This window comes from Camelina sativa, chromosome 9 (genome assembly GCF_030686135.1).
Source record: "Camelina sativa cultivar CO46 ecotype springtype chromosome 9, ASM3068613v1".
Lineage (NCBI taxonomy): Eukaryota > Viridiplantae > Streptophyta > Magnoliopsida > Brassicales > Brassicaceae > Camelina > Camelina sativa.
The window spans coordinates 17,575,719-17,640,680 of record NC_141888.1 but is presented as its reverse complement, the minus strand read 5'-3'; the positions used below and the strand labels follow the sequence as shown (position 1 = coordinate 17,640,680).

Here is a 64,962-nt window from a genome sequence, read left to right as displayed (position 1 = left end):
ATCTGCTTCATCTTCATCTACATCCTTTCCTACATTATCTTCACCGTCTACCTTCCGACTCTCGTACTCTTTATCTTTCTGTCCCATTTCCTCTGCCACGCCTACGAAATCATCTACAACGACTTCAGGGGTCTTGGGTGTTGGTTCTGGTGTTTTCGGCTTAACTTCCTCGAACAAGGTTTCACCAGATTTATCAATAATCTCAACGCATAGCCGGATGAGTTCACCCCTTCTTTGTTTGAGAAAGTTTGAAACTGCCGACCATTCGAAACAAACACCGGTGGCATATCACATCCGCTTTTTTATATCTATCTATCATATAGCTCAACTTTATGTCGGAAGTTACTTTACAGAAACCAAAGTCATCGAACACCATAGCAGTAAAGTCTTCAAACTTCGTTTTTTTATCGGCAACTATAATCCTGCACCCTTTGCTGGTATCAACATCAAACAACCATCGCTTTTTGTCTACCCTCCACCCCCCACACGCCAAAACGATATCTTGCTCTTCCATGGATGCACCCAGAGAAAATATTTAGGGAAGAACAGCAAACATGTTTAGATCTTCCTCCAATAAGTCTATCACAACGCTAGACTGTCTTTGCCAGCTCAAACAAATTCGTGTTATTTTGGTAAGACTTTACATCTGTCAATCTTGCTTACTAAATCTACCACGGACAAGAAGCCTACCACAACACTACGAAAACTATTTCAAAAAACAAACAAAATATACCAAAAATATCTGTAACGAGAGAAGGCTGTCGCATAAATCTGTCGCAACAGCCCACTAGTCTACCATAAATATCTTCCCACCCTTTTACGTTTGCCGCTACACGCACTAAAAACATAAGTCTATCATCAAAGGAAAATTCCTCTACCAACTTAATCTAACGAATCGATTTCATATACGTCGACCGATAAGTGTACCAACACTACAACTAAGTGTACCATCTACGTCGACGGTTAAGTGTACCAGCACTACAACTAAGTGTACCAAAAATATCTGACGTACACCTTTAATCAGTCCACCTATATAAATCTACCATCAAAGGCTCGGTAGACTTAGTCCCAGTTTCCAATGTTTTTTTTTCTAATGGCATTAGCCGTAATTATGTTTTTTCCCAACACTAGTTTCAGGGGTAGTATAGGTACAGAGTTTATTCTAATGATTACAAAAAATTGTGTGTTACTTTTGTAATAAGGAAGCTTTTATGCAATATTATAGTAACTCTCCCAATTAATTATTATTCCATAATTATATTATTTTAAAGCAAAAAAAATAAAATATTCTAAACAGTTTAATTTGTGAAAAGAAATTTAAATTCTCCCGAGTCATGTGATGGAGCGGGTTAGAATTTACACAAATATGATTATATAATTTTTATGGATTGTCTATTACTAAAGCACATAAAATATTTTAATTTAAATAACAATCAAAATACAATTATCCCTTATATATTAATAGAGAAACATATTTGAGAAAAAGCTGATGTGTTGCCGCCAGAGAGCTTAGGACACGTTTTAGCAAAATACCCTTAACTTTTCTAATTAATTACAATTCTATTCCATTGTATTTATTTTAAAATCACTTAACTGAATAATAATTAGATATATCATCATTTCTCACACAAATTTAATAGTAAAGCAAAATTTCACTAAATTTTACTTACAAATATACAAATCAAAATTATATCGATTTCTTAAAATTAATATAAATATTAAATTTTTAAAATCAATATTAGTAAAATATTCTAGAAAGGCTATAAAATATATCAGTTAATATAAAGTTAATAAAAATAAAGAACATATCACTTATTAAACATATAACTTATTAACATAATCATATAAAAACAAAATGTTATATGTTAGTATTATTACCATAATAATTTAAACAACAAACTTTCAATAGTTATTAAAATGGATTATAAAAAGAAGTATAATACCCTTGAAATATCTCTCACTCACTAAAAGAAACTTAATTCCCAATAAATATAGATTTATATATATTCATAAATAAATGACAACAAATTAGGGGATATCATGATGTGTGATTATTTATATATATCTAAGTATGTAAACTAATTAATCTCAACATTTAGTGTGATTATTTATTAAAAAATGGAAATATTGATAACCGAATAGGAATATACGTTCTAATTATATATTCATTTATGTGCTATTAAAAATGAATGAGACAATAACCCTTATCATTATAAAAAAACTTAGTACCTAAAAAATCATAATATATTTAAAATGAGTGATTATTAGATAATGCAAAATTGTTATAGTTACTCGACAAACCATAAATATAAATTTGATTTTTAAAACACACAAAAATATATATTGCCATAAAATGTAACATTTTATAAATATTTTCTTTTACCATGTTTACATATTTCACAGGTGAAATGTATTCTTACACGAATACGTTAATTTTGGAATTTCATTAATTTTTTCATAATGGCTTTTTTGGTAATAATTCGCCATTTATAGAAAATATTAACAAATTGACTAGCTCAAAAGATTTAAATAGAATCAAAAATATTAAATCAATAAATTAGATTATCTTCAGAAAAATTTAGTTGAGAATTTCATTGTTACTAACATATAATAAAATTGAATAATTAAACTACCGAGTAATTTAGTATATGTTGTTATAGTTACATAAGAAACATGCAAAATTGTTATGATTACAAAATAAAACATAAGAAGATATGAATTTGATTTTTAAACCACACAAAAGACATATTGCAATAAATAGTAACATTTTATCAATATTTTATCTACCAGAAAACCTCTTACACATTCAAAAATTTCACGGGTTAACATATTTTTTACACGAAAAAATGCAGCTTTGAATAAATAAATAAAAGCTTAAGTTACATATTATGTTTGACACAAACAGATATTGGTTCTAGGATAATAATTTTTTTTTTTTTTTAAACCTTACATTAAAATAAATTAAAAAGTGACTCCAAGATTAGTTGCCCAATCTTGAGGAAGAGAATTTACAAAAGAAGATTCAGAAGCTAAAGGTCTCGAAGAGCGAGCAAGACAGTTTGCTCGGACGTTTGACGTTCGCGGAATCTTTGTCAGAGTGAATGAGGAGTAAGATGATCTGAGGGAATGGAAGTCTTCCAATAAGTGCGAAAATGCTGGCCAGTCGTCCGGATCCTGCACCATCGCCACAGTTCAGCGCTGTTTGACTCAAAATTCTGACAATCAATCCCCATCGCCGGAAGAGACTCCATCTCCCATACCAAGGCATTAAGCTCCGAGTGAAGGGAAGAGGGACTACGACGAAGACTGCGAGCTCCCAAAAGTAGCGTCTTATCCTCATTAGTCCCATACCACCAACCCAAGCCCTCTAAAGGGTCGGATCCTTTCCATGACCCATCAATCTGACACCGAACAGAACCAACCCTTTCCTCCGGAACCGGCTGGGGAGTCATTAAGTTCCCCGAAGAGGACTTAGCCTCCTCCCACAAAAGTTTATCGGTTGACGCCTGATTTATAATATCAATTGGCTCAACCTCATTTCCTTGAAAAACTTTTTTATTCCTATCTTTCCAAATTGTCCACAATATCCAGGGCAACAAATATCCAATACCCAAACCCCCGGAACTCGACAAGGCCTTGGAATATAAGAAATCTAAATTTGAATACACTCATCCATAGGGAAAGCCTGTCGAAGAAAGATGCATCGGCGATAGCTCCCAAACCAAACGGGAACGTTCACACACAAAAAGAGCGTGATTAATAGACTCCACCGCAGAGCCACACCGTTGACACATAACATCGCACCGTACGCCCCTATAAGCGATCCGTTCCTTTACAGGAAGACAACCAGAGGCCACCTGCCAGAAGAAATGTTGAACCTTTGAGGGGACCTCAAGTTTCCAAGCTTGTGCTCGTAAAACAGTGCACGATGGCCCGAATTCGGCTTCCTTTTGTAATTCTCGTGCTAGCCTATAACCAGTCCTCACGGAATACTTACCAGACTTAGTATAATGCCAAATCAGTCTATCCGAACGAAATGACTTACTAACCGCCAAACTCTGTATAAGCGGGATATCCACTGGATCCATATACTCCTCTAGAATGGGCAAGTGCCAATCCATCGTAAGGGGATTAATTAAATGATTGACCTTCAAATTAGGATGTAGAACTCTCCCCCTACCATTCGCTGGTCTTGGCTGGTGATCGGGTATCCAAGGATCCCTCCATACCGAAATGTCACGCCCCGAGCCTACTATCCACCGTGCCCCTCGTTCCACTAGTCCCTTAACGGAGAAAATACTCCTCCACGCAAAAGATGGAGAATATGGTTTAGTTGCCCGGAAAGGATGTTTTCTCCGGAAATATCTACCACGCATCACCCGAGCCATTAAAGAGTTCGGGTAATGAATCAACCTCCAATACTGCTTAGCCAACATTGCATCATTAAATTCTTCCAATGCGCAAAAACCCAAACCCCCATCACATTTGTCCTCACACATTTTATCCCAAGCTACCCAATGCAGGCTTCTAGCCTTATCATTAGACTTCCACCAGAAGTTCGATATGGCACCCGTAAGTTTGGTTGTCAACGCCTGTGGCAATTTAAAGCACGACATAACATGAGTTGGAAGAGCTAACGCCACCGACTTGATCATAATTTTTTTAACCCCTTTCGATAAGGTCTTCGCCGACCAACCGTTAACTCTCTCATCCAGGCGATCATTAACATAACTGAAAACGTTAGTCCTCGAGCCCCGAAGGTTTTCAGGTATTCCCAAATAAGAATTCATACCTCCCGCACTGGAAATTCCAATTACTGTTTTAATCCGATATCTTACATCCGGCGGAACTTTCTTGCCAAACATGATAGAAGATTTCCCTAAATTAACATCTTGTCCCGATGCCTTTCCATAATTACCTATAATATCCATTACCACTTTACACTCAGACTCCTCTGCCTTACAAAAGAATAGACTATCATCAGCAAACAATAAATGCGAGACCGACAGACAATCTCGAGCAATCAATATGCCGGTAATCTTCTTTTCACGTTCAGCCTTTTTAATATTCGCTATTAGGACCTCTGTACAGAGAATAAAAAAATAGGGAGAAAGAGGATCACCATGACGTAATCCCCTCTTCGGTAAAATGGAACCCCGAGGTTGACCATTTAAAAGTACTTGATACGATACCGAAGAAACACACCACATAATCCAAGTAATCCACCGTCTATCAAATCCTAGTTTAATCATAACCGCTTCCAGAAAATCCTATTCAACACGGTCGTACGCTTTGCTCATATCCGTTTTGAATGCCAGAAAATCTGATTTACATCGTTGATTAGTATTTAACCCATGGAACATTTCCTGGGCAACTAAAATATTATCCGTAATCAATCGCCCTGCAATAAAAGCCGATTGTGTCTCTGGAACCAGTGACGGTAAAGACCGCTTAAGCCTAAAACATAACACTTTTGAAATAATCTTATAACTCACATTACATAGACTAATCGGCCGAAATTCTGTCATACGTTGCGGCCGATCCACCTTATGGATGAGACAAATATTAGTCTCATTAAGACGAGGGTCAAAACCGCCCGTTCGGAAAATTTCTTTAACCAAGGTCACCAAATCCCCTTTTAAAGAGGACCAGAATCGTTGGAAGAATAAGGCCGTCATACCATCAGGACCTGGAGACTTCTCTAAGTGCATAGCAAATAATGCCTTCCGAACCTCCGACTCCGTAATTTCCCTAGTTAAACTTCGGTTCATACTATCCGTAATGATAGGTGAAATCTCCTGAAGTATATCTGAGGGGGGTGTATTGTATTTGTTATTTTAGGAGATTTACTGAGATTTTAATATTTTAGATTTTTGAGAGATTTGAGTGTAATTTTAGGAGATTTTGTTATTAAATTTGAGATTTTAGGATTTGGTGGGATTTGGGTTTTGAGATTTGTTGAGAGTTGATTATTGAATTTCAGGTGATTTTGATATTTAAAAAGAAGAAAAAAGCAACTGACATAATCAAATGTCGTTGATTAAATATAAATCCAGTAAGCTTCTTTCATACTTTGATTTTTTTTTTTTTGGCAAACTCATACTTTGATTAAGAAGAAAAATAAACATTGAATTTGCATTTTTTCCAATTGCTGGTGGAGTGACTGCAACACAAATTATATAGCTGCATTTTGGGAAAAATAAAGAGCTGTTACTGTTAACCAAAAAGTGAGGTTCGTAAAAAGATTAAAACCACATTCACTATGCTTAAAACCATGACTAAGCTTACTACCATGACCATTGTAGCTGCCATAATAACCTTCGAGGAGCTGTTCATCTTTTAACTCTCTGTGTGGTGATGTGTGAACCAGAACATAGAGGAGGAGGAGGAGGAGAAGAGTAGTTTAGTTGTAAGAAGCAGTTCTTGTTTTTTGGCGGGGACAAATGGTGCTATTTTCAGTGTGTGTAGTGGACCTGTTGCAGAGAGAGAAGGATTGGGTACGAGGAACAATTTTGGTGCTCTGTTTTACGAGCTTGTGAAAGTGATAAAAGCAAAAAGAAAACAAATTTACCTGGTTAATGTTAAGAAACAATTTCACCACCTCCTAGCCCAAGTCCTTCCCACATTAACTGAATCACCAAACACAATAAGCAATAAGCAATGACTAATCATAGCTTTTCAAGAAAGCATAGAGCTTTTCAATTCAGGCAAAAGGAACAAAGCAGAGACACAGGAATAGATGGATGGCTGTCCCTTGGAGGCATTCATTTATGCATCACAGGTAATATGTTCATTTATGTTCTGAAAATAGACCCATCAAGTGTTAATGCTATGTTATGTCTCATCTCGGCAATTTTTCTAACTTCAGGAACGAAGGCTATCTTTGCTGAACTAGGCCAATTTACAGCTACATCTATAAGGGTATATGAAGCAGCTAATTTGGTTCTTTAAATCATGCAGCAGAGACTTCTACAGAAACTTTTATTGCAGTTCTTTTTTGTTGCTAGAAGAATCCGTAAGCAAGTTATTATATTAACGACTTATTCTTGACCTAAGGAATTAGAAAATATGATACAGTATTAGAATCTGGTTACAGTTTTTATTATTGTTGGCTACTGAAGATGATGAAGAAACAATAACATTTTGCAATCTCATGGTTCTATGCAGTTTGCGTTTTGTTGTGTTGTTTACCCGTGTCTGGTTTTTCAATACATAGGCCAAGCTGCGTTTTTGTCAAAGAATTTTTCTGCTCTACCTTCAAGCATTTATTTTACCAAAGTATTTTTCCAGAGTAAAGAGAGTAGAGAGAAGAGAGAAAGAGAGAAAGAGAGAGAGAGTTTGCAAAAAAAAAATGTCGAAGAAGTCTTTTTTTTTTGGTAGATCGAAGAAGTTTTTTTGTTAAACAAATATTTTAAAGTTTCGCCTTTAAAACAAATATTTTAAAGTTTCACCTTTAAAGGTGGGATTTTGTAAGACATATTTTTGAACTAAAAATGTTAGAAAAGTCACCTAGAATCACATTCAATAGATTTTTTAAAAAAATTTGTGATTTTTTGAATAACAGTAGATTTGAAGTGATATTTATAAATTATTGATTGAATAACAAGAGATTGTAAATGATTTTTATAAATTTCACATTCAATAACATAGGATTTTAGATGATTTTTAAAAATCATCAATTAAATAACAGGAGATTTAAGAATATCCCAAAATCTCTTAAAATCATCAGTTCAATACACCCCCCTGAAATACCACTTACATCAGATCTTTCAAAAAGCTCCTCAAAATATTTTGAGGCAATCCTCTCCATTCCCATGGGCGTATCGTCCCATACATTGTCCGGACCAAAAAGTCCAACAATCTTATTTCGTACCCTCCTCTGCTTGGTCGATGCATGAAAATATTTTGTATTTTTGTCACCCACACGTAGCCAAAACTTCCTACTCTTCTATTGCCAATAAATTTCTTCACCCCTATAAGCCTCTTTTAGTTTTCTCTGAACGTCCCTAATTTCTTCGTGAGAGATCGAATCATCCATCTTAGCCTCCTGTAGCGCTATTTTAAGGGAAGATATAAGAGAAGGACCAGTCGTCACATTATTCTTTCTCCACCACGAAATCGAATTTCTACAATTCCTGATCTTATCCACGAAAGCCGGTATCCGAAAATTATTCGTGCGTGTCCACCCTGACTCTACCGCTCCTAGTAAACCATCCTTCCCTAACCATCGTTTATCAAAACGAAACTGCCTATTCCGTCTTGTAGCTGTTCCGTCTTAATAACAAATTAGTTGATAATAAATGCTAATATTCTCACAATAAAATCGAATTAAAATTTAAATTTATTTGTGACTAATTTACATACTAGAGAAAATTAACATAAATTAAGTTGATAATAAATGGCATATTCCTTATCTTCACGTCTTATTCTTTACTATTAATTCGTAATTGTAATTCGCAAAGATATTTTCCTTGCTCACCAATTTTTTTATGCGATTTGATATCACAACTACTATTATCATCACCTGTAAACTCTATAAATACCATGGTTATATTTCACGAAAATGCACAATCTCAATAGATCATTTAGCTTAGAAACACAAAGTCAGAAACCAACCCCTTATTTTTCCAATGGCTGCTTTATATTTGTTTATTGGTTGTTGATTTGTATTTTACATAAATCACGTCTTAATTGTTTTTGTAGGTGAGTCATTGTTTCTGATTTTTAGCAACTAACTAAATAATTTTTTCATTTCTTTCGAGATGGCCAAATCGTTAGCATTGGGGAGTGGACTTGCTTAAAGCGAACAACGATCCAACTAATACATCAATATATATATTGTCAAACACATTTCATTAAAACTAGATTCTCAAGAGAGGAATGTTAAAAATACAAGGATACATGAAAGGTAAAGATAGACTACATGAGTTTTCCAACAAGATGCACAACTTTGAGAGCCTTGCAAAGAGTTGAAGATCTTTTGATGTCTTGTAGGATTCTATGTTGAAGACAAGCTTCGAGAGATCCCCGACCAAGAGACAAAATTTTAAATATATATATATATATGTTAGATTCACTAAAAACAAATTTTTTATTATTTATTATAGTTCAAGATATCTAAATATTTGTAAAAGACAACGTAGCAACACAACTTAAATTCTGAATTTTTAAAAATGAATGAAGATACACATAGTAAATTCAAAAAATAAATTAAAATGCATATACAAATATATTTATATGTATAGCACCTTAAATTATAAAGTCAGCACTATAACAAATAAATTATATATATATATAGCACTATAAATTGTAGACTTCTACAATTCTGAAATAGTAATAACCCCTTGGGTAAACTAACTAACTATATATATATATATATATATAGTTATATAGTTAGTTTTATCAAATTGAGATTTTGCAAATACCATATATTTAGTGTGTCTTAGCAAACTAAACAAAAATAATTGAGACTTATTTTGGGTTAGTGATGTTCTTATAACAACAAAGGTTTCATTAAGCACACATTTGTTTAATCTGCGTCAAAGGCATAACAACCGATTCAAAAGAATTCAAGAGAAAACTGCAAGTCTTAGAATTATATGCGGTAACCAAAGAAACCCAATAACGCGAGCTGTAGGTTTAATGACCATATTTCTGGAACTCCCACTCGCTATTATCTGTTAAAAACCCGAGCAAGAAGAAAAAACAAAACAATGAGAAGAGAAACCCGACGAGTAAGAAGAGCTTGTATATTAGAAAAAAGAAAACATACCCAGTGGACACACTTGACGGGTCTTGAGCCATCTGCTGATACAGTGGAAGTGAAAGGCATGGTTGCAGACCCCTACAAGTCAAACAATGGCAAGTTTGTTTACCAATCCATGATACTAAACATTAAAAAAGCTAGTTCTACTATAAAGATGTGATAAACAAACTATTAGTCTCAGTTTCAGGCATGCAATGGAGAAACATATACGGCTATGAACCCAGAGAATACAAAAATGTTCTTGTCGGCTAATTTTGCACAACCAAACAATCTCACAATCACCCACAAGAAAAAGAGAGGAATACTAGTATCTTATAAGCACCAACTGATAACTACTCATGAGGAATGCAACAACAACAGAGTGAAACAACTAATAATTCAAAACACTCAAACCATCAGATTAAACAAAACAGAGAATGAGAGAAGAAGCATATATGAAAAACTAAAGAAGCAAACAAGCTAACCTAAGTCAAGCCAGAAACAAAATTTTGCCTCTCTTCTAGACTACTAGTCACTGTTATTAACAAACCTATTCAACTATACAACTACTTACATCCAGACTCAACACAAAGATACAGAGTTGGATACAACTTTGGTTTCACTAGATGCAAAACAACAACCAAATCTTGATTGAAACAGAGTCAGAATATAACTACTATACAAGAACTGAAACTTACCCCAAGCAACAGTACATTCTTCGCTGGTCGCACTAGCCTGATTAGCTTGACATTCAATACCTAAAACCCACAACAAAAACCCCTTAAGCATCAAGATGATTTACAAAACCCCAAAAGTATCTATAAATCTGAAAAGCTTACAGAGATCCATGATGTGATTCCTACAGATAGCGCAGTTGTCAACAACGATATCTGTGAAAATCAAACAAGAGCGAATCAAAAAAACGAAAGTAAAAAAGCGATGAGAAGAATTAGGGTTTGTTGATTGATATACCCCAAGCCCAAAGAGAGACGGCGCTCCACTTCTTAATTTCAAAGCGTTTCGATTTCTTTGAAGGAACGGTGCTGCTGGAGGCTTCGCCGGCGGGGATCATAGGAACGTCGGAGTCAAGGGAAGCCATTGATCTCTCTGTCACTCTTTCTCTTTCTTTGATCGGGAATTGAGAAATTTTGTACAGAAACCCTAGAATTCTGAATATTTGAGAATCGAGAGAAGGATTTATATGTTTCCAAATTTTTGATTTGGAAAAAAGGGTGAAATAGTCCCAATTTTTTCCATTTCTTTTTGGGGTTATGGGCCAATTTGATACTGTAATATCTTTCAAACTTAATTATTTTGTAACAAATTAGCAAAGTACCATTTGTTTTTTTCTGGTGTGAAAAGTATAACATTTGTTACGATAAGTTTATTGGTTACAAAAAAAAATTATTGAGAAATTCGTATTTTATACCAAAACTAAATTTTTAGTTATATTAATTTTTCAACTTATTTAAAATAAAATATCCTAACACATATTACAACACAAATAAGTTTTAGTTCCAAATTTAGCACAATATAAACCCTAAATACTAATTCTACCACTTAGAACTATAAAATAGATAATCCAAACTTATAATTTTTTAAAAATAATAATTTAAAATATTGTAATTATATCAAATGCATAATAAATACACGAGGCTCGAAACTATTATTTGGGATCCAAGATTCAATTTACAATATGCTTTGTTCTGTTTAGAAAAAAAACAGCGTTTTCAGACCCAAATCGGACCGGCCGATCGAACCGGTTAACCCGCGACCCGCTAAGTCTGACGATCTGGGTTTTGCTCAAAAACTCAAATGTTAACAAACCAGGAAAACCCGGATATACTCGGTGAAAACCGACAACCCGCCTTAATTAACCTACCCACCGGGTTTTGGCTTTCTTTTATCAAACGCTTTTGGTATTTTAATTTGAACAGATATATTAGTTTTTCACTTTTTCTGCAAAATTTGGTGAAGAACAATATTTTGGGTTTGAGTTAGGAAGAAGAGGAAAGGGAAGCAACGCGTGAGAGAGTTTATTAGTTTTTTTTTCTGTTGGGTTAGACAATTAATAGAAGAGATAACAAACCATCCCTATGTAGATTAATAATTGTATATAGAACATATATTTTTACTAACCTGCTATAGTTTATAGTGATGAAGTGATCTACGGGAGAAGTGATGATTATTACTACTTATATAAGAACTATAACACTCAGTGAAGAAAATAATGAAGTCGTCGACTTTCTGTTTCTATCTATGTCATGTTAAAATTTATATGAATTGTTTATAATTTTTTTTGCATTTTTATGTTTAGTTTATTTTCTTTGTATTTAATTTTCTACAAAATACTATAATTCATATAGTAACAATTGACCATTACTTATTGAGTTGTTTATACATATACATAATATAAAAACTTTGGAAAATTAATTAAATATTTAAATTTAAATCAATGCATGGAGGTCTACAAGTCCAATATAAAAAATTTGACACACTTCCAAAGAAAGAATAATTGATTCTCTAAATTTTTACCATTCCAATAAAAAAAGTCAGAATTTTTAGATACCACTCCCATCAAACATTTATTTTTCGGGTTATAAAAAACATTTATAAAATAAATCGTATCCAAAGCTTATATACACTTACCACTCATCTTTCATCTTCGTTCTTCTATTCAAGTAATAGAACAAAAAAATTATAAACATGGTTGCATACATAGAGGAATTGAATCAGATAGGAGAGATTGAGTTTTTATTAAATTATATTTATGTCATTTGTTTTTTTCATTTTTGATGTAGGGTAAAAGAATCAACGCTAAAATCCGAGCTCGAGATTACTTCGATCAATTCAGAGACATATTGGGACAAGGACAGTGGTTTCTTTTTTATAGGTTAAAAGTTAGGGAAAGCCAGCAAGCGTCAAAGAACTCCAATAATCCATTCGAAATATTGATTACACGCAAAACACGGATCAGCCCAATACCTCCCAAGGCTTCAGGCAAATTTTTTTCATTTAACAGATGCAACAAAGTTTCAAAATGCTACACCAGATGAGAGAAACTGTTGTGATGGTAAATTAATAAACCCTATAATGCTTTACAATTTTAAAATTTTTGAGAGTTTGTTGTTTAATTTTCACCATATAGTTTTTTTTTGTAGATTTTTGTGGAATGGTGGTAAGAGTAGGAGAACGTCGTTTTATTAGTTTTCTTGATTATGAAGGTGGATATAATGGTCAGAAAAATGTTCTTCCTTTTACTGTTATTGACATCGAGCAAGTAATTTTACTTATCTTAAAAATTACTTATAATTAGTCTTTTATTTCGCTACTTTAAAAAACATCATTGGATCATAAATATATGTATTTATTTCCTCATTTTTTCCTGTTAAGTGGCAAGGAGATTGAGTGTATTGCAGTAGGTGAAACCTGTTTGGAATTTATTTATAAATGGGAAAGAATAGTTGCGAACCCTACCTATGGAAGTGAACCAATAATGTGTATGCTAATGTTTTGGAGAAGCTCTTTGTTTGAAGGTATTATCCTCTTGTTCAAAGTTTATTATAAAAAACCAGACAAAAAATGTTTAAATATAATATCTAACCTTACTTTTCATTGTTTAGGTGCTCATTGTCTAATGTCTCAAATGAGATGTTCATATATTTTTCTTGGTGACGAAGTCGATGAATTTACTAGAGATCCTGCACTGTAAGTTCATAGTATGTTGATTGAATAATTTTAATATCAATTTCATATGTGATTTAATTTATACATTAGTTTTCCTTTTTTTCAGAGTTTGTTTTTATGAGACATCAGATGATGAGGATTATGAGGGGACAGAAGAAGAAGAGATTGATTCAACTTAGTAGTTGTACTGGCCAAATATGCTACCTTTAATTTTATTTTGTAATCTTACATTTCCTTTTTATTAGTATGTTCAATAAGTTGTTGTAATTCTGAACCTTTAATTGCGGAGAATAATGTACTGTATCATCCATACTATTAGTGTTTTCATAAATTATCTCTATTTGAATTACAATTTTATCGATGTTTAATTTAGTTTATGGTTAAAGGCTTAGGTCTAATGTTAACATGTAAATTTCATAAGTTCTACTTATCAATGTTTATAATCTAACATATTAATAATAAGAAAATATTTTGTATATATTCTCAAGTATATTTTTTATCCAAATATATTCCTTCCAAAAATAAATTCTTCAGATTATATTATCTTTATAACAGATAGCGCATAAAAAGCTACTTATTAAAATCATGAACTAGGTCTTTTCCCTTCTATCTTTTGTTTTGTCGTTGACGATGAAGAAGAGAAAAGATGTCGACGAAAATCGTGTTCAAGGCAAACCAGGAGAACAAAAAATTCGTAAACTCTATATGGGGAATCAAGTCCAAAGTCCAGTTATTGTTTCAAATACGCCACAATCTTCAGTCAGTATTAATTCTGTTTTTCGGTAGAGTTCTAAATGATATTTCTAATTGGCCATCTTCTCACCAACTTTCGTCTCCAAATACAAGTAACACAATTTCTGGTATTCTTCACTTTATTTTGTAAACAACTTTTTCTTTTAATCTAAATATAATTCTATTAATTTGCAGAAACTAATAACTTTGTTTTTTTTTTTTAATTTTGTCAATTAGGTGTTGACTATAGTACACCATCTTCTACCTTTGAAAACCAAGGCATATTGTACAAGGAAAACCGGTCCCATATTTTTAATCGTAATTAGGTTAAATAAGTTTACAAGAACATGTTTATTATTAGTCATCTTATTAGTCTGGTGATATTATTAGTCTTTTTATTAATTTACAAGAAGTAATTTTATAACTTCTTTATATCAAGAAATAAGGCCACTCTCGAAAAAAGTCCATCAAACCAAATTTTTAAACCCACATTTAGTCACTCATATAATGAAAGAGCTACAAGTTCAACAAAAAGAAAATGAGCAACATTGACTCTATCAGGTATATTAATCTAACATATATCTCTAACTATTTTTATTATCTTAATTTTTACAATAATTTTATATTAACTTTATAAATTGTAGACCAAGTGCAGCCAAATTACTCGAGTAATCGTGGAAAGAATACAATATTCAATCCTACACCTACAAATTGTACTAATGTAACAGAAAAAATATCACACACTCAACTCAGGATGAGTTTAGTACATATATGAAACGACCGACCTTTTTTAAAAAAAATAATAAATAATAAATATAGTATAATAAAATAAAATACAACTAGTGGTCCCATACCCACTAGCCACCTAACCACAAACACATTCAACAGCGGAAATAACCAACCAATATTCAATAATAATCCAATAATAAAATATAACCATATTCCAACATAATCAATATCCAAAACAACAGGAATCATAGAACCAGCAACCTAGCAATGTTCTAATGACCCAACTCTAGCAACCTAGCAATGTTCTAATGACCCAACTCTAGCAACCTAGCAATACCAGACAACAGAAAACCGAGTCCCTAGAACATCCTCCTCTTCATTGCCTTGATTCCACGATCATACTTTGCCTTTACCTGCACCACAAACACATATTGCAATGCATGAGTATTTTATAAACACCCAGTAAGGCAATCCTCCCATCTACTGGGCTATACACACAAGTAATAGAGTATCAATAACCAACACACAACAATCAACAAACGACAAATAACAAACCAGGACTCAGCATCGACCGACGCCACACATGCATCGATCGATGCCAAATGGGGAAGCATCGATCGACGCAGAAGCTGCATCGACTGATACCCAATCTGCATCGACAGACGCATGCTCCACGTAACACGAAAACCCTAAAGTTTACGCGCCGTCCTCGCACTTGCATCGACCGACGCAAGATATGCATCGATCGACGCAACATCGAGCACCGTAAATTCCCCGAAGCTTCCCGCCGGATCTTCGTTCATACAACCACAAAACTCGATCCCAAGCCACAAGAAAGCTTCTTAACGTCCACCGGATCTTCGCACTTGCAACGAACTAACAAGCCTAACATCACACAACAAGCAGATTAAAGAATCCTCTAGCTTAGATAAGCCATGGTCATGCATTTACCTTTGCCAAGACGAATCTGAACCTCAAACAAACAAGAACAAGCCTCTAGGAAGCTCTTACAACGATCCCAGCTACAGATCTCACCAAGAAACGCCACAAATCTCGAGAAATCACCAAGAACACCAAGAACACTTTTCTTTCTCTTTCGTTTCTCTCAAAAACGGCCAACCACGCCTAATGAGACAAAACACGATCTTAAGGGTTTCCTTTACCCAAAACGTAGCGTTTGAGTTAAGTCAAAACGCAGAGAATGGAGCCAGCATCGACCGATGCTCCTACTGCATCGATCGATGCACACCCTAAACCGGGATTCCGGTTTGCGGGTGTTACAATTCTCCCCCACCAAACTAGATTTGTCCTCGAATCTCAAACAACCATCAGCCAAGGACTCCCGTGCAACCGTCTCCACGGCCCGCACTCCTCCGACTGATCTACAGAAGGTCACCTCTAGGCGATAGACTCACGCTCCAGGCGTCATTTGCTCTCGACTTTTTGGACTTTCCTTTACTCATAGGCCTAAACCTTGAGTTTTTATTGGCTCCTCATCATACCTAAGTCTGCATGCCATAATGTTGGCTCCTCATCGGGCCTAGACCCGCATGCCATAATATATAAGGAAAATCCATCTCGTCTCTCGGGTTGCCACCCTACAGCGCGCCCCCGGATCGTCATCCGAAGTCGATATACCAACCATATTCCCAAGTCACAAAGTCTCTGAATATGGCAGTACTAGGAGAACCTAAGTCCCCCAAGAGTCGCGAGCAAACGATTCTGAACACGTCTGAGTCCTATCCCTATCCAGGTTTCCTTCCCGTGGCTCGCGTAAAACATCTCAATGTTCTACCAACCACATATCCCCTCACTGGAATACCACATGACCACACAAGGATCATATACATGCCACAAGGGCCACCACAAAGGCCGAACATATGTCCTAAAGAAGACCGCCACCAAGGCCAAACAAATGTCCTAAAGAGGACCGCCACCAAGGCCAAACAAACGTCCTAAAGAGGACCATCACAAAGACACTCTGGCGAAAAAGCCCGTCACAAAGACCATCTGTCCCGAAGGACCGTCACAAAGACCATCTGTCCCGAAGGACCGTCACAAAGACACTCTGGCTAAACAGCCTGCCACAAAGGCCAACAAATGTCTTAAAGAGGACCGCCACTAAGGCCAAACAAATGTCCTAAAGAGGACCGCCACCAAGGCTAAACAAATGTCCTAAAGAGGACCGTCACAAAGACACTCTCTGGCTAAAAAGCCCGTCACAAAGACCACACAATGTCTAAAAAGACCGCCGCACAAGGCACACTGACTCAAAAGTTCGCCACTAAGGCCACACACAAGCCACTCCAAGGCTCTGCACCGCTAAAATGGACAAATTCTAACTGATAACTACTCATGAGGAATGCAACAACAACAGAGTGAAACAACTAATAATTCAAAACACTCAAACCATCAGATTAAACAAAACAGAGAATGAGAGAAGAAGCATATATGAAAAACTAAAGAAGCAAACAAGCTAACCTAAGTCAAGCCAGAAACAAAATTTTGCCTCTCTTCTAGACTACTAGTCACTGTTATTAACAAACCTATTCAACTATACAACTACTTACATCCAGACTCAACACAAAGATACAGAGTTGGATACAACTTTTGTTTCACTAGATGCAAAACAACAACCAAATCTTGATTGAAACAGAGTCAGAATATAACTAATATACAAGAACTGAAACTTACCCCAAGCAAAAGTACATTCTTCGCTGGTCGCACTAGCCTGATTAGCTTGACATTCAATACCTAAAACCCACAACAAAAACCCCTTAAGCATCAAGATGATTTACAAAACCCCAAAAGTATCTATAAATCTGAAAAGCTTACAGAGATCCATGATGTGATTCCTACAGATAGCGCAGTTGTCAACAACGATATCTGTGAAAATCAAACAAGAGCGAATCAAAAAAACGAAAGTAAAAAAGCGATGAGAAGAATTAGGGTTTGTTGATTGATATACCCCAAGCCCAAAGAGAAACGGCGCTCCACTTCTTAATTTCAAAGCGTTTCGATTTCTTTGAAGGAACGGTGCTGCTGGAGGCTTCGCCGGCGGGGATCATAGGAACGTCGGAGTCAAGGGAAGCCATTGATCTCTCTGTCACTCTTTCTCTTTCTTTGATCGGGAATTGAGAAATTTTGTACAGAAACCCTAGAATTCTGAATATTTGAGAATCGAGAGAAGGATTTATATGTTTCCAAATTTTTGATTTGGAAAAAAGGGTGAAATAGTCCCAATTTTTTCCATTTCTTTTTGGGGTTATGGGCCAATTTGATACTGTAATATCTTTCAAACTTAATTATTTTGTAACAAATTAGCAAAGTACCATTTGTTTTTTTTTGGTGTGAAAAGTATAACATTTGTTACGATAAGTTTATTGGTTACAAAAAAAAATTATTGAGAAATTCGTATTTTATACCAAAATTAAATTTTTAGTTATATTAATTTTTCAACTTATTTAAAATAAGATATCCTAACACATATTACAACACAAATAAGTTTTAGTTCCAAATTTAGCACAATATAAACCCTAAATACTAATTCTACCACTTAGAACTATAAAATAGATAATCCAAACTTATAATTTTTTAAAAATAATAATTTAAAATATTGTAATTATATCAAATGCATAATAAATACACGAGGCTCGAAACTATTATTTGGGATCCAAGATTCAATTTACAATATGCTTTGTTCTGTCTAGAAAAAAAACAGCGTTTTCAGACCCAAATCGGACCGGCCGATCGAACCGGTTAACCCGCGACCCGCTAAGTCTGACGATCTGGGTTTTGCTCAAAAACTCAAATGTTAACAAACCAGGAAAACCCGGATATACTCGGTGAAAACCGACAACCCGCCTTAATTAACCTACCCACCGGGTTTTGGCTTTCTTTTATCAAACGCTTTTGGTATTTTAATTTGAACAGATATATTAGTTTTTCACTTTTTCTGCAAAATTTGGTGAAGAACAATATTTTGGGTTTGAGTTAGGAAGAAGAGGAAAGGGAAGCAACGCGTGAGAGAGTTTATTAGTTTTTTTTTCTGTTGGGTTAGACAATTAATAGAAGAGATAACAAACCATCCCTATGTAGATTAATAATTGTATATAGAACATATATTTTTACTAACCTGCTATAGTTTATAGTGATGAAGTGATCTACGGGAGAAGTGATGATTATTACTACTTATATAAGAACTATAACACTCAGTGAAGAAAATAATGAAGTCGTCGACTTTCTGTTTCTATCTATGTCATGTTAAAATTTATATGAATTGTTTATAATTTTTTTTGCATTTTTATGTTTTGTTTATTTTCTTTGTATTTAATTTTCTACAAAATACTATAATTCATATAGTAACAATTGACCATTACTTATTGAGTTGTTTATACATATACATAATATAAAAACTTTGGAAAATTAATTAAATATTTAAATTTAAATCAATGCATGGAGGTCTACAAGTCCAATATAAAAAATTTGACACACTTCCAAAGAAAGAATAATTGATTCTCTAAATTTTTACCATTCCAATAAAAAAAGTCAGAATTTTTAGATACCACTCCCATCAAACATTTATTTTTCGGGTTATAAAAAACATTTATAAAATAAATCGTATCCAAAGCTTATATACCCTTACCACTCATCTTTCATCTTCGTTCTTCTATTCAAGTAATAGAACAAAAAAATTATAAACATGGTTGCATACATAGAGGAATTGAATCAGACAGGAGAGATTGAGTTTTTATTAAGTTATATTTATATCATTTGTTTTTTTTCATTTTTGATGTAGGGTAAAAGAATCAACGCTAAAATCCGAGCTCGAGATTACTTCGATCAATTCAGAGACATATTGGGACAAGGACAGTGATTTCTTTTTTATAGGTTAAAAGTTAGGGAAAGCCAGCAAGCATCAAAGAACTCCAATAATCCATTCGAAATATTGATTACACGCAAAACACGGATCAGCCCAATACCTCCCAGGGCTTCAGACAAATTTTTTTCATTTAACAGATGCAACAAAGTTTCAAAATGCTACACCAGATGAGAGAAACTGTTGTGCTGGTAAATTAATAAACCCTATAATACTTTACAATTTTAAAATTTTTGAGAGTTTGTTGTTTAATTTTCACCATATAGTTCTGATTTACTTTTTCCTTTTTTTTTTATAGATTTTTGTGGAATGGTGGTAAGAGTAGGAGAACGTCGTTTTATTAGTTTTCTTGATTATGAAGGTGGATATAATGGTCAGAAAAATGTTCTTCCTTTTACTGTTATTGACATCGAGCAAGTAATTTTACTTATCTTAAAAATTACTTATAATTAGTCTTTTATTTTGCTACTTTAAAAAACATCATTGGATCATAAATATATGTATTTATTTTCTCATTTTTTCCTGTTAAGTGGCAAGGAGATTGAATGTATTGCAGTAGGTGAAACCTGTTTGGAATTTATTTATAAATGGGAAAGAATAGTTGCGAACCCTACCTATGGAAGTGAACCAATAATGTGTATGCTAATGTTTTGGAGAAGCTCTTTGTTTGAAGGTATTATCCTCTTGTTCAAAGTTTATTATAAAAAAACAGACAAAAAATGTTTAAATATAATATCTAACCTTACTTTTCATTGTTTAGGTGCTCATTGTCTAATGTCTCAAATGAGATGTTCAGATATTTTTCTTGGTGACGAAGTCGATGAATTTACTAGAGATCCTGCACTGTAAGTTCATAGTATGTTGATTGAATAATTTTAATATCAATTTCATATGTGATTTAATTTATACATTAGTTTTCCTTTTTTCAGAGTTTGTTTTTATGAGACATCAGATGATGAGGATTATGAGGGGACAGAAGAAGAAGAGATTGATTCAACTTAGTAGTTGTACTGGCCAAATATGCTACCTTTAATTTTATTTTGTAATCTTACATTTCCTTTTTATTAGTATGTTCAATAAGTTGTTGTAATTCTGAACCTTTAATTGCGAGAATAATGTACTGTATCATCCATACTATTAGTGTTTTCATAAATTATCTCTATTTGAATTACAATTTTATCGATGTTTAATTTAGTTTATGGTTAAAGGCTTAGGTCTAATGTTAACATGTAAATTTCATAAGTTCTACTTATCAATGTTTATAATCTAACATATTAATAATAAGAAAATATTTTGTATATATTCTCAAGTATATTTTTTATCCAAATATATTCCTTCCAAAAATCAATTCTTCAGATTATATTATCTTTATAACAGATAGCGCATAAAAAGCTACTTATTAAAATCATGAACTAGGTCTTTTCCCTTCTATCTTTTGTTTTGTCGTTGACGATGAAGAAGAGAAAAGATGTCGACGAAAATCGTGTTCAAGGCAAAATAGGAGAACAAAAAATCCGTAAACTCTATATGGGGAATCAAGTCCAAAGTCCAGTTATTGTTTCAAATACGCCACAATCTTCAGTCAGTATTAATTCTGTTTTTCGGTAGAGTTCTAAATGATATTTCTAATCGGCCATCTTCTCACCAACTTTCGTCTCCAAATACAAGTAACACAATTTCTGGTATTCTTCACTTTATTTTGTAAACAACTTTTTCTTTTAATCTAAATATAATTCTATTAATTTGCAGAAACTAATAACTTTGTTTTTTTTTTTTTAATTTTGTCAATTAGGTGTTGACTATAGTACACCATCTTCTACCTTTGAAAACCAAGGCATATTGTACAAGGAAAACCGGTCCCATATTTTTAATGGTAATTAGGTTAAATAAGTTTACAAGAACATGTTTATTATTAGTCATCTTATTAGTCTGGTGATATTATTAGTCTTTTTATTAATTTACAAGAAGTAATTTTATAACTTCTTTATATCAGGAAATAAGGCCACTCTCGAAAAAAGTCCATCAAACCAAATTTTTAAACCCACATTTAGTCACTCATATAATGAAAGAGCTACAAGTTCAACAAAAAGAAAATGAGCAACATTGACTCTATCAGGTATATTAATCTAACATATATCTCTAACTATTTTTATTATCTTAATTTTTACAATAATTTTATATTAACTTTATAAATTGTAGACCAAGTGCAGCCAAATTACTCGAGTAATCGTGGAAAGAATACAATATTCAATCCTACACCTACAAATTGTACTAATGTAACAGAAAAAATATCACACACTCAACTCAGGATGAGTTCAGTACATATATGAAACGACCGACCTTTTTTAAAAAAATAATAAATAATAAATATAGTATAATAAAATAAACTACAACTAGTAGTCCCATACCCACTAGCCACCTAACCACAAACACATTCAACAGCGGAAATAACCAACCAATATTCAATAATAATCCAATAATAAAATATAACCATATTCCAACATAATCAATATCCAAAACAACAGGAATCATAGAACCAGCAACCTAGCAATGTTCTAATGACCCAACTCTATCAACCTAGCAATGCCAGACAACATAAAACCGAGTCCCTAGAACATCCTCCTCTTCATTGCCTTGATTCCACGATCATACTTTGCCTTTACCTGCACCATAAACACATATTGCAATGCATGAGTATTTTATAAACACTCAGTAAGGCAATCCTCCCATCTACTGGGCTATACACACAAGCAATAGAGTATCAATAACCAACACACAACAATCAACAAACGACAAATAACAAACCAGGACTCAGCATCGACCGACGCCACACATGCATCGATCGATGCCAAATGGGGAAGCATCGATCGACGCAGAAGCTGCATCGATCGATACCCAATCTGCATCGACCGACGCATGCTCCACGTAACACGAAAACCCTAAAGTTTACGCGCCGTCCTCGCACTTGCATCGACCGACGCAAGATATGCATCGATCGACGCAACGTCGAGCACCGTGAATTCCCCGAAGCTTCCCGCCGGATCTTCGTTCCTACAACCACAAAACTCGATCCCAAGCCACAAGAAAGCTTCCTAACGTCCACCGGATCTTCGCACTTGCAACGAACTAACAAGCCTAACATCACACAATAAGCAGATTAAAGAATCCTCTAGCTTAGATAAGCCATGGTCATGCATTTACCTTTGCCAAGACGAATCTGAACCTCAAACAAACAAGAACAAGCCTCTAGGAAGCTCTTACAACGATCCCAGCTACAGATCTCACCAAGAAACGCCACAAATCTCGAGAAATCACCAAGAACACCAAGATCACTTTTCTTTCTCTTTCGTTTCTCTCAAAAACGGCCAACCACGCCTAATGAGACAAAACACGATCTTAAGGGTTTCCTTTACCCAAAATGTAGCGTTTGACTTAAGTCAAAAGAGTCAGCATCGACCGATTCTCCTACTGCATCGATCGATGCACACCCTAAACCGGGATTCTGGTTCGTGGGTGTTACAATTCTCCCCCACCAAACTAGATTTGTCCTCGAATCTCAAACAACCATCAGCCAAGGACTCCCGTGCAACCGTCTCCACAGCCCGCACTCCTCCGACTGATCTACAGAAGGTCACCTCTAGGCGATAGACTCACGCTCCAGGCGTCATTTGCTCTCGACTTTTTGGACTTTCCTTTACTCATAGGCCTAAACCTTGAGTTTTTATTGGCTCCTCATCATACCTAAGTCTGCATGCCATAATGTTGGCTCCTCATCGGGCCTAGACCCGCATGCCATAATATATAAGGAAAATCCAACTCGTCTCTCGGGTTGCCACCCTACAGCGTGCCCCCGGATCGTCATCCGAAGTCGATATACCAACCATATTCCCAAGTCACAAAGTATCTGAATATGGCAGTACTAGGAGAACCTAAGTCCCCCAAGAGTCGCGAGCAAACGATTCTGAACACGTCTGAGTCCTATCCCTATTAAGGTTTCCTTCCCGTGGCTCGCGTAAAACATCTCAATGTTCTACCAACCACATATCCCCTCACTGGAATACCACATGACCACACAAGGATCATATACATGCCACAAGGGCCACCACAAAGGCCGAACAAATGTCCTAAAGAAGACCGCCACCAAGGCCACACAAATGTCCTAAAGAGGACCACCACCAAGGCCAAACAAATGTCCTAAAGAGGACCGCCACCAAGGCCAAACAAACGTCCTAAAGAGGACCGTCACAAAGACACTCTGGCTAAAAAGCCCGTCACAAAGACCATCTGTCCCGAAGGACCATCACAAAGACCATCTGTCCCGAAGGACCGTCACAAAGACACACTGGCTAAACAGCCTGCCACAAAGGCCAACAAATGTCCTAAAGAGGATCGCCACCAAGGCCAAACAAATGTCCTAAAGAGGACCGCCACCAAGGCCAAACAAATGTCCTAAAGAGGACCGTCACAAAGACACTCTCTCGCTAAAAAGCCCGTCACAAAGACCACACAATGTCTAAAAAGACCGCTGCACACGGCACACTGACTCAAAAGTTCGCCACTAAGGCCACACACAAGCCACTCCAAGGCTCTCCACCGCTAAAATGGACAAATTCTAACTCCCGTAAAACTTTCCATATTTAGCACTTTCCATTTTTGGAAACTTTCCACTTTTGGAAACTTCTATTTCAAGAAACTTTCCTCCAAAACCCCGCCTCACGGAAACTTTGTACCCCGAACACCACCTCATCTTGTTACTGAGTCACACAACCAACCACCCCAAGCGACCGAGTAACAAGAGAGATCGGCTGGAATACTCCATTCCCGCTCCAGCCATGGATTACAGATGGGACCCGGCTAAACAAGCTCAAGTCGCGGCTTGCTTCTCATACCACTTCTTGAACCTTGCCTTCATCTTTGCCTCAGGCTCCAAAGTCTGCTCCTCAACACCATCACAGTCCCACAGGACTCTCATCAAAGGAATCTTCTTCTTCCGAAGTTCCTTGATCCTCCTCTCGAGAACCCTCACTGGTCTCGCCTCCAAAGTCATGTTAGGCTGAAGATCCTCAGGAATCTTAGCCAACACCTGCTCACCCTCACGGAGACACTTCCGCAACATAGACACATGGAAAACCTTATGGAATGCACGCATCACCTCAGGTAACTCCAATCTATATGCTACTGGTCCAACCTGCTCAATCACTCTGAATGGACCCATATACCTCGGACTCAACTTAGTCTCTTACAATGACCTGTTCGGACCCCGCAACATGGCCATCTTGAGGTACACTCTGTCTCCTACCTGAAACTCAAGATCTCTCCTCCTCCTATCCGCATAACTCCTCTGCCTATCCTGAGCCTCCTTCATGTTCAGCTTGAGAACCCGAATCTTCTCTAAGGTCTGCTGAACAAAACTAGCACCAAACATGCTCCTCTCCCCCACCTGAGTCCAGCATAATGGTGTACGACATGGCCTCCCATACAAAGCCTCATAAGGAGTCATCCCAATACTAGCCTGATAACTATTGTTGTAAGCAAACTCTACCAGGTTCAAGTGATCTGCCCAATGGTCACCCCAATCCAACACACACATCCTCAGCAAATCCTCCAGCGTCTGGATCGTCCTCTCAGACTGTCCATCCGTCTGGGGATGATAAGCTGTACTCATATGCACCTTAGTGCCCATCTCTGCCTGAAATGCCTTCCAGAACACTGAAGTGAACTTAGAATCTCTGTCAGACACAATGCTCGCTGGCACCCCATGCAATCTGACTATCTCTCTCACATACTTCTTAGCCAAGACCGCTGCTCCATCAGTCTTCTTAATGGCCAGAAAATGCGCTGACTTAGTCAACCGGTCCACAATGACCCAAATAGCATCAAAGGTCCGTGACACTGACAATCCTTCTACAAAATCCATCGTGATCATATCCCACTTGCACTCTGGAATGGATAGACTCTTTAGTAATCTGCTTGGAACCTGATGCTCAGCCTTCACCAGCTGACACACGTCGCACCTCGCGACCCATCTAGCTACAACCTTCTTCATCCCGACCTAATGATAGTACCTCTTGAGATCATGGTACATCTTAGTCGCTCCTGGATAAATAGAAAACATGCTCGCATGAGCCTCCCTCAAGATCTCCTATCTCAAATCCTCATCCTTGGGCACGCAAATCCGACTGTGCACCAAGATAGTACAATTAGCTGAGACCTGATACTCTGAATCAATATCCTTAGAGACATTCACCAGCCCCAAATCCTTCTCCTGAGCCAACCACACCTTGCTCAGAAGATCCGCTCCATAAGCCGCCTCCTAACCCAATGGTTCTTGAGAAACCGCACACAAGCTCAACGCACTGATCTCTCCTACCAGAGATGAAAACTTCATCTCCTGGTCCTGTAGTAACTTGTCAAACCAAGGAAACTCCTGATCTCAGTGACATTCTGTAGTCTAGGCCAATCCCTGATAGCCTGAATCTTCTCCAGATCTACAGAAACTCACTCTACAGAAACAATGTGACCCAGAGAACCCATCTCACGCTGCCAAAAACTACACTTGCTCAACTTAGCAAACAACTTCTGCTCCCGAAGCTTCTCCAGAACTGCCCTCAAATTCACTGCATACTCCTTAGGACTCCTAGAAAATACCAGGATATCATCGACGAAAATGATGACAAACACGTTCAGAAACTCTTGAAACACACTGTTCATCAATCTCATAAACACGGTTGGTACGTTAGTCAACCTAAAAAGGCCTCTCCACGAACTCATAATGCCCATACCGCATCCTGAAAGCCGTCTTTCTCACATCTGCCTCATCTATCGGTTTCTGATGATAACCCGACGCCAGATCTACCTTAGAGAACCAAGTAGCACCCCTCAACTGATCCAACAACTCATCGATCCTAGGAAGAGGGTACTTGTTCTTCACAGTGACCCAGTTCAAACCCCGATAATCAATGCACAACCGGAAACTCCCATCCTTCTTCTTGACAAACAACACCGGCGCTCCCCACGGTGATACACTAGGACGGATGAATCCCTTACTCAACAGATCCTCTAGCTGCTTCTTCAGCTCTGTCATCTCTGCTGGAGCCATTCTATAAGGAGCCTTGGATAATGGTGTCGTCCCCGGTTCTAGTTCAATGGTAAAAGGATCCGACCGAGATGGTGGTAATCCCTGCAAAGACTGAAACACATCCTAAAACTCCTCCACTACCGGAATACCGCTAACCGTAGACTTCCCCACTGACTCTAGCATAGATATAGTAACCAGATAAGCCTCACGGCCCTTCTCGATCATCTTACCAGCCTGAATGGCTGAGATCACGAGACTCCCCGAAGTCGGTCTAATACCTTGAAAAACCAACTTCCCTCCTGAACGCTCAAACTCCACTCTACCCCGATGGCAACCCAAATGCACCCTATGCCGATGCAACCAATCCATCCCGAGAATAACATCATACAGCTCCACTGGACTGATAAGCAAATCCGCTGGCCATGACTCCCCTGCGATCTGAATATCAATTCCTCTAGCCCGTCCAATCACTCTCAAGAACTCACCTCCCGCAACCCTGACAACTCCTGCACGCTCTCCAGGATCTCCGCTGATCCCCACACACTCTGCACACTCCGGAGTAATGAAGCTATGAGAAGCTCCAGAATCAAACATAACGTGGGACTTAAACCCGCCCACCAACAAGGTCCCTACACAAACATGTGTTGAGAACCTAACACTTTATCACAGGAGAACATAAAATCTGACCCTACTAAATTCACAAAGATTAAGTACCAGAAATTATACCTGTGATCGCCCCGGCACTGGTTCCACCAGTCTCCACTGTCGTGTAAGCACGTGGCGTCTGCTCAATCCGTGCCACCTGCTGACCTCCAGACTGCACCTGCTGCAACGCTGCCACTGCTACCGGCTGCAACTTAGGACAAAAAGGCCTGATGTGCCCTGTCTCCCTACAATGATAACATACCCGAGGTCCTGTCGTTGGAACACTCCTCTTGGGACAACTAGCAACCTTGTGATCCTTGCTCCCACAACCGAAGCAACCCGCACCACTCGGCTTCTGTGTAGCCTCCCACTTCCTCTTGGTTCCCTGAGCATGCCTACCGCCCCTGCTAGAACCACCTTGCTGCTGAGCCTTACTAGGCTGAACTGCTGGAGCTACCGCCACTGACTGTGCCCGGATATCCTCCTCAATCTCTGCTACAGTCTCAACCAGCTCTGCACGCGTAGCATAACTCCGCCCTCTACAGTGAACTCTCAACTCATCACGTAGAGCCCTCAAAAACCTCCTGATCTGAGCCTCCTCAGACTCCAAAGCCCGACCCCCATAACAAAGAAGTCGACTGAACTCCAAGTCCAGCTCCCGCACTGACCGTGTCCCCTGAGACAACTGAAGGAACTGCACCTCCAACCGATCCAATGCCTCTCTAGGAAAATACTTGCAGTTGAACTCTAAGACGAAGCCAGCCCAAGTCATCTCCCGCTGCACTCTCCTAGCAGCCACTGATCTCCACCACAACTCAGCATCACCACTCAAATAGTAGACCCCTATGTCCACCCAAAACTCCTCAGGACATCTCAGAATATGGAAGTTACGTTCCACACTCATCCTCCACGCATCCGCAACAGTAGGATCTGTACCACCCGAAAACTTCTCAGTGAACAGATCCTTCATCTCCTTGAGCATAGACAAATAATGTCTATGTGCTCCCACATCCGCAACCACTGGCTGCCGCTCTTCCGCCACTACTGGTGGCACTACCTAAGCTTGAGCCGGTACCACTGGTGGTAACCGCTCTAACACCTGTGCTAGCATAGCCGCAAAGTCAGTACCAGGGACCCCACCCGATGGGACTCCCACACCCGGAACCCGAGCATCACTGGCCACTGGAGCATCAACACCGCCCCCATTTGCCACACTCACGGAATCCCCCGGAACACCCTGCGACTCGCCAACACCCTCAGCTGTCACACTCTGGTCCTCGGTCTCACTAACCACTGGGACTCTGCCCCTACCACGACCACGTCCGCGTCCACGACCTCGACCAGCCACAGCATCCTCTCTAACCATCTGCACTACCATGAACAGAAGGCTAAGCAAACAATTTCTAATATCACACAGAAACATAAACTCACCGTGGAATCACACACTCGGCTCGAAAAGGATGTTCTAGGACTCCATGCCACACACAATTGACTAACTCACATAATCAATCAAGACATGCAATCCCAAACATCTACAACAGAAACCTAGTGAACCCAAACCTAGAACCATAAGGGCTCTGATACCAAAATGAAACGACCGACCTTTTTTTAAAAAAAAATAAAAAATAATAAATATAATATAATAAAATAAACTACAACTAGTGGTCCCATATCCACTAGCCACCTAACCACAAACACATTCAACAGCGGAAATAACCAACCAATATTCAATAATAATCCAATAATAAAATATAGCCATATTCCAACATAATCAATATCCAAAACAACAGGAATCATAGAACCAGCAACCTAGCAATGTTCTAATGACCCAACTCTAGCAACCTAGCAATGCCAGACAACATAAAACCGAGTCCCTAGAACATCCTCCTCTTCATTGCCTTGATTCCACGATCACACTTTGCCTTTACCTGCACCACAAACACATATTGCAATGCATGAGTATTTTATAAACACTCAGTAAGGCAATCCTCCCATCTACTGGGCTATACAAACAAGCAATAGAGTATCAATAACCAACACACAACAATCAACAAACGACAAATAACAAACCAGGACTCAGCATCAACCGATGCCACACATGCATTGATCGATGCCAAATGGGGAAGCATCGATCGACGCAGAAGCTGCATTGACCGATGCAAGTGTAACTTGCATCGACCGATACCCAATCTGCATCGACCGATGCATGCTCGACGTAACACGAAAACCCTAAAGTTTACGCGCCGTCCTTGCACTTGCATCGACCTACGCAAGATATGCATCGATTGACGCTACGTCGAGCACCGTGAATTCCCCAAAGCTTCTCGCCGGATCTTCGTTCCTACAACCACAACACTCTATCCCAAGCCACAAGAAAGCTTCCTAACGTCCATAGCAACGAACTAACAAGCCTAACATCACACAACAAGCAGATTAAAGAATCCTCTAGCGTAGATAAGCCATGGTCATGCACTTACCTTTGCCAAGACGAATCTTAACCTCAAACAAACAAGAACAAGCCTCTAGGAAGCTCCTACAACGATCCCAGCTACAGATCTCACCAAGAAACGCCACAAATCTCCAGAAATCACCAAGAATACCAAGAACACTTATCTTTCTCTTTCGTTTCTCTCAAAAACGGCCAACCACGCCTAATGAGACAAAACACGATCTTAAGGGTTTCCTTTACCCAAAACGCAGCGTTTGACTTAAGTCAAAACGCAGAGAATTGAGCCAGCGTCGACCGATGCTCCTACTGCATCGATCGATGCACACCCTAAACCGGGATTCCGGTTCGCGGGTGTTACAATATAGCACTATAACTAGAGGTATGGTTATGTTTAACACCTTAACTTATATCTCTATGGTTTTAAATGTTTACCAACTTATCTTATATATCTTTAGTACGTTGTTTAAATTATTTAATTTAATTTTGCAATAATACACAGAGAGATTGTCCACTCAAGCATCAAAAAACAACATTTTCAGAAGAAATGTTTCTGAAGTCTCAAAAATGACAGATTTAGATGAAGAAGAAGAAGAGCAACAATATGAGCAGCTGGACTCAAATAGCGTTATAATTTTTTTTTTAAATAACTATGATATTTAGTATCTGTGGAATATTTAAGAAAAAAATATACTCCTATTATTTTGTAGAGATTGAAGAAGAATACGATGATCAAGTGTTTTACTGTAGTAGTCAAGGAGAAGACAATTCATCATCATCTGAATATGCTTCTGATGATGAAAATGTTGTTGATCAATTTACACCACCAGTGTCATCTTTTAATGCAGCTAAACAACGTTATGATATGCTCACCCTGTTTGAGGCAAGTTTTAAAAAAGTATTCGGAATGGCAACTTTAAGTACAAAGAATACAGTTAATTTCTAGGCAGGTATTATTTTTAACTTATATTTTTAAAGTAGTTTATAAACAAAAAGAGTTGTCAATGAGGAAACATTACTTATTGGCAGGATATGAAGATGATGGTGATCCTGATTATAGTTGTACTTATTGTGGTGCAATATTATGGTATGGAGAGAGGATTGACAGAAAAAGAAGGACTAATAACCCAGTCTATAATGGATGTTGTATGCATGGACAAATTGTTCTACCTATGCTAAAAGAGTCGCCAGAGATGTTATGAAATCTACTAACAAATGAAGATGATTTGTCACGTCATTTTCAAGAGAACACTATACCTTACAACATGCTTTTCTCATTTACATCTTTGGGTGGGAGGGTAGACCGGTCTGTTAAAAAAGGATGTGGTCCATCAATGTTTGCTTTGCAAGGGGAAAACTATCATTTGATGGGATCTTTAAAACCAAAGCCTGGTGATTATGCAAAGTTTCAACAGCTTTATATTGTTGACACTCAAAATGAAGTCCAAAACATAGTGAATGTTAGATAGAAACGACGTCGTTTCTTACGTGGCATCTATGTAAGCAGTCACTAACGGTTTCTTAACACCGTTACGGCTTGTGTATGTTTTTACACAGTTTTTCGAGTTGATGCAGTGAATTAGAATTTTATTCAAGTTAATGTATGGATTTGCTCAGTGTCATAGCTAGGGTATGAATTCAACATACCCCCTTAGCTGATAGAAACAGGAGATTTACTAATGTTAGATAGAAACGAAAGAAAAAGCTTCTTTTCATCAAAACGACGTCGTTTCTATCTTCTTCTTCCTGTTTTTTACCTTCTTCCTGAGGTAATAAAAATATTTTAGTTTTTAAAAATTACATAATTTGTATATAATCTGTATTAGGAGATTTACTAATGTCTACTTTTTAAAAATTTGAGCAAAGAAGACCGTGTATGGAATAAGGATGGGAAGAAAAAATTCAGGCCAGACCTTGTGGAAAGCTTCATTAAATTGCTTGACGACGTTAATCCTCATGTACAAGCTTTTAGAATGGCTAGAGATAGGTTTGATATGGAGAAAGAAGAAGCAAACTTCCATATGAGGATTATCTCAAGTCGCAAGACTGATGGAAAATCGGTATATTCATACCCCAGCTAAGGGGGTATGTTGAATTCATACCCTAGCTATGACACTGAGCAAATCCATACATTAACTTGAATAAAATTCTAATTCACTGCATCAACTCGAAAAACTGTGTAAAAACATACACAAGCCGTAACGGTGTTAAGAAACCGTTAGTGACTGCTTACATAGATGCCACGTAAGAAACGACGTTGTTTTGAGAAACGAAAGAAAAAGCTTCTTTTCATCAAAACGACGTCGTTTCTATCTTCTTCTTCCTGTTTTTTATTTCTCGACTCGGGTTCCAACTCTTGATCTCATGGCTCGTGACGGGATTCTTCCCATCGACTCAGTCACTTTCTCATCACTCCTCAAATCTTGTATCCAAGCATGCGATTTTCGCCTCGGAAGGCTCGCCCACGCTCGGATGATGGAATTTGAAATCGAGCCTGACTCGGTTCTATACAATTCGTTGATCAGCTTGTATTCGAAATATGGAGATTCGGCGAAAGCCGAGGATGTGTTTATGACTATGGGGAGATTTAGTAAGCGAGACATTGTTTTGTGGAGTGCGATGATGGCTTGTTTCGGTAACAACGGTAGAGAGTTAGATGCGATTAGGCTTTTTGTTGATTTTTTGGAGTTGGGTTTGGTGCCTAATGATTAGTGTTACACTGCGGTGATACAAGCTTGCTCGAATTCGAGATTTGTTGGAGTTGGGAGAGTGATTTTAAGGTTTTTGATGAAGACTGGGCATTTTGAATCTGATGTTTGTGTTGGTTGTTCTTTGATTGACATCTTTGTGAAAGGAGAGAATAATCTTGAGAATTCGTATAAGGTATTTGCTAAAATGTCTCAATTAAATGTTGTTACTTGGACTTTGATGATTACTAGGTGTATGCATATGGGGTTTCCTAGGGAAGCGGTTAAGTTCACACTAAGCTCCGTGTTTTCGGCGTGTGCTGAGTTGGAGAATCTGTCGTTGGGAAAGCAATTTCATTCTTGGGCTATTAGATTGGGACTTGCGGATGATGTTGAGTGTTGTTTAGTTGATATGTATGCGAAATGTTCTGCGGATAGTTCGGTAGATGATTGCAGGAAGGTGTTTGATAGAATGCAGGATCATAGCGTTATGTTGTGGACGGCATTGATTACATGTTATATGCAAAACTGTAATCTTGCTATAGAGGCTATTAATCTCTTTTGTGAAATGATAACACAAGGTCATGTTGAGCCAAATCACTCCACTTTCTCAAGCGCATTCAAGGCGTGTGGAAATATTTTGGATCCACAGGTAGGTAAACAGGTTCTTGGTCATGCTTTCAGAAGAGGACTTGCTACGAATAGTAGTGTTGCAAACTCGGTTATTAGCATGTTTGTTAAATCTGATAGGATGGAAGATGCTCGAAGAGCTTTTGAATCTTTATCTGAGAAGAACTTGGTCTATCAGAGTTACCCCAAATCGCAAACTGAACAAAAAACCCGAGTCGGGAAATGAAAAAAGAGAGGAAGAAGAAGATAGAAACGACGTTGTTTTGATAAAAAAAAGCTATTTCTTTCGTTTCTCAAAACGATGTCGTTTCTTACGTGGCATCCACGTAAGCAGCCGCTAACGGTTTTTTAACACCGTTACGGCTTGTGTATGTTTTTACACAATTTCTCGAGTTGATGCAGCGAATTTGAATTTTATTCAAGTTAATGTAGAGAATACAACATCCCTACGGCCTCTGAAGTTGCTGCACTGATTCCCGGATGCGAATATGGATAAACGAGATATTGTTCTTCAAAAAAGAAGCAGAAAATTACTAAGAATTCATGAATGTCATGTCGCATATCTAGCCATACAGTATCCTTTGCTGTTTCCCAGAGGAGAAGATGGCTACAGACTTGGTATTAAGAAGACAAAGACAACAAGAGGCATGAAATCAAAGAAACAGACAAAGAATAAGGAATCAAAGAAAAAGAGATAGAAGGATGTAAGTATGAGACAGTGGTTTGCGTATAGGCTTCAAGAAAGGAAAAATGAGAAACACACCCTTCAAAGATCAAAGCGATTACTACAACAGTTTCTTGTTGATGCTTATACGATGATCGAAACTAATAGGCTCAGGTACTTGAACAAAAAAACAAAAGAAAATTTGAAGGGCATACAAGGAAGATTTGAGGAAAGCAGCATAAGCTGGAGACGACAAACTAAGCAATCAATGAGACTCTTTCATGCTACCCGCTTCTTTCGTTGGGGGACCAAGGTATATGAGGCAGAGCTACCTTGATGCAATGGCTACATGTAAGAAGTTTGGGTTTCCAGACCTCTTTATTACATTCACATGCAATCCTAAATGGCCTGAAATTGTAAGATTTGTCAATGAGAAGAAGCTAAAGGCTGAAGATAGGTCAGACACCATTTGCAAACTATTCAAGCTCAAGCTTGAGAATCTAATGGATGACATCACAAGAAAACATATTTTTGGGAAAACAGTTTTAGCTTTAAATTATTTACCTTTTTCATTTTTTTATAAAAAAATTTCTCTTTCTTTTATAACATTACATATATATACATATATAATATTTATATTATTGTGCAGCTATGTACACAGTAGAGTTTCAAAAGAGGGGTCTTCTGCATGCTCATATTATCATATGGATGGATCCTAAATGCAAGTCCCCTACTGGAGACAAAATTGACAAGTTGATTTGTGCTGAAATTCCAGACAAGGAAAAAGATCCAGAACTCTACAATATAATATCAGAATGTATGATTTATGGTCCATGTGGTAGTGCTAACCCATCATCTCCTTGCATGGAAGAAGGCAACTGTTCAAAACTTTACCCAAAACAGAATGTTAATACCACTAGCATGACAAGGAAGGTTACCCGTAGAAGAAGGAAGGATGGGAGTTTTATCGAGAAGAATAGTTTCAAATATGATAACCGATATGTTGTCCCTTACAATCGGACTTTGTCGCTTAAATATCATGCTCATATTAATGTGGAGTGGTGCAACCAAACAGGTTCAGTGAAGTACTTATTTAAGTATGTTCACAAAGGTAATGATCGAGTTGGTGTCATTGTTGAACCAAATAAAAAAAAAGTTAATGAAGAAGGTCACAAGAATCTCCAAAATGAAAATACTACCATCATTAAAAGACGAAACACAGGATTACTTTGATGGCAGGTAAAAAAATTGTTGTTTAAATTTTCAATTTCTGTTTATATTATTCATTCTAAATCAGCTTTTTAAACCCTTATTCAGATATGTATCTGCATGTGAAGCTATGTGGAGGATTTTAGCTTACCCAATACATTATAGGCAAACCGCTGTTGTGCCACTCACTTTCCATGATGAAGGCAAACAACCTATTTATTTCCGAGAAGGTGAGTCTGCACAGAATGTCATGGATCATGACTCTCTTGATGAATCTCAGTTTCTTGCTTTATTTGAACTTAATAAGCGTGATGAAGAAGCTGGAAAGTTATTATACGAAGAAATACCAAGCAAGTTTATTTGGGATGGGAAGGGGAAATATTTTTTCAGGAGGAAAACAAGAGCATTTGCTATAGGGAGAATTGACTATGTGCCTCCGACAATAGATGATGCATATCATTTGAGGATACTTCTCAATTCCATCAGAGGTCCTACCAGTTTTGATCACATTAAAACTGTGAATGGTGTCGTTCACAAAACATATCGTGAAGCATGTTACGCTCTTGGGTTGTTAGATGATGACAAAAAATATATTGAAGGTATCAAAGAAGGACAGTTCATGTGTTCTCCAAAGTTCGTTCGTAAAATGTTTGTCAGGATGCTTCTCTCAGCCGTTTTAAGTACTCTTCATATTGTATGGGAATAAACATGGGAGATGTTATCTGAGGACATATCAAGGCGGAAAAGAAAATAATTAAAGCGACCAGGTTCGTAACATTTACTATCTTATTAAGATACATTTTTTATTATGTTAGATGTAGTATCTAAATTTATAAATCTTATTTAACATAGCTTACATTGACTGATGAAGAAAGGAAAATATTTTGTCTACAAGAGATAAACAAACAGTTGAAAAGAAATGATTCTTCACTTGAGTCTTTTAAAACTCTGCCCCAGCTACATAATGAGAATATTCCTGTTTTAAACCAGTTAATAGCTGATGAACGGAGATTCATCAATCAAACTGATTTTAAAAAGAAGCATCTGGAGTGGTTAAATATGCTTACGGAAGAGCAGAAGAAGATATATGATTAGATCATAGATTCTGTTTTCAAAGATAAAGGTGGAGTATTTTTCTTATATGGTTTTGGTGGAACTGGTAAAACATTCCTTTGGAAAGTTTTATCTGCAGCTGTAAGGATCAATGGAGAAATAGTGTTGAATTCTGCATCTAGCGGTATACCCTCTCTTTTGTTAGAAGGGGCAGAACAGCTCATTCAAGGTTTGGCATTCCTCTTGAAGTTCATGAAACGTCAATGTGCAGAATGTCAAGGTCTTCTGATCTAGGTGAATTAGTCAAAGAAGCAAAGTTGATCATTTGGGACGAAGCTCCAATGATGAGTAAATACTGCTTTGAGACTTTAGATAGAAGTTTGAAAGATATAATGCGTGATCCAGAAGATAAACCTTTTGGGGGTAAGGTCATTATTTTTGGTGGTGATTTCCGTCAGATACTTCCTGTTATTGTTGGTGGTGGTCGAGAGCAAATAGTTAACTCATCGCTCAACTCATCTTACCTTTGGAATAATTGTAAAGTTTTAAGGCTAACAAGAAATATGAGGTTGCTGCAAAACATAACTCAAAATGAATCCAGGGAGATTGAAGACTTTTCAAAATGGATTCTTGATGTTGGAGAAGGAAGACTTAATGAGCCAAATGATGGAGTTGTTGATATTGACATCCCAGAAGAATTGCTTATCACAGAAGTAAACTCTCCAATTGAGTTGATCATTAATGCAGTATATGGTAATTCGTTACATACTGCCAAGGATGCCAGCTATTTTCAAAGCAGAGCTATTTTGTGTCCTACGAATGATGACGTCAACACTATAAATGACCACATGATATCCATATTAGAAGGTTAGTAACAGATTTCTGCTAATATTCTCTATATACTATATACTGTATGACGTTTCTGGATTTTTAAAAAAAAAATATTCATAGTTTTGTTTTAATCGTTGATTGTTTAACAGGTGAGGAAAGGGTTTACTTAAGTTCATGTAGTATTGATCCTGCAGATAAAAGGAATAAAGACAATCCTGCATATAGCCTGGATTTCCTAAACTCAGTTAGGATTTCTAGAGTACCAAACCATGCTCTTCGTTTGAAAATTGGTTGTCCAGTAATGTTGTTACGCAATATTGATGCTCATGGAGGTCTAATGAATTGAACAAGACTACAGATTACACAAATTGCTGATCATGTTATACAAGCAAGAATAATCACAGGTACGGGAGTTGGTAAAATTGTTCTTTTACCAAGAATGGTATTAATACCATCAGATACCCGTTTGCCTTTCAAAATGAGACATAGACAATTTCCAATAAACGTTGCTTTTGCAATGACTATCAACAAAATTCAAGGTCAATCTCTCTCAAATGTTGGCTTCTACTTGCCTAGACCTGTTTTCTCTCATGGCCAGCTATATGTAGCTATGTCCCGTGTAAGCAGTAAATCAGGATTGAAAATTTTCATTACTGACCCAAAAGGAAAACCTCAAAAGAAAACAAGGAATGTCGTCTTCAAAGAGGTTTTCCAAATATTTGATCCATCTTCATGCATACCTTCGTAAGATTCTGTTTTTACTCTATTTTCATTCTTTCAAAATGTATAGCTTTGTTCGTCGTTTATATTATTTTGTCATAGATTTTTTTTTTGCAAGTTTTCTTTTACATTTTCACCCATCAAATAAATTTCTAAAATCTTATTATTTATGTACTCCACCAAATTCGTTTTATCTCATATAGACATATTGAGTTTCGTTTATTTAAATTATTTCACATATTTATTATATTTCAAATTCTACTACTATATTATTTCCAATTATTTAACCATGTTTATATTATATTATATATATAATATTAGAGAAGTTGAATAACTAAGTACAGTCATTATATTCGTTATAAATATTTACAAAACTAACTGGACATTATTTTTAGATTGAAGAAATTATAATAATATATACACATTTATAGAAACAAAAGCATAAGGCTACAGCTAATACAGTAGGTTACAATACCAAAGGTATTAGATACTCGGGAGGAGAGGATAGAAGCCAGAGGTAATGATATAAGAATGGAAGGTAGTCTGTGTGAGAGTCAATATCGTGCTCACTGCAATCAAATGTCAAAAATAAGTACATACTAATTTGTAATAGGTTGAAAACGGTGAAATAATCTGAAAAAACTGATACAGTATTATTAATTTCAAGTTATATTAAACATTTTGGCCCGTGCTATAGCACATGTTACTACCTAGTTTTAATTAATTTTATATCTATTGTATTATAATAAAACATAACTTTTTTATTTGGTTAGATCAATAGATCTTCCCATTAAATCTACGTCCGAAACATATATACTAGATTAGGCCCGCGTATTAACGCGAATATAAAAAAAAATATTTTAAATTTTAAATTGTATTTAAAATATTAATTTTATTTCATTTGATTTTTTAACCGGATTTAGAGTTCACACACTCCATCTTGCAATACAATTTTTTGTATTTTACATGATAATAAAATTAGATTTTAATTCTATGCACTCAATCCCAATGAGTAACATTTAAAATTTTCATATCAAAGAAAAATGTGCATTATATCAAATTTATATAGGGCATTCTCAAAAATACCCTCTTTTCCATATCCCTTTTTTAAAAATATCCCTACATGTTGACCATTTTTAAAACTACTCCTCTTTATATACAAAATGACCGAAAACCCGAGAAAGAAACTCGCCGAGACCTCACACAGATCTGGCGGAAACACCGAGGAAGCTTCTGAGGAGGAGTGCCGAAAGATTGCCGGAGTAATCCAAACAATGATGAGGGAGCCTGAGGAAAGTTGAGGCTGAGAATAGAGTATTCCGGGAAGTACCGAGAGAGGCTCTGCAACACATGCTAGCTGGGAGACCACATAAACTATTCCGGTGAACCATCTCTGCCATTTCTGTGGGAAAAGCGAAACAATGAAGGAGGTTATGTCCTTTAACCAAACCAAAACTAGCGAGAGAGAATAGCATGAGCAAATAATAAGGGAACAGACCCGACGCCGGGAACCCATGGCTATGCCAACGTCAGAGAAAGAGAAGTAAATGAGTGCCTCGGGAATCACGCCTGGGAGAGAATTTGAAATTCAAAAGATGTCTCCGGTTCAAATTAAGTTTAAAGGGGTTTGGTATACTATCTATCATATTTAGTAAATTTACTTAATGGGAAAATTCCCAAAAAAAACACCAACTATTTAATATCTGCCAGAAAAAAACATGAACTTTTTTCGTTGTCAGAAAAATACGCAGACTATTTTTTAGTTGATAAAAAATACACGAATTATTTATTTTTTTCAGTTTCTCCTCGTCTCCGTTTCGACCGTTGACAGTATTGTAACGGCGTTACTATTTTTGAAAAAAAATCCAGAAAAAACACAAACTATTTTTTTGTTGCCAGAAAAATACATGAACTTTTTTTTCTTTGCTTGAAAAATACTTAATTTTCCATTTCTTATTTTTCTATTAACATTGTTAGAGATCATAACTTATAACCTTCTCTGCTCTCTTGAACTTCATTTAAATTTTCATTACTATTTAGGATAACAAAAATAAGAACAAAAATACACAATTAGATTAATCAATTTCTAAATTTCTCAATTAGTGTTGTTTTTGGGTTTATACTGACTTTACAAATTTTGAAACTTCATCAACATTTCTCTAAAATTTTATGAGATCTCCACCTTTGTAGACTTTTGTATACATTTAAAAAAATATGCATCTCTTTAGTTTAGTACCTTTTATGATGTTTATAGCCAGTGTAAATCATCAAATGGGCTGGTGTACGCAAACTTGATCGAGATCATAGATTATAGCCATTTTGTGGGACATCAACTCTTGTAACCTAACAAGATTCACCATTTATTTATGCAAAAACAATACTAATTGAGAAATTTGGAAATCGATTAATCTAATTGTGTATTTTTGTTTTTGAATTTAGTTATCATAAATAGTAGTGAAAACTTGTATGAAGTTCAAGAGAGCAGAGAAAGTTATGAGCTATGATCTCTAACATTGATGGAAAAATAAGAAATGAAAAATTATGTATTTTTCAGGCAAATAAAAAAAGTTCATGTATTTTTCTGGCAACAAATAAATAGTTTGTGTTTTTTTCTGGGATTTTTTTCAAAAATAATAACGCCGTTACATTACCGTTAACGGTCGTAACGGAGACGAGGAGAAACTGGAAAAAAATAATAGTTCGTGTATTTTTTATCAACTAAAAAATAGTCTGCGTATTTTTTTGGCAACGAAAAAAATTCATGTTTTTTTCTGGCAAATATTAAATAGTTGGTGTTTTTTTGGGGAATTTTCCCTTTACTTAATTAATCAAGCACATCATCAATTAAGAAAAGGGAAGGGAGAGTTGCTTCTTTGGGTGAGTGGACACCGTCAAACCGAGCAGATTGTAATGATTGTTATAAGTTCTCATTTGATTTTTGATTTGTTACATTAAACTTACCCTACATATATAGTAAAACCAGCTTGAGCATATATATATAAGGAAAATCCTAGAAAAAAACCCCAAAGTGACACCAGCTCCCACTTTAAACCTTGAAGGTTTTGCACTTCCACTTTTATACCTCAAAGTAATAATATTGCTAATATAATACCTCAAATTGACTTATATATTCATCGATCAGAAAATTTAACAGAATTTTTAACTTTGTAACATTGTTTGTTTTTTTAAAATAAATCATGATTTTATATAAATTAAAAAAGATATTCTAGAAAACTGAAGGAAAAAAAGGAAAATAAACATAAAAGCACATTCATGGTGAAAAATTTTCAGAACTTGTTCAAAAGACATATTTTGTCCCAAAACCAAAAATTGACAACGTAAAACCATAAAAGTTTTCATCATAAAACAGAAATTGAAAGAAATGAACATTCAAAGAGGAGGTTGAGGGTCATTGTTAGACATATCATACACTTTGTCTCCAAACACTTGAAATGGCAAACCAGTGAATGGACTCCAAAATGTTCCAACTCCTCTTGGAACGTTTTCCACTTTTCTTGTCTTTAAAGGTCGTCCACGCTTCTTGCTTTTTGGTTTGTTGGAGGAGAATGAAGGCTGTGGTGCACTTGAAGAAGCATGAACTGCAGAACTTGATTGATCCGGTTGAAGCAGCTGAGAGCTAATTGCAGTAGAAGTTTGATCAATAGTGCTAGATTCATTGTTGGTAGTGGATGAGAGCCAGCAGCTGAATTGACTCTAGGTTTCCTTGTCTTTGGTTGGCGTAGTGGCTGAACCTAATTCATGGAAATAAAACAAAGAAATTTAAAACTAATTATTAAACATTGGTCAATCAAAAAGACAGAGAAAATACCTCAACTGACGGAAGTTTACGAGGTCTACCACGTCTGTTTTTTGGTCCCTCCACAACAACAATTTCATTTTACAACCACTCTTAATATGACCAGCTTGACCACATTGGCTACAATGTGGTATCCTCCCATGTCTGGTTGATTTTCCTGCATTTTGGAGTGATTCAAAAGGTTCTTTTTTTCTGTCACGATTCTTTGGTCGACCTCTTGGCTTGCGAATGTTAGGAATCCCAATCGGAGATTTCCATGTTTTTGTCCATAGTTGCTCACCATTGACTGGTTTTATATTATCCACATATGTGTTCTTCAAGTAAGAGGATTGGTAATAATCAGCAACGTACTTCTCAGGATTAACTTGATTGTCGTCTAAAACACATACAGCATGTTTGCATGGTATGCCTAACAAACATAGATAACGAGACTCATATTAATATCATGAAAAAAGTAAACTCAAATTTAGGTTCACAGAAAATACCTATTAGATCCCATCGGCGACATGCACATTGATGTGTTGCCAAGTCAACTGAATAACCAATGTTGAACTCTGTAACCTCATGCAAGTAGTTGCTGCTGCGTAATGTCCTACAATACTTCTTATCCTTTCTTGCTTTCTCCAATATAGCAAGTGTGATAGGTGTGAGATGGGAGTCTAACTTGAATTCTTTTAACCACCTGTGAGATATCCTTGTCATAGCTTGTCTTCTTATATCTTCCAACATTGTTATAACATGCTTCGTTCTGGCCATTTTAATGGTCCTATTGAAAGCTTCTGAGAGATTGTTGTGGACGTCAGCACAATGAGATTTCGGGTTGAAAAATGCTCTACACCACCTTCTTGGCTGTCACAAGCAACGCCTCATATGCAGCAGGATCATATGCATGTACCATCTTCATATTTTCTTCATATTCTCCTTCATGATAGCTGTAAGCAACACCCCAAAACAAGTTTTTATACTCTGACCTGTTGAATGATTTTTTCCAATTAGCATAGATATGTCTTGCACACATACGATGCTCTGCTTGAGGAAGTTCAGCATCAACCGCAATAACAAGACCCTGAAAGAAGTTGTCAACAGATTGAGGTTTAGGAATCATCAATCAAAATATATTTTCTTAATAAATTTCCAAAAGTAAAACAGAATGTTACCTTCTGTTTATCAGAAATGATGGTAAGATTTTTGCCAATTCCCAGGTTTAAATCCAACTTCAGCTTCTGTAGAAACCAGCCCCATGTATCTTTATTTTCCTCTGTACAACTGCCCAAGCTATTGGATACATTTTGTTATCTGCATCTCTACCAACAGCTGCAAGTAGATCACCCTCTAAATCCTACTTCAAAAAGCAACCATCCAAGCCAATCACAGGTCTGCAACATTTTTGCCAACTCTCCCTAAACTCTTTAAAACAAATGTAGAACCCATTAAACTGTTGTCTATCATTGATGTCAACTGTTAATATCTCAGTGGTTACATCCTTGTTAGACAGTCTAATCTTTTTCTCATAATCCCATAGTTTGCCAAATTGTATTGTTTGAGCTTCAAGGACTGAGTCTAGAGCAATTCGTCTTCCTTTGTAGCAATTTGATATGTTAACAACAATGTTATAGCGTTCTTTGTTAATGTCTTTTATCGCTGTAGCTGGTAAGTTAACATTCCTTCTTATCTCTTCTCTAAACAGTCCTCCAATCACACCTTGTTTCAGCATTGAAACCCGACTTGATTTTCCATGATTATGCTTGTAGTGACATGCCTTCACCATCCACTTATTCAACCTAGGCTCCACTGAACAATACACTCTCCAACTACACTTCTTAGTGCGACAAATGGCAGCTATCCTATTTGCTTATGACTTGGCCATCTTTATATCATATTGAGTATTCAAAGAATAACGTAATAATTGATCCTTAACCTCCAATCCACTGTTGAACGTTTGAAACAACCAGATATAAGGCTCTGTATTTAAATCTCCATGATACTTATGATTCTTCTTTTCTCGTTCTGGATTTTTCCATTGCTCCCACTCCTCTTCTGACTCTACTGGAGTATCTGGATAATTTACATCCTCTAAGCCAAACTCTGGATCTGTTTCTTCTTCTTCTTCTTTGTCTTTTTATTTTTTTGCATCTTCTTCAGCCAATTTACGCATAGCTTCATCTAACCCTGCAGTTGCCTTTGTACCTTCCTCAAACACTGTCTGAAACCTATCATCATTAGCCCTATTTCCTGCATCTATCACAACATCATCTCCATCATCGACCTCTATCTGACCCTTACCTTCATTCTGGTTCTCATTCAAAATATCAGTTCCACCATCTACTTCTTTTTCATTGTTAACAATCTCTTTCTCAACTACATGTGTTTCATCTTCATATTCTTCAGGGTCATTTTCTTCCTTTGGCGGCCTGTCATCATCATTACCTGATTCATAATCTACTTCTTCTTCCATCCTCTCCTCTTCATCAGCTTCATATCCTTTTTCTCCTATCCCCTCAGCCATTATACTTGTTCCATCAACATAACCAATCAAATGATCTGGACAACCATGCTCGATAAATACATCAACCTCACCTGTTGATTTTGCAGAAGAATGTAGCTCGAACATGTCAAAATTTGAGCTATCAAACACATACTTCATCATCTTCATCTTCTCTCTTGCATATTTGAACCAAATGATACTTATTGGCGCCTTAACACGTTCAGACCTACAATAGTCTTCAAACTTCATCCATCCAACCTCCGCCAATTTCCAGAAAACACTTTTACAACCCAATTCATGAAGATAGTTGTAATCATCTTCCACTTTCTCCATTTCTCCACCATAGTGAATTGTTAGTTTAATCATCTCCTCACTGCAATTTTGATATGAAACCACACAAAGACACACTTAGACTCAGAAACACAAATTCTATCGATACATTACATGCTCAAAACCCAAAAAACTTAAACCCAGAAATTTTTCAAATCAACTGGGAAATCACAAACAGTTATAATCAATTAAAATTTTGACAGGCTGAAACAATTCTTACCCCATTTCAACCCAGTAAAATACTTTCTTCTTCGATTCTCTTTTTATACTCTACGTATCTCTCTCTCTCTCGCATCTTTTTTTTCTTTTCTTATGAACTCCCCCAAACGATTTGGGGATTTTATCATTTTAATTATTTTAGTTTATTTAAATGTTCGTTTTATTTATTAAAAAAAAAAAATCAGATGCATGTGGCCATTACATCCAATAATACAACGACGTTAACTATTGTTAACAGTTCTGTTAACAAAGTTAAAAATTCTGTTAAATTTTCTGATCGATGAATATATAAGTCAATTTGAGGTATTATAATAGCAATATTATTACTTTGAGGTATAAAAGTGGAAGTGCAAAACCTTCAAGGTTTAAACTGGGAGCTGGTGTCACTTTGAGGTTCTGTCCTTTACCCAAACCAAAACTAACGAGAGAGAATAGTAGGAGCAAATAATAAGGGAACAGACCCGACCCCGGCAAGCCATGGCTATGCCGGGGTTAGAGAAAGAGAAGTAAATGAGTGCCTCGGAAATCACGTTTGGGAGACAATTTGAAATTCAAAAGATGTCTCTGGTTCAAATTATGTTTAAAGGGGTTTGGTGTACTATCTATCATATTTAGTAAATTTACTTAATTAATCAAACACATCATCAATTAAGAAAAGGGAAGGGAGAGTTGCTTCTTTGGGTGAGTGGACACCGTCAAACCGAGCGGATTGTAACGATTGTTATAAGTTCTCATTTGATTTTTGATTTGATACATTAAACTTACCCTACATATATAGTAAAACCAGCTTGAGCATATATATATATAGTAAAACCTCTATAAATTAAAAAAGAAAAAAACTATATATGTATTAGGATTCCTGAAGAATAATATATTGTGGACAAATAATATTTATGAAGAGATCATAACAAAATGAATTAGACGACAGTAAAATTTGTTAGAATTTAAATTCATTCACTTGTGAAAATATTAATTAAAATGACAACCATATATTTTCAAAAATAAGAAAAGGTGTTGAGAAATTGTTTGAAGTACCCTTTTGTAGTTACCCATTTTCTTGTTTATTTTCATTTTTGTCCTATTTTACCCAAACACAATATGAGATGTTAAAATAACTTAAATTTTTATTTTATTTTTAGGTTTGAATTTTCTATTATACATTTAGGGTATAGTTTTGAGGGGGTAGAGTTTAGTATTTGAAGTTTAGGAAATAAAATTTAGTCATTTTGTATATAAAAATTGTATTATTGAAAATGGATAACAAGATTGAGTATTTTGTAAAAGGTATAAAAAAGGACTGAAAATACCCCAAAAGTGCTCATGGTTATTTGTGGGAAAAGAAATGTCTAACTAGTAATATTTAAATTCAAATATGATAGTAATGTCTAGTTCATGTTTCTTGTTGTTTTAAAAATAAAATCTCATTAACTCAAATTCAATTTTTAAAAAAAAAAATGGTGTAGCAAAGAAAAATAACATTTACATTTATGGTTTCTAGCAAACTCATAATTATGTGATATCTAAAATTTTATAAAAGAATTGTATATATATAATTTGAAGAGATCTTGTGACACCCCGGTTTCAGAGACTGACAGAGAGGTTTAAAAGAATTGAATTGGCCACCTATGTCATTAAATTGCAGTTATCTTTTCGGTCAAGGGTCCTGAGAGAACTCCACAGTTAAGCGTGCTTGAGCTGGAGTAGTGAAACGACCCGACCCATTTTTTTATTAATAAAATAATAAATAATAATAATAATTAAACTACAACTAGTGGTCCCATATCCACTAGCCACCTAACCATAATCACAATCAACAGCGGAAATAACAATTACCAATATCCAATAAATATCCAATAATAATCCAATAATTATAACATAACATTATCCAAAATTCAACCAACTGGAATCATAGAACCAGCAACCTAGCAATGTTTCTAATGACCCAACTCTTAGCAATGTCAGACAACAACCAATCGAGTCCCTAGAAAATCCTCCTCTTCATTGCCTTGATTCCACGATCACTCTTTGCCTTTACCTGCACCACAAACACAAATTGAGATGCATGAGTATTTTATAAACACTCAGTGAGGCAATCCTCCCATTTACTGGGCTATACACACGAGCAACTGTAATTTCAATATTCCAAACAATCAACAAACAAAGCATACAAACCAGGAAAGCAAACATCATCTCGCTGGAAGGGAGGTGTCGACCGACACCAGCCAAGTGTCGATCGACACTAGCTCTTGGTGTCGACTGACACCAGCCAAGTGTCGATCGACACTGGCTCTTGGTGTCGACCGACACTATCCCACAGTGTCGATCGATGCCGCTTCACTGGTGTCGACCAACACCAATTGGTGTCGATCGACACTACCTCTTCAACCACGATTCGCACGAAGCCGAGAGTCGAATCTCGCTCCCAAACTCCACCAAATCGCCCAATACTCAAAACCCAAGCCATATACATCCATAGGAACCTGTAGCAATCAATCCCAACAAGAAAAACACACAAACACAGAAACAAACAAGCAAGAACAAGGAATCACTGAAATGACCGACCTTTTTTTTTTAATAATAAATAATAAATATAATATAGTAAATAAACTACAACTAGTGGTCCCATAGCCACAAGCCACCTAACCAAAATCACAACCATCAGCGGAATAACCAATCTCAATATCCAATAATATAACCAATAAATATAACATCAACAATATCCAATAATCAAATAACAGGAAACAGAGAACCAGCAACCTAGCAATGTTCTAATGACCCAACTCTATCAACCTAGCAATGCCAGACAACATCAAACTGAGTCCTTAAAACATCCTCCTCTTCATTGCCTTGATTCCACGATCACACTTTGCATTTACCTGCACTACAAACACATTGAGATCCATGAGTATTTGATAAACACTCAGTGAGGTAATCCTCCCATCTACTGGGCTATACACACAAGCAATAAGATCTCTACATGCCACAATCAACAATCAATAAACAAACTAGGCAATATACAAAGCATGCAACATCCGTCGTAGCTGAAAGAAGGGTGTCGACCGACACCAAATGGTGTCGATCGACACTGACAATCTGGTGTCGACCACCACCATACTGGTGTTGACCGACACTGATGTGATCATGGGATCGGTCATGCGTCCGGGACGTTCGAGCTGGACCTAGACACCTCTCGGACATGCGTAACACCGTTGGACAACTTGGAGCCGGCAATCCTAGGATCATTCCCGGTGCAACCACTCGGACCAAGAGCTCATACAAGACTCCAAGATCAAGCACCGCGTGCAAGCGTTCATCTAAGAAGACCAAGAAATCGATTCGGCCAAGGCAACCATTGGCTAGGTCGTCCGGCCTTCGTCCTTACCCAAGGTCGAGGGCGCCAAAGACGTTAGAATCATGACTTGTACACTTTTTCCTACTTCGGGTTTGTCCCAATGGGTTTACCGAAGGGGTTTTAACGAGGCAACGAGTTCTGATGCACAACGCCGCGTTTTGAAGCCAATGACGTGGTTCCCGCGTCCAGCCTAAGGACGTGGCCTATTTTATCTTTTTCCCTTAAGCTTTGCGTTTTGGACTTGTCTAGATTCTTCCTTTTTGAACGTTGGAATAGTGTGACGTGTGTGACCTTGTTTAAACCACAATGAGGGACGACGTGTTCACCGTCTGTGGAGACGCGTCAAGGGCAAACGTGTGCGGACCATAGCGAGTCCGTGTGTCCTAGGCTCCCTCTAAACCTTCACACTATTTAAACTCTTCTCTTATCTTGTTAAACTCAGACTTGAAGATTGAATTAATTTCCAAAGAGAGAATCTTTGTTTCTTGTCTCGCCTCTCTCCTTAGCCCAAGTCCGGGACTTGGCTACCGAGAAACCCTAGCTGATCTCGAACCGGGTTCGACATCGACCAGTTCGACCGTATCACAAGCCGAGCCATCTCTCCTGTGCCGTCGCATCATCCCACCCATCTATCTGTCGCGTCCGTCGTCCATCCGTACGCTGCGTTCCATTCGACCATTTCCTCGAGAATCGATCGGTTTGAGTTTCTTACCGAGACGTTCCCCCCATCCGACCATCTTTCTCGGGTTAGTCGAGTCGAGTTATTTCATCGGTAAATCTTGTCCCGCTTCCGTCCATCACGTCCGGAGATTCTCATCGGTCGATCCCCCTCGTTCCACCTCGTGAACCACTCTCGATCCTTTCCGTGTTTCCCCCGTTTCGTCTCGGTCCATCCGCATCGATCCGTTCTTACCGAGCCGCAACCAAGACTGCTCGATCACCGATCGAAGCCGCGACCAAGAGATTATCTCCTAATCCGCTTGTCTAATTTCCGTCAAACTCGGTTTCCACCGTTTGTTTTCTCTCTAGACTTTTATCACCGAGCCTTGTCTGAGGAAAACTGCTTCTAGTTTGACTTGGCCGAAGATGTTCGGATCTGTCCGATCCGCATCGCATCCGACAGCACATCAAACACCATGCCCGACACTCTCGAAAACCCTAATTTGTGTCGACCGACACCTCCACATGGTGTCGATCGACACTTGCCAAAGTCTCGAGCCGTCCTCGCGTTGGTGTTGACCGACACCCCAACTGGTGTCGACCGACACCGATGCCGAGCATCAATTTCCTTCGATCAAAAACTCCGAATCTCGCCTCCAATCTTCTCCAATCCGCTCCATGCGTTCCCAGAAGCCAAAACCAAGCCATAGCAGTGACGAAATACCATAGAGAACTCAAAGAAACTACCACATAAACACCAAATCACAGAAAAACTAAAGATCTTAGCTTAGATAAGTCATGGTCATGCACTCACCTCTTTGCAGGAACATTAAGACCAATAACAACGAATCCAACCCTCCTAGCAAGCTTCTAGATCCTTCCTAGCTCCAAAACTCTCATGAACAGCCAGGAATCTCACTAATCTCTCTCAAAATCTCAGGAACAATGCTTTTCTCTCCTTTCTCTCAAAACCAACAAAGCGGCAACAAAATAAACATCCAAAACCCTTCTTGTGTCGAAACACGCTTAAATAACCCGGTTCAATTGTTTCCTAAAACCACACCAAACCAAATCGATTAAAAACTCAATCTGGTCGAACTAGAATTTAGTGGTGTCGACCGACACCCCCTTGGTGTCGATCGACACCCATCCCTAAAAACCAATTTTTGGTTCGCGGATGTTACAATTCTCCCCCACCAATCTAGATTCGTCCTCGAATCTCGAACAACCATCAGCCAAAGACTCCCGTGCAACCGACTCCACGGCCCGCACTCCTCCAATCGATCTACAGAAGGTCACCTCTAGGCTATAGACTCACGCTCCGGGCGTCATTTGCTCTTGACTTTTGGACTTTCCTTTTCTCATAGGCCTAAACCTTGAGTTTTTATTGGCTCCTCATCAGACCTAAGTCTGCATGCCATAATATTGGCTCCTCATCGGGCCTAAACCCGCATGCCATAATATATAAGGAAAAATCCAACTCGTCTCTCGGGTTGCCACCCTACAGCGCGCCCCCGGATCGTCATCCGAAGTCGATATACCAACCATATTCCCAAGCCACAAAGTCTCAGAATATGGCAGTACTAGGAGAACCTAAGTCCTCCTAGAGTCGCGAGCAAACAATTCTGAGCACGTCTGAGTCTTACCCCTATCTAGGTTTCCTCCCCGTAGCTCGCGTAAAACATCTCAATGTCCTACCAACCACATATCCCCTCACTGGAATACCTCATGACCACATAAGGATCATATACATGCCACAAGGGCTGCCACAAAGGCCAAACAAATGTCCTAAACAGGACCGCCACCAAGGCCAAACAAATGTCCTAAACAGGACCGCCACCAAGGCCAAACAAATGTCCTAAACAGGACGGCCACCATGGCCAAACAAATGTCCTAAACAGGACCGCCACCAAGGCCAAACAAATGTCCTAAACAGGACCGCCACCAAGGCCACTCGTCCCGAAGGACCGTCACAAAGACCATCTGTCCCGAAGGACTGCCTAAACAGGCACTCTGGCTAAACAGCCCGCCACAAAGGCCACACAATTGGCTAAACAGCCTGCCACAAAGGCCACACAATGGCTAAACAGCCCGCCACAAAGGCCATACATTGGCTAAACAGCCCGCCACAAAGGCCACACAATGTCTAAAAAGACCGCCACACATGGGCACACTGACTCGAAAGTCCGCTACTAAGGCAACACAAGCTCCTCCAAGGCTCTTCACCGCTAAAATGGACAAATTCTAACTCTTGTAAAACTTTCCATTTTTAGCACTTTCCACTTCTGGAAACTTTTCACTTTTGGAAACTTCTATTTCAGGAAACTTTCCTCAAAAACCCCGCCTCACGGAAACTTTGTACCCCGGCACCACCTCATCTTGTTACTGAGTCACACAACCAACCACCCCAAGCGACCGAGTAAACAAGAGAGATGGGCTGGAATACTCAATTCCCACTCCAGCCACGGATTAGAGATGGGACCTAGCTAGAGAAGTTCAAGTCGTGGCTTGCTTCTCATACCACTTCTTAAACCTTGCCTTCATCTTCGCCTAAGCCTCCCAACTCTGCTCCTCATAGTCCCACAGGACTCTCATCAAAGGAATCTTCTTCTTCCGAAGTTCCTTGATCCTCCTCTCGAGAACCCTCACTGATCTCGCCTCCAATGTCATGTTAGGCTGAAGATCCTCAGGAATCTTAGCCAACACCTGCTCTCCCTCACGGAGACACTTCCGCAACATAGAAATGTGGAACACCTTGTGGAACGCACGCATAACCTCAGGCAACTCCAGCCTATATGCTATCGGTCCCACCCGCTCAATCACTATGAACGGACCCATGTACCTCGGACTCAACTTAGTCTCTGACAATGACCTGTTCGGACCCCGCAACATAGCCATCTTGAGATACACTCTGTCTCCTACCTGAAACTCAAGATCTCTCCTCCTCCTATCAGCATAACTCCTCTGCCTATCCTGAGCCTCCTTCATGTTCAGCTTGAGAACCCGAATCTTCTTTGTGGTCTCCGGAACAAAACTAGCACCAAACATGCTCCTCTCCCCCACCTGAGTCTAGCATAACGGTGTACGACATGGTCTCCCATACAAAGCCTCATAAGGAGCCATCTTAATACTCGCCTGATAACTGTTGTTATAAGCAAACTCTACCAGGTTCAGGTGATCTGCCCAATGGCCACCCCAATCCAACACACACATCCTCAGCAAATCCTCCAGCGTCTGGATCGTCCTCTCAGACTGTCCATCTGTTTGGGGATGATAAGTTGTACTCATATGCACCTGAGTGCCCATCTCTGCCTTAAATGCCTTCCAGAACACCGAAGTGAACTTAGAATCCCTGTCAGACACAATGCTCACTGGCACCCCATGCAATCTGACTATCTCTCTCACATACTTCTTAGCCAAGAACGCTGCTCCATCAGTCTTCTTAATGGCCAGAAAATGTGCTGACTTAGTCAACCGGTCCACAATGACCCAAATAGCATCAAATGTCCGTGACACTGGCAATCCTACCACAAAATCCATAGTGATCATATCCCACTTCCACTCAGGAATGGGTAGACTCTTCAGTAACCCGCCAGGAACCTGATGCTCAGCCTTCACTAGCTGACACACATCACACCTCGAGACCCAACTAGCTACATCCTTCTTCATCCCGACCCAGTGATGGTACCTCTTGAGATCACGGTACATCTTAGTCGCTCCATGATGAATAAAAAACCTACTCGCATAAGCCTCTCTCAGGATCTCCTGTCTCAACTCCTCATCCTTGGGCACACAAACCCGACCGTGCACCAAGATAGTCCCATTATCTGAGACCTGATACTCTGAATCTACATCCTATAAGATTTGCTCTTTCAACTGCTTCCAAACCCAACGGTTCCTGTGAAACAGCACACAAGCTCAAAGCACTGATCTCTCCTACCAGAGACTCCATCTCCTGCTCCTGAGCCGAAGCTACCCTCTTCCGACTCAGAGCATCTGCAACTGTGTTAGCCTTACCAGGGTAATAGGCTATCTCCAAATCATAATCCGCCACAAGCTCCATCCATCGCCTCTGTCTCAAATTCAGCTCAGGCTGAGTGAATATATACTTCAGGCTCTTATGATCTGTAAACACCTGTACCTTTGCACCATAAAGATATGATCTCCAAATCTTCAGGGCAAAAACTACAACAACCATCTCCAAATCATGAGTAGGATAGTTGCCCTCACGCTTCCGCAACTGCCGCGAAGCATAGGCAATCACCTTCCCATGCTGCATCAGCACACACCCCAAACCAACTCTAGATGCATCAGTATAAACCACATAGAGTTCTCCCTGCTCAGGCAAAACCAATATTGGCGTAGTAGTCAACATCTCCTTAAGGCTTTCAAAGCCCTCCTCACACTCCTGTGACCACACAAAAGGAACATCCTTCCCTGTCAACTTAGTCATAGGGCGTGCTCTACTTGCAAAAACCTGCACAAACCTCTTGTAGTAACCTGCTAGACTAAGGAAACTCCTGATCTCTGTGGGATTCTGCGGTCTAGGCCAATCCCTGATAGCCTGAATCTTCTCCGGATCTACAGAAACCCCCTCTGCAGAGACAATGTGACCCAGAAAACCCATCTCACGCTGCTAGAAACTACACTTGCTCAACTTTGCAAACAACTTCTGCTCCCGCAGCTTCTCCAGAATATACCAGGATATCGTCGATGAAAATGATGACAGACACATCAAGAAACTCCTGAAACACCCTGTTCATCAATCTCATAAACGCTGCTGGCGCGTTAGTCAACCCGAAATGCATCACCACAAACTCATAATGCCCATACCTCATCCTGAAAGCCGTCTTCCTCACATCTGCCTCATCTATCGGTATCTGATGATAACCCGACGCCAGATCTACCTTGTAGAACCAAGTAGCACCCCTCAACTAATCCAACAACTCATCGATCCTAGGAAGAGGGTACTTGTTCTTCACAGTGACCCGGTTCAAACCCCGATAATCAATGCACAACCTGAAACTCCCATCCTTCTTCTTCACAAATAACACCGGCGCTCCCCATGATGATACACTAGAAAGGATGAATCCCTTACTCAACAAATCCTCTAGCTGCTTCTTCAGCTCTGTCATCTCTGCTGGAGCCATTCTGTAAGGAGCCTTGGATAACGGCATCGTCCCCGGTTCCAGTTCAATAGTAAAAGGATCCGACCGAGATGGTGGTAATCCCTGCAATCACTGAAACACATCCTCAAACTCCTCCACTACCAGAATACCGCTAACCGTAGACTTCCCCACTAACTCTGGCATAGATATAGTAACCAGATAAGCCTCACGGCCCTTCTCGATCATCTTCCCAGCCTGAATGGCTGAGATCACGAGACTCCTTTAAGTCGGTCTGATACCCTGAAAAACCAACTTCCCTCCTGGACGCTCAAACTCCACTCTACCCCGATAGCAATCCAAATGCACCATATGCCGATGCAACCAATCCATCCCAAGAATAACATCATACAACTCCACTCGACTGATAAGCAAATCTGCTGGCCACGACTCTCCTGCGATCTGAATATCAACTCCTCTAACTCGTCCAACAACTCTCAGGAACTTGCCTCCTGCAACTCTGACAACTCATGTACGCTCCCCGGGATCCCCTCTGATTCCCTCACTCTCTGCCAACTGCGGAGTAATGAAGGTGTGAGAAAATCTTGAATCAAACATAACATGGGACTTAAACCCGCCCACCAACAAGGTCCCTACACAAACCTCATTTGTTGAGAACCTAATAGTTTATCACAGGAAAACATAAAATATGAACCTACAAAAAATTCGCAAAGCTTAAGTACCAGGAATTATACATGTGATCGCCCCGGCACTGGTTCCACCAGTCTCTGCAGTCGTGTAAACCCGTGGCGCCTGCTCAATCCGTGCCACCTGCTGACCTCCAGGCTGCACCTACTGCAACGCTGCCACTGCCACCGGCTGCAACTTGGGACACATGGGCCTGATATGCCCTGGCTCCCTACAATGATAACATACCCGAGGTCCTGTCGTCGGAACACTCCTCTTGGGACAACTAGCAACCTTGTGATCCTTGCTCCCACAACCGAAGCAACCCGCACCACTCGGCTTCTGTGTAGCCTCCCACTTCCTCTTGGTTCCCTGAGCATGCCTACCGCCCCTGCTAGAACCACCTTGCTGCTGAGCCTTACTAGGCTGAACTGCTGGAGCTACTGCCACTGACTGTGCCCGGATATCCTCCTCAATCTCTGCTACAGTCTCAACCAGCTCTGCACGCGTAGCATAACTCCGCCCTCTACAGTGAACTCTCAAATCATCACGTAGAGCTCTCAAAAACCTCCTGATCTGAGCCTCCTCAGACTCCATAGCCCGACCCCCATAACATAGAAGTCGATTGAACTCCAAGTCCAGCTCCCGCACTGACCGCGTCCCCTGAGATAAATGAAGGAACTGCACCTCTAACCGGTCCAATGCCTCCCTAGGGAAATACTTGTGGTTGAACTCCAAGACGAAGTCAGCCCAAGTCATCTCCCGCTGCACTCTCCTAGCAGCCACTGATCTCCACCACAACTCAGCATCACCACTCAAATGGTAGACCCCTATGTCCACCCAAAACTCCTCAGGACATCTCAGAGTATAGAAGTTACGTTCCACACTCCTCCTCCAAGCATCCACAACAGTAGGGTTTGTACCACCCGAAAACTTCTCCGTGAAAAGACCCCTCATCTCCTTGAGCATAGACAAATAACGTCCATGAACTCCTGCATCAGCAGCCACTGGGTGCCGCTCCTCCGCCACCACTGGTGGCACTACCTGAGCCTGAACCGGTACCACTGGTGGTAACCGCTCCAACACCTGTGCTAGCATAGCCGCAAAGTCAACACCAGGGACTCCACCCGCTCGGACTCCCACACCTGGGACCCTAGCATCACAGGCCACTGGAGCATCAACACCGCCCCCTCCGGCCACACTCACTGAATCCCCCGGAACACCCTACGACTCGCCAACACCCTCAGCTGTCACACTCTGGTCCTCAGTCTCACTAACCTCTGGGACTCTGTCCCTACCACGACCACGTCTGCGTCCACGACCACGTCCGCGTCCACGACCACGACTAGCAACAGCGCCATCTCTAGCCATCTGCACTACCATGAACAGAAGACTAAGCAAACAAATTTCTATTATAACACAGAACATAAACTCACTGTGGAATCACACAGTCAGCTCGAAGAGGATGTTCTAGGACTCCATGCCAAAGACAATTGACTAACTCACATAATCAATCAAGACATGCAATCCCAAACATCACAACAGAAACCTAGTGAACCCAAACCTAGAACCGTAAGGGCTCTGATACCAAAATGAAAGGACCGACCTTTTTTTTAAATAATAAATAATAAATATAATATAGTAAATAAACTACAACTAGTGGTCTCATACCCACTAGCCACCTAACCACAATCATAATCATCAGCGGAATAACCAATCTCAATATCCAATAATATTACCAAAAAATATAACATCAACAATATCCAATAATCAAATAACAGGAAACATAGAACCAGCAACCTAGCAATGTTCTAATGACCTAACTGTAGCAACCTAGCAGTTCCAGACAACATCAAACTGAGTCCTTAAAACATCCTCCTCTTCATTGCCTTGATTCCACGATCACACTTTGCCTTTACCTGCACCACAAACACATATTGAGATGCATGAGTATTTGATAAACAATCAGTGAGGCAATCCTCCCATCTACTGGGCTATACACACAAGCAATAAGATCTCTACATGCCATAATCAACAATCAATAAACGAATCAGGCAATATACAAAGCATGCAACATCCATAGTAGCTGAAAGAAGGGTGTCGACCAACACCAGATGGTTTCGATCGACACTGACAATCTGGTGTCGACCGACACCATGCCCGACATTCCCAAAAACCCTAATTTGTGTCGACCGACACCTCCACATGGTGTCGATCGACACTCGCCAAAGTCTCGATCCATCCTCGCGTTGGTGTCGACCGACACCCCAACTGGTGTCGACCAACACCGATGCCGAGCATCTATTTTTTTCGATCAAAAACTCTGAATCTCGCCTCCAATCTTCTCCAATCCGCTCCATGCATTCCCAAAAGCCAAAACCCAGCCATAGCAGCGACGAAGTACCATAGAGAACTCAAAGAAACAACCACATAAGCACCAAATCACAGAAAAACTAGAGATCTTAGCTTAGATAAGCCATGGTCATGCACTCACCTCTTTGCAGAAAGATTAATACCAATAGCAACGAATCCAAACCTCCTAGCAAGCTTCTAGATCCTTCCTAGCTCCAAAACTCTCAAGAATAGCCAGGAATCTCACCAATCTCTCTCAAAATCTCAGGAACAATGCTTTTCTCTCCTTTCTCTCAAAAACAACAAAGCGGCTACAAAGTAAACTTCCAAAACCCTTCTTGTGTCGAAACTCGCTTAAATAACCCGGTTCAATGGTTTCCTAAAACCACACCGAACCAAATCGATTAAAAACTCAATCTGGTCGAACCAGAATTTAGTGGTGTCAACCGACACCCCCTTGGTGTCGATCGACACCCATCCCCAAAAACCAATTTTTGGTTCGCGGATGTTACAATCACTGGTTTAGATCAGCCATGGTCATGCACTCACCTCTCTATAAGAAGATTCTGACAAACAGTAACGAATCCAACCTTCCTAGCAAGCTTCTACCTCCTTCCTAGCTTCAAATCTCTCAAAAACAGCAAGGAATCTCACGAATCTCTTCCCAAAATCTCAAGAACACTTTTCTCTCTTTTGTTTTTCTCAAAACCGGCAAGACAACCACAAAGCACGACCTAGGTGATTTTCTCACTTTAATATCTCGGTTCAATGGTTTTCCTTAAACCAAACCGGTCCAAATCGATAATTAACTCGAACTGGTCGAGCCAGAGAATAAGTTGTAACATCCGCAAACCGAAATCCTGGTTTAAGGTTTGCATCGGTCGATGCAATAGGTGCATTGGTCGATGCATGTTCCGTTTTTTGCGGACAAGTTTAAGTTAAACGCTGCGTTTTGGGCAAAGGGAAAAGGAAAACCCTGAAATCGATTCTTTTGTCTCATTAGTCGAGTTTGGCCGCTTTTGAGAGAAACGAAAGAGATCAAGAGTGTTCTTGGTGATTTATGTGGGTTGGTGGCGTTTTCTGGTGAGATATGAGGCTTAGAACGTTGTAGGATCTTGCTAGGAGTGTTTTATTGCTTGCTTGAGGTTCAATTTCGTCTTGGCAAAGGTAAGTGCATGACCATGGCTTATCTAAGCTAGAGATCTCTCTGATTTGCTTGTTATTTGTTGTTAGGCTTGTTAGATTGATGTTTGGGACGTTAGGAAGGTTTCTTGTGGCTTTGGAACGAGTTTTTGTGGTTGTAGGAACGAAGATCCGGCGAGAAGATTCGGAGGAAAACGATGCTCAGCATTGCATCGGTCGATGCACATTGTGCATCGGTCGATGCAGATGCGAGGATGGCACGTAAACTCTAGGGTTTTCGTGTTATGTCGAGCATGCATCTGTCGATACATGTTGGTGTCGGTCGATGTAGAGTCCTGGTTTGTCTATTGTTGATTGTTGATTGTTGGTTGATGGTTAGAGATGTCTCTATTGCTTGTGTGCATAGCCCAGTAGATGGGAGGATTGCCTTACTGAGTGTTTATAAAATACTCATGCATTGCATTTTCTGTTTGTGGTGCATGAAAAGGCAAAGTGTGATCGTGGAATCAAGGCAATGAAGAGGATGATGTTCTAGGGAATCGATTGGTTATTGTCTGGCATTGCTAGGTTGCTAGAGTTGAGTCATTAGAAACATTGCTAGGTTGCTGGTTCTATGATTCCTGTTGTTTGGTTATTGGTTATGTTTTGGATATTGATTATGTTATAATATTGGATTATTATTGGATAATGGTATTTGTTATTCCGTTGTTGATTGTGATTGTTGTTAGGTGCCTAGTGGGTATGTGACCACTAGTTGTAGTTTAATTATTATGTTTATATTTATTATTATTTATTATTTCAAAAAAAAAAAAAAGGGGTTGGGTCCTTTCAGTTTGGTATCAGAGCCCTTACGGTTCTAGGTTTGGGTTCACTAGGCTTTGTGCTGTAGATGTTTGGGATTTGCATGCTTTGATTGATTATGTGAGTTAGTCAATTGTGTGTGGCAAGGAGTCCTAGAACATCCTCTTCGAGCCTACTTTGTGATTCCATGGTGAGTTTATATTTATGTGTTATGATAGAAATTGTTTGCTTAGTCTTTTGTTCATGGTAGTGCAGATGGCTAGAGATGGTGTTGTTGCTGGTCGTAAACGCGGACGTGTTCGTGGACGCGGACGTGGTTGTGGTAGGGGCAGAGGCCCAACAGTGAGTGATACTGCGGACCAAAGTGTGACAGCTGAGGGTGTTGGCGAGTCGCAGGGTATCCAGGAGGATTCCATGAGTGTGGCCGGAGGGGGCGGTGTTGATGCTCCAGTGGTCGGTTATGATAGGGTCCCCGGTGTGGGAGTCCCAGCGGGTGGAGTCCCTGGTGCAGACTTTGCGGTTATGCTAGCACAGTTGTTGGAGCGGCTCAGGCTCAGGTAGTGCCACCAGTGGTGGCGGAGGAGCGGCAGCCAGTGGCTGCAGATGCAGGAGCACATGGACGGTATTTTTCCATGCTCAAGGAGATGAAAGGTCTCGTGACTGAGCGGTTTTCGGGTGGTACAGACCCTACTGCTGCGGAGGAGTGGAGGACCAGTGTGGAACGTAACTTCCATACTCTGAGATGTCCTGAGGAGTTTTGGGTGGACATAGGGGGTCCATCATCAGGTTGGTGATGCTCAGGTGTGGTGGAGATCAGTGGCTGCTAGGAGAGTGCAGAGGGAGATGACTTGGGTTGACTTCGTCTTGGAGTTCAACCGCAAGTATTTTCCTAGAGAGGCATTGGACCGGTTGGAGGTGCAGTTCCTTCAGTTGTCTCAGGGGACACGGTCAGTGCGGGAGCTGGACTTGGAGTTCAGTCGACTTCTATGCTATGGGGGCCGGGCTATGGAGCCTGAGGAGGCCAAGATCAAGAGTTTTATGAGGGCTCTTCGTGATGAGTTGAGGTTCCATTGTAGAGAAGGTAGTTATGCTACGCGAGCAGAGCTGGTTGAGACTGCAACAGAGATTGAGGAGGATATCCGGGCACAGTCAGTGGCGGTTAGTCCAGCAGTTCAGCCTAGTAAGGCTCAGCATTATGGAGGTTCTAGCAGGGGCGGCAAGCCTATGCAGGGAACCAAGAGGAGGTGGGAGGCTACGCAGACGCAGAGTGGCGAGGGTTGCTTCAAGTGTGGGAGCAACGATCACAAGTTTGCTAGCTGTCCCAAGAGGAGTGCTCCGACGGCAGGCGTTCGTGTATGCTATCATTGCAGGGAGCCAGGGCACATAAGGCCCTTGTGTCCCAAGTTGCAGCCGACAGCAGTGGCAGCGTTGCAGCAGGTGCAGCCTGGAGGTCAGCAGGTGGTACGGATTGAGCAGGCGCCACGGGCTTACACGACTGCAGAGACTGGTGGAACCAGTGCCGGGGCGATCACCTGTATAATTTCTGATACTTAAGCTTTGTGAATTTCAGTAGGTTCAGATTTTATGTTTTTCCGGTGATAAAGTGTTAGGTTTTCAACACATGAGGTTTGTGTAGGGACCTTGTTGGTGGGCGGGTTTAAGTCCCATGTTATGATTGATTCTGGAGCTTCTCATAGCTTCATTACTCCGGAGTGTGCAGAGAGTGTGAGAATCAGAGGAGATCCCGGGGAGCATACATGAGTTGTCAGAGTTGTGGGATGCAAGTTCCTGAGAGTTGTTGGACGAGTTAGAGGAGTTGATATTCAGATCGCAGGAGAGTCGTGGCCAGCGGATTTGTTTATCAGTCCAGAGGAGTTGTATGATGTTATTCTCGGGATGGATTGGTTGCATCGGCATATGGTGCATTTGGATTGCCATCGTGGTAGAGTGAAGTTTGAGCGTCCAGGAGGGAAGTTGGTTTTTCAGGGGATTACACCGACTTCGGGGAGTCTCGTGATCTCGGCCATCCAGGCTGGGAAGATGATCGAGAAGGGCCGTGAGGCTTATTTTGTTACTATATCTACGGTTAGCGGTATTCCGGTAGTGGAGGAGTTTGAGGATGTGTTTCAGTCATTGCAGGGATTACCACCATCTCGGTCGGATCCTTTTACTATTGAACTGGAACCGGAGACGACGCCGTTATCCAAGGCTCCTTACAGAATGGCTCCAGCAGAGATGGCAGAGCTGAAGAAGCAGCTAGAGGATTTGTTGAGTAAGGGATTCATCCTTCCTAGTGTATCACCATGGGGAGCGCTGGTGGGTGCTACTTCGTTCTCCAAGGTAGATCCGGCGTCGGATTATCATCAGATACCAATAGATGAGGCAGATGTGAGGAAGACAACTTTCAGGACGAGGTATGGGTATTTTGAGTTTGTGGTGATGCCTTTCGGGTTGACTAACGCGCCAGCAGCGTTTGTGAGATTGATGAACAGCGTGTTTCAGGAGTTTCTGGACGTGACTGTCATTATTTTCATCGACGATATCTTGGTACATTTGATAACACTCTAATTTACATGTTGTTAGCATCTTTTTTTGTCCATATTTTGCATTGTCAATACCTCTAACTTAGCATTTTTAGGTCATTTACTGTAAGAATCAAGTTTTAGAGCATTTAGGGTGTTGCATTTCTGCATTTGCATATATTGGATGAAAACAGGTGCTAAAGAGCCAAAAATGGGGAAAAACAAGGACAATTCGAGCATGTACCCAAAGGAGCCATCGAGCTACAAGAACAAGTCCGAACCCCCACACAATCAAAGAGGATCCAAGAGCACGAGGAGCAACCCGAAGATCCACCCGAGGAGTTACCCAACTTCACCCTCGTGTACTCCATCGAGTAGACCATCGGGCAGGTCTTGGAAGCTAGGTCAAATGTGTTTCCATATATAAACCCCCTCTTTCCCTAGCTCGCAAACGAGCTCGCCGCAGACTCAACATTTTCTTCTTGTTTTTGTACTTTTATTTTGTATTTTTTCTTAGATCTTTATCCCATACTTTTCCTACTATATTCTATCTTTTAATATAATGTCATTTTCGTTTATTATGATTGCCTTTTCATTCGTTTCTATGTCCGAGTAGTGTAGCAAAGTTTCTAGGGATGAGATAGATGATTAGGTGTTATTGATCGGTTAGGATGCTTTAGTTGATTGTTATGATTGATAGATTTCCTTCTAGGTTGATGTTCTTAATGCGGTCAACAGACCGAAAGGTTGAGATTAGATCTAGGGCGTTTACAATGCTACAGGCCGAAAGGAGTAGTTAAAATACTTGATTAGGTCAATGCTAGAGGTATACTTAACTTTGAGTGACAAAATCAGATGAGTCTAAGTTTACTGACAAAAATGAATTGTTCTTAATGCCTGCTTGTTCATATTGCTAGTGCGATAGTGTGGTAGTATGTTCAAGGTTGATTGTTGCTAGTGCGAAAGTATGGTGACAAGGTTTTAGAGGTTCATTGTCTAGGAAATAATTGCTTGAGGCATGTAAGGCATCCGTACTGGTCTAGAACACTTAGGATTCGATTACCCCCATCCTTAGGAACTTTCGTATTTCATTTCTTGCATTTTCTATACTTACTCCACCACTTACCCGATCAGGCGATAACCTGCATCGAGTAATACCTCAAGCTGTTCATAATTTACTTGCATACTCGATCACTCCACTCGATCCTGTACTCGATTGCTTGCATCGAGTTCTTAGGTCGTGTGGTTTACTTGTTTATATTCTTTTACTTTGTTTATATTAGGACTGTTAGAACCAAAACCTTAATTGCTTGGCTTGACTTGTATTATGCTGATCATATCCTTCCTGCTAGCAATACACAACCATTTGGATTGATAACCATTTGTACTACAACTGCATAGGGAATTGATACCCTGGGTGAAAACCTGTCTATCAATTTGGCGCAGTTGCCATTTGGTTGTTTTAATTTTGCTACGTTTAGAATTTCAGGACTTGCTAGATCAAGTTCATTTGTTTATATTTGTTTCGGATACTAACTTGTTTGCTTTCGCTTTTGTTTGTTTTGAATCTCAGGTACACCCCGAGCACCCACCCAACCTGTCACTCGATCACCTGGATCGAGTTGATCCTCGTGTACACACTCGGTACTTACCTGTGCATGCAAACCTGATCCAAGGGTAGCCAGAACCTGAGTCCTTTCATCGAAAACATCGACAGACCTCGGCTACTCAGACACCAGCAAGTTCAACCGAAACCAGCAATCATTGAGGAGACGATGAATAATCAGAACAGTCCACCAGCTCCTCAAGCAAGGACCAACATAGGAGCAGGAGATGCTCCGACTACTCACACTCAGAGGAATGGCATTGTGCCACCAGCTGAGCAGAACAACAATTTTGAGATCAAGAGTAGTCTTATCCAAATGATACAGAGCAACAACTTTGATGGATTGCCAATCGAGGACCCATTGGATCATCTGGATGAATTTGATAGGTTCTGTAGCCTCACTAAGATAAATGGAGTCAGTGAAGATGGATTCAAGCTCAGGCTTTTCCCATTCTCTTTGGGAGATAAAGCACAAGGCTGCGAAATGAGATTTCCGGCTTTGTACAGAAGAACAATGAAACGTTCAACGAAGCTTGGGAACGTTTCAAGGGGTACACTACTCAATGTCCACATCATGGCTTCAGTAATGCTTCATTGCTGAGCACACTATACTGAGGAGTAGTCCCCAAGATACGGATGTTGCTGGACAACGCAAGCAATGGTAACTTCCTCAACAAGGATGTTGATGAAGGTTGGGACCTAGTTGAGAACTTGGCTCATTCTGATGGCAACTACAATGAGGAAAATAATCGCTCTGTGCGATCTACAGGAGAGGAAGATGCCAAGTATAAGAGGGACATGAAAGCCCTCAACGACAAGCTCGATCAGCTCCTCAACCAGCAGAAGCATGTACATGATATATCAAAGGAAGAGCAGTTTCAACAACAAGATGGGGAAACTATGCAGCTAGAGGATGTTAACTACATCAACAACCAAGGAGGTTACAACAGAGGGTACAACAACTTCAAGCCGAATCCTCATGATCAAACCTACCCATCTGCAGTTCAAGGGAACCAGACCCAACAGAAGCCTTTTGTCCAGTATAACCAAGGCTATGCACCTAAGCAGCAATACATAGGGACCTACAACAAACCACCTGGATTCCAACAACAGCAAGGTCCACCGAACCAATCACAAGAAGCTGAGTTACGAGGTCTTATTCAGCAAATGATTCAGCAACAGGCTACAGCTTCTATGGACATCGCGAAACGGTTCGCGGAAATGAGCAACAAGATCGACTCAGGATATAATGACCTCAATGCAAAGTACGAATCACTCAACACAAAGTTTCGATACCTTGAAGGCCACCACAACAACCAACCCGCACCTAAGATCAATCAACTGTCGGGTAAAGCTGTTCAAACCCCCAAGGATTATGCGACTGCTCAGGCCATTTTCCTGGATGATGACTATGAGGATTACCTCACTGGGGACAGTGATGATCAAGATGGGGAGGATGTGTAAAACTTAATGAAAAATGAGGCCAAATACTATATATCCGAGTATGAACCCGAGCCTTCACCCGAAGAGACTGATCGAGTTGATGATCGAGCACTGGTTCGAGAATCACAAACTGAAGAACAACTCGAAGTGGAACCCGATGACCTACACGATGGTGTTGATCGGATGATGCATCGAGTAGATGTGGAGAAAGGAGATCAGCCTCAACCACCTGCACTGGTAGGAGGGGAGTTGGAGGAAAGGTTCAATGCTGCACTTGACATCTAGTTGGAGGCGCTTGCAGAGCGTATGGCTAAGCGCAAAGCTCCACCACCTAAGCTTTTGCCCCCACACGAGCTTCAGCAGGAAGCTGCTAAGGAAGCAGCTAGATTGGAGGATGAGGTTAAGGAAGCTGTCAAGGAGATCAAATTTGAGATTCTGAGAGGTGGAGTTTGCTTGGATCCTGAGGTGAGAATTGAGGAAAAACTTGAAGATCCTGGCTCTTTCACATTGCCTTGTTAGATAGGACTTCAGATCTTCAAGAGCTGTTTGTGTGATCTTGGAGCTTCGGTCAGCATTATGCCGCTTTCAGTTGCTAACAAGCTGGGATTCACTTATTTCAAACCAAGTAAGCTGTATTTGGTTCTAGCTGATAGAACGGTGAGACATCCGATTGGCATTCTGGAGAATCTGCCTCTAAGGGTTGGG

The 64,962-nt window shown here is 39.3% G+C and overlaps 2 protein-coding genes, 1 long non-coding RNA gene, 1 other non-coding gene and 3 pseudogenes across 4 annotated transcripts; 2 read left to right on the top strand and 5 right to left on the bottom strand.

Annotated features, from left to right (window-relative positions):
- Positions 1–6,018: 6,018 nt before the first annotated feature.
- LOC147938241 (uncharacterized) lies at positions 6,019–7,461 on the bottom strand. Its single transcript, XR_015567374.1, has 4 exons — positions 7,192–7,461; positions 6,572–6,629; positions 6,292–6,473; positions 6,019–6,183 (listed from the first exon to the last, which is right to left on the bottom strand). It is a non-coding gene; the product is annotated as an uncharacterized LOC147938241 (long non-coding RNA).
- A 1,952-nt stretch (positions 7,462–9,413) lies between these two features.
- On the bottom strand, positions 9,414–11,040 carry LOC104710838 (RING-box protein 1a). The gene is made up of 5 exons (XM_010427497.3): positions 10,718–11,040; positions 10,585–10,635; positions 10,444–10,503; positions 9,773–9,844; positions 9,414–9,677 (listed from the first exon to the last, which is right to left on the bottom strand). The coding sequence occupies exons 1-5, from the start codon at positions 10,842–10,844 to the stop codon at positions 9,640–9,642; spliced, it is 348 nt and encodes a 115-aa protein (XP_010425799.1). The 5' UTR covers positions 10,845–11,040; the 3' UTR covers positions 9,414–9,639.
- Positions 11,041–17,455: 6,415 nt separating this feature from the next.
- LOC147938240 (RING-box protein 1a-like) lies at positions 17,456–18,163 on the bottom strand. The gene is made up of 4 exons (XM_087465541.1): positions 17,862–18,163; positions 17,729–17,779; positions 17,588–17,647; positions 17,456–17,511 (listed from the first exon to the last, which is right to left on the bottom strand). The coding sequence occupies exons 1-4, from the start codon at positions 17,986–17,988 to the stop codon at positions 17,456–17,458; spliced, it is 294 nt and encodes a 97-aa protein (XP_087321667.1). The 5' UTR covers positions 17,989–18,163.
- A 12,782-nt stretch (positions 18,164–30,945) lies between these two features.
- Positions 30,946–35,155, top strand: LOC147938238 (uncharacterized; annotated as a pseudogene).
- On the top strand, positions 32,051–33,484 carry LOC147938239 (pentatricopeptide repeat-containing protein At3g49170, chloroplastic pseudogene; annotated as a pseudogene).
- A 5,970-nt stretch (positions 35,156–41,125) lies between the features above and the next one.
- On the bottom strand, positions 41,126–43,988 carry LOC147938237 (protein FAR1-RELATED SEQUENCE 6-like; annotated as a pseudogene).
- Positions 43,989–63,288: 19,300 nt separating this feature from the next.
- LOC147938236 (small nucleolar RNA R71) lies at positions 63,289–63,395 on the bottom strand. The gene has a single exon (XR_015567490.1). It is a non-coding gene; the product is annotated as a small nucleolar RNA R71 (small nucleolar RNA).
- Between the last annotated feature and the right edge of the window lie 1,567 nt (positions 63,396–64,962).

Excerpts from the sequence above, each read along its gene's own strand:
- LOC104710838 (XM_010427497.3), bottom strand. The coding sequence starts at position 10,844 with ATGGCTTCCCTTGACTCCGACGTTCCTATGATCCCCGCCGGCGAAGCC. Across the intron at positions 10,504-10,584 it reads GAATCACATCATGGATCTCT|GTATTGAATGTCAAGCTAAT; the intron begins GTAAGCTTTTCA and ends TGTGGGTTTTAG. Across the intron at positions 9,678-9,772 it reads CCGTCAAGTGTGTCCACTGG|ATAATAGCGAGTGGGAGTTC; the intron begins GTATGTTTTCTT and ends GGTTTTTAACAG.
- LOC147938240 (XM_087465541.1), bottom strand. The coding sequence starts at position 17,988 with ATGGCTTCCCTTGACTCCGACGTTCCTATGATCCCCGCCGGCGAAGCC. Across the intron at positions 17,780-17,861 it reads CGTTTCTCTTTGGGCTTGGG|ATATCGTTGTTGACAACTGC; the intron begins GTATATCAATCA and ends TGATTTTCACAG. Across the intron at positions 17,648-17,728 it reads GAATCACATCATGGATCTCT|GTATTGAATGTCAAGCTAAT; the intron begins GTAAGCTTTTCA and ends TGTGGGTTTTAG.